Genomic DNA, 72089 nt, shown 5'->3' with positions numbered 1-72089 from the left:
CTGGCTGGTGCTGTCCTGCTCATATGCCCTCATACAAACAGATGCCAGCAGCCTGACTTCCGATTGCCAGCAATTGAAATCATTTGCCTTTTCTCTGGCCATAGGATCATGTTTAGCTTACGAGTGGGGGCTGATGAAAGATGCTGGGAAATTAACTTCCCTGGCAGCAGCTCTTAACCTTTGATGTCTGGGAGTTTGTGAATAATGATCCCAGTTCCCTTGGCTCCTGATTGGGTTAACCCTGAGGCGTGTACTCTACACTGGCTTCCAGAGTTCCCCAGCAAGATTGAGCTCCAGTCGCCTACACCGATAACTTGCTTTATAACAACATCTCCTGCGTTGGCTGCCTCTCCATTGTTTAACTTCCCCACATCGCTTCCAGTGTTTCCCTGGATCACTTCCAAATAAACTACTTGCACTCAAGCTCTTCTTTGGGAGTTTGGTTCTGGGCAAAATCAAAGAAAGAGGGTCTGCTGGGATTGGGCTTTGCGCTGCCATACTGGGTTCCTGTATACCCAAAACCCATAAAGCTAACCTTGGGACAATTAGAATCCACAGGGCTTCTCCTGGTACAAGTTATTATTTGATCAGAAAGAATACCTTCTCCAGCTAAACACAAGAAGGCTTAGTCTTTTCTTCCTGATACGGATTTATACAGTCATAAACCATTTTAGAGGGTACACAGTGTAACTTAACCAGGTGGTGTTTTCTTATTCTATTTTTTGTCATTTACTCACATAGGCACAGAAAGTTGCATGGTAATTCAAAGCTCTATGAACTATAATTTACTCTTATAAAGGTTATAATCTAGTAACAAATCATTTACAGTGACTGTTTAAAAGGAGAAAGAAAAAAGAATTCTATAGAACTCTGAAACTCCACAGATGCCAAATATGTAACCCCCGAGAAGGAAATGTACTTGTTTTATTTCCTAAAATATAGCTTAGGAGTGTCTCAATTGATAAAATATAGTCCCTTTTACTTTAATGTCTAGTTTTAAGAATCTCTCCATATATACTTTTTTTTTTTCCATATATAACTCTTCAGTATATTTTCCCCTAAATTCATCCAAGAATGGTTTGACATGATGAATTGAGCCATTGACCGTGAAGGAATGCAGTGAAAAACGTGTAAATTACGATATCCAATGGACGATTGACAGGTAGGAAATAAGCACTTATCAATATTGTATGCACATAAGCTTTTATTTTTTTGAAATTAGGTTTCAAATTTTGACAGAATGTATTTAACAACTTTTTGTATCTCAAGACTGTGCATAAAGCCTGTAAACACACTGCATCTGTTCAAGGCAATGCAGTTAAATACATTCGATTGTTTAATTGATCAAAGATTTTATTCATTGTTATAATTTATGCACCTAATCAGATTTAAAAAACATTTTTAAAAGGGTAAAAATGATTGAATCACAAGAATGTTCTAAAAAACAGAGGGATATTAATAAAACTTAGAGAAACAGAGACCCAGTTTACAAAAGGAACAGGTATTCAACACTGCCGTGACTAAGATCGATATGTAACGTTGCAGAATGAGAACACTGGAAATGAACAGAATCAAGCGAATAAAGCACTGGGCATGCTAGACTGGCTGCCTCTGCCTGTACCCTTTGGCAGTGTCCTCCCACGCTGACTCTGGGCTTCCCATGTGACTTGCTTTGGCCAATTGGACAGTGGCAACTTGACGCAATCAGAGGCTTCAAAAATGTGCTTCCACCTTTCTACACTGTCTGTTGGAAGCCCACCACTGTTCTGAGAACAAGCCTGGGCTAGATGATGAGACTGGAGGAGGGCTGAATAGTTTCATCTGAAGCCATCCTAGACCATCGAGCAGAGCAGAACAGCTTCAGCTTAAGCCAACCTAGACCAGCCAGCCCCCAGGCAATCCATCGGCTAAACGTGGGCACATCCAAGATTACCTAAACCTATCCCAGATCAGCAAAACTGCCCAGCAAACCGACAGACTTAATGGAATTAATAAAGATGGTTGTTTTGAAGCCACTAAATCATTAAGTCTTGGGGTAATTTGTTACTCATCATACAATAACTTATATATTAGAAATAGTCAATGGTCAGTGGAGTAGAAAACAAAATGGGAAATATTTTAATAAATGTGTTAGCTCTTATGCTCAGTGATTGGATATCAGACACAAAAATTAAACATATCAAATAAATGTTGGCGTGATAGAAAGGTTTCATGAGCCCATTTTGAAAGATACTTTCTCTGTTAGGAGATTTGCTAAGCCAACCTAAAGTAAAAAATCCAGAAAACATATACAGGAGTGCCACTATTCAACAGTTCACACTAATTACTGAAGATTAAATTATCACCTAGAATGGCCCATGCTGTGTTTGAACTATGGCCATATTAACCAAAGCATTAAAATTTTATTAGCAGTTATTAAGCGTATTAAGATATACTGGTGGTGTACATAAGGTCCCTGGATAGCTCAAAAGGTTTGTGCTAGACTATTAACCTGAAGGCTGGTGGTTCAAACCTACCCACGGGTCCCATGGAAGAAAGGTCTGTCAATGCACTTCTGTAAAGAGTACAGTCAAGAAAACCTATGGAGCAGTTCCAGTTTGTAACACATGAGGTTGCAAAGAGTCAGAATCTACTTAACTGCAATGAGTTTTGTTTTGTTTTGGTTAGTAGTGTACATATACCCTATACGCTATACATACTATGTTGTTGTTAGGTACTGTCGAGTCAGTTCCCACTCAGCGCAATCCTATGTACAACAGAAAGAAACACTGCACTCAGCGCAATCCTATGTACAACAGAAAGAAACACTGCCCTTGCCTGGGCTGTCCTCACAACCTTTGCTATGCTTTAGCCCACGTATACTATAATTCTGAACCAAAAACAAAAAAAGTTGCCCTCAAGTTGATTTTGACTCATAGCAACCCTATTGGACAGGATAGAACTGCCACATAGGCTTTCCAAGGAACAGCTGGTGGATTCAGACTGCCAATCTTTTGGTTAGCAGCCAAGCTCTTAACCAATGTGCCACCAGGGTTCCATATATACTATACCCCCAGCGAATTTCATCATGAATTTAAAAAGTTGTTGGTTTCAAGTAAATATGAGAACAATTGCTACTGATTTCATAGTATTAAAGTTTTAATAATTCTTTTTTAAAAATGTAAGTAAGTGATACTAGCGATTCTCAAGGAAGCCCTGTGTAGAACCCTGGAGTGGTTTAGCGCTCAGTTGTAACCAAAAGGTCAGAGGTTTAAACCTACCAGTTATTCCATGGAAGAAAGATGTGGCAATCTGCTCCCCTAAAGATTACAGCCTCGAAGACCCTATGGGGCAGTTCTACTCTGTCCTATATGCTTGCTATGAGTCTGAATTGACTTGATGGCAAAGGGTTTTTTTGTTTTGGTGGTGAAAAGATAAACACCACAACTCTGTCCAGCACAACTTTCATGGTTACAACTCAACGATGCTGATTGCATTTTTCATGTTGTGCCACCATTATCGCTATCCTTTTCCAAAATATTCCACCACCATTAACATAAACTCGATGCCTCCCAAACAAAAAGTTCCCTTTACCCTTAGTCTCCCACGCCTGGTAATCACTAATAATCACCGCTTTCTATTATTTGCTTATTTCATGTAAGCTAGATCATATAATATTTGTCCCTTTCAACTGACTTATTTCGCTTCACGTAATGTTTTCAAGGTTCGTGAACGTAGTAGCATGCATCAGAACCTCATTTCTCTTTATGGTTGAGTAATAAAACCCAGTCCCGTCGAGTTGATTCCAACTCATAGCAACCCTATAGGATAGGGAAGAACTGCCCCATAGAATTTCCAAGGAGCGCCTGGCAGATTCGAACTGCCAGCCCTTTGGTTAGCAGCTGGAGCACTTAACCTCTATGCCACCGGGGTTTCCATGGTTGAGTAATAGTCTATTGTATACACCACATCTTGTTTATCCATTCATCTGGTGATGGACATTTCAGTTGGTTCCATCTTTTGGCTATCATGAAAAGTGCTGTAGTGATCATTAGTGTATAGGTTTCTGTTTGTCTTTTTACCTTCACTTCTTCTGAACATATGCTTAGGATTGGGATTGCTGGATCATTTCAGTTTTTAAAGGAACGGTCAAACTTTTTCCCGAAATTGCTGTACCATTTTACATTCCCATCAGCGACACATGAGATCGAGTTTCTCTACAACCTTACCAACACCTGTTGTTTTCTGTTTTGTTTTGTTTTTATCATTGTCTTTCTAATGGAGGTGAGGTGTGGTTTTGATTTGCATCTCCCTAATGGCTCATGCAGAGCCCTAGTAGTGCAGTGGTTAAGAGCTATGGCTGCTAACCAAAAGGTCAGCAGTTCAAATCTGCCAGACACTCCTTGGAAACCGTACGAGGTCATTCTACTCTGTCCTATAGGGTTCCTATGAATCTAAATCGACTTGACTACAATGGATTTTGTTTTGTTTCTTTGTTTGTTAATGACTAATGCAAGGAGCCCTGGTGGTACAGTGGTTAACACTCAAATGTTAACCAAAAATCAGCTGCTAGAATCCACCATTGGCTCTGCAGCAGAACGATGTGGTAGCCTGCTTCTGTAAAGATTACAGTCTTGGAAATCCTATGGGGCAGTTCTGCTCTGTCCTATGGAGTCACTATGAGTCGGAATTGACTCAACGGCAACGTTTTTTTAATTTTTAGTTTTTTTTTTTAATGACTTTTTTTTTTTTTTTTAAATGTGATCTGCCTCCTAAAGTTCACAGCCTTGAAAACCCTGTGGAGCACTTCTACTCTGCACACATGGGGTGGCCATGAATGGAAGCAACTTGACTACAACAAACAACAACAATTCCTAATGACGCTGAGCATCTTTTCCTGTGCTTGTTGGCCATTTAAATACCCTCTTTGGTGAACTGTCTGTTCAAGTCCTCTACCTGTTTTTTTGATTGTTTGTCATTATGTTGATAAGTGGTTATATGGTTCCTGAAAATTTTCTCCCAATCTCTGTACGTTCTTTTCACTTTTTTGATAATGCCCTTTGATGTACCTGTTTTTAAAAAAAAAAAAAACCCATTGGGTTCCAACTCATAGTGACCTTATAGGACAGAGTAGAATTGCCCCATAGGGTTTCCAAGGAGCAGCTGGGGCATCCAAACTGCCGGCCTCTTGGTTAGCAGCCATAGCTCTTAACCACTGCACCGCCAGGGCTCCCTTTGATGTACACAAGTATTTACTTTTTATGAAGTCCCTTCTATCTATTTTGTCTTTTGCTTTTCCGGCTTTTGTCCACATATCTGATAATCTGTCATTGAACATTAGGTCCTACAGCCTCAGCCCTACGTTTTCTTCTAAAAATTTCTGATTTTAGTTTTCACATTCAGGTCCTTGATCCCTTTTGAATTCATTTTTGTGACTGATGTATGTTTTCCTTTTTCAAATATGACTACTAGGAAATTTAAAACAGCAATGTAGCTCACATTTCTTTCTCGTTGACAGCACTGATCTAGACCGTGCCTTTAAACCAGACAACGAAGTATGAAAATAATTATTTTAACACTCATGTGATTCTCATAAATTTGCCTAATGAAGTCTGTGCTTACATTCTGGAATACTGGATACAGTGCGCTGTGGGAGGCTCATTTTTAAAGAAACCCTCTGTAATCCAAAACTGGGTTTGTTGTGGCTGATGCAAAATAATTTATATGCATTTAATTTTTATTACACTCAATTTAATATTGTAAATGTCACACTGGATGTAAAGTTTATTTAGGATTTGTGATACAGGTATATTTAAAATGTACAAAAATCACGTTATTAAAAAGTTTCATGTCAATCAATCACATGTTGTCCATAAAATACAATACTAAAGTACCAGGTAAAGGGTGGAAGAACTGGGCAGGCTGTGTGTGGGGGGTGAGGGGTGTTGAACCTGAAGAGAATACTGTGCCCCTAGCCATTTTGTTAAAATTTGATTTCTCATGATCAAGTCTTCTTGTAGTAAGAAATACGTATATTGCCATTCTCTTGACTGAATGAGAAACACTGTGCTTGTGATACCAATTGGACTGAATTCTTTTGACAAGCATTAATAAAAGAAAGACCAGGAAAAGGAGAGTGTTGCATATGAATAGACAGAGTAGTGCTAATTGCATTTTATGTCTAATTTTAAACCATTCAGTGCTAGCACATTGGTTAAATTCACAAGGCACCATTCCAAGGTTTGTAATTTTTTAAAAATGTGGCCCACAATCTATTTTAACTTATTTCACATCTTCAGTTATCACCATTATTATCTATCAGGTGAAAATTACCATCCATGGCTTGAAGCCAGTCCTTTCAATTTTATTAAAACCCTTCCTTTTCTAGTATAGGGTTTCTTTTAATCCCAGATTAATTTATTTCCCAGTCCCTGTGACTAAGCTCACGAAATGAATGTATTTGCAAATTCTCAAAATACGTATCATCCTGATCATTTAAAGGTTGCTAAAAATGCTGTGTATTTTCTCCCAAGCACTCGGTTTGTCAGTCCTGTGGTTCTTCAACTCTCATCCACAATGGAATATTTCATTCTCAGCCAAAAGGAAAAAGGATGTCACAGGGTGACAGTTAACACTGACCACACCACAAACACGACAGTCATCTCTGTTCAACCTTGCTAATATTTTCCAACGCAGTCACTCATTGTTTTCTTATAAACCCAAACCCCTACCTTTTGTTATTTCCATGTTGTGATTTTCTGTATTTTCCCCACACGTCTCCATTATGTCAGGGAAATTTGTCTCAGTTTTCTTTTTTAACTCTAAAAATTCTCCTTTAAACAAATCAACATCCATAGCGAAGAAGGAAAACAAAGACAAAAGGAGCTTTTACAACTGAACGCGCCGTGAAACCTCTCCTACTTTACCTTGGAGCCCTCGTTGCACAGTGGCTAAGAACAAAGCAAAGTATGGCTGCTAACCAAAAGGTTGGCAGTTCAAGTCCACTGTGGGGCAGTTCTACGCTGTCCTATAGAGTCACTATGAGTCGGAATCAACTCGAAGGCAAAGGGTTTACTTCACCTTATGTTACTGTTTCCTGTAAGCTCCGAGGCAAATGTGCAACGAGAATGTTCATTTATTTGATATTTACCAACTTTGCTCAAAACATTTTTTAAAAGATGCTGGTGTATTACCTTGCCCCATCCCGAAATATGCTAAAGTGGGGGCTACAGTGGAGGTAGGATTAGGAGAGTGAGCCCCCAGCATCAATTTCATGAAGGGGATACAATTGGCCTAATCATTTATGTCCATCTTAAGGCACTTGTCACATTTCACCTTAACTCATGGTTATGGTTATTCACGTTTTTTTTTTTTCCCTATGATATTTGATAAATCCCCTGAGGGCATGGACAGTGCCTAGTACATAATAAATGGTACTATTAGTAGAATGAATGGATTATTTTGTCCATTTTTGTATATTCCCAATTGCTTTGACTTATCCCTGAAGAGATTCAATAAACATATTAAATAAGTGCACCTACTGAGATAGGAATTATTTCAAAACTATGCTATTCCTAGGTCCCTCCTTCTTAGCAGCAAGTGGAGTGAAGTGAACTCAACTGGAACTTAAATTGGAATGACATGTTCAAATGTGGATTCATGTTTGGTGTTTCGGGGTGTAGTCAGGTCTATCCTTAATTCATGGCTCATTGGGGCATTTATTTGCATACAGTTAAAGTATACATAGAGATGTCTTTTTAGAACTAGGGAGACCAAAATTTTGTTTTACCTCTTAAAACTGTTTTTTTTTTTTAAATAATATTTTATTGTGTTTTTGGTGAAAGTTTACACAGCAAGTTAGGTTTCCCTTTGACAATTTCCATAAATTGATCAATAACATGAGTTAGATTTTTCACATTGTATGGACATTCTGTATGGACATTCTCATTAATTGTGTTCTGGTTGTTCTTTTTCCAGGATTGTAGATTCCCTGCCCCCTTATCTTCTCACCTTCACTTTGAAATAAATTTGACCTTTTGGACTCATACAGATATTTCATATAGAGCACCGATCTAAGGAGCTTCCAAAGAACCTCTGGTGGATTTGAACTGCCATCCTTCTGGTCATGACCGAACCACCACAGTGCTGTATTCTTTACCTGGCTTCCTCCCCTACAGTGTTATATTGCAAAATGTTTTCCTTTGCTGCCTCCCTCCTTACCCTCAGCTTTCCATTTGAATCCTGCTTTTGCTTGGAGGTTATACGTAAGCCCCACTGCGCCTGCGTAGTATAATTAAGACTATTGCTGATATAACTTATATGAACTCCCTACTTGTAAACCTCTTTAAAAGTAACTTACCCAACCACCCTTGGCAAGCAGTCTTGGCAGCAGTAAGCTCCGGCTGATTGCATTTCCTTGTACAATGAAATAAAGGTGGCTTTTTTGTTCTCCCACCTCAGTCTCCTGTTTATTGGCCAATACAAGTTATGCCGAGTAAGAACCTGTGGTTTCTACCTTGTAACATGGTTAGCAGCTGAGCTCTTAACCACTGCGCCACCAGGGCTCCATCTAATGGGTAATGTCCTTTATTTTGTGAGTCATACTGCTTTTCTTTTAAGAGGTGATCTCAAGGGGCAGTTTTGGTTTAAGGTTTGAATTGTATCTCAGGGCAATAGTCTTAGGGGGTCCTCTGGTCTCAGTAGTCCAGTTAATCTGGCCATTTTTATGAATTTGAGCTTTGTTCTGCATTTTTCTCCCATTCTAGCTAGAATCATCTATTGTGGCCCTGGTCCGATCAGTCAGTCATGGTAGCTGTGCATCACCCACCCCTTCTGGTTTCAGGGTAGTTGAGGTTATGGTTTGTTTAGGCTATCAGCCTTGTAGACTAGTTTCTTCTCTGTGATTTTAGCTACCTTTTTACTCTTTTGCTCCTGACAGTTAGTGATCAATAGTAGTATCTTAGATGGCTCCTCTCAAGCTTTTAAGATCCCAGATGCTATTCACTTCACTAGGATGCAGAACGTGAACTTTGTGAACTATATTATGCTGGTTGACTGAGTTGTCCCATGAGACTAAAGTACTAAGTCTTCAAACCTAGAAAACCAATCTGGCAATTAAACCTGTTTTTTAAATTTAGCATTATTTTTCCAGAACGAGAATTTCAGAACACTTAATTGTGCTCATGAGGAACCTTTACATAGATCAAGAAGCAGTTGTTCAGACAGAACAAGGGGATACTGACTGGTTTAAAGTCAGGAAAGGTGTGTGTCAGGGTAGTATTCTTTCACCATACCTATTCAATCTGTATGCTGAACAAATAATACGAGAAGCTGGACTATATGAAGAATGGGACATCAGGATTGGAGGAAGACTCATTAACAACCTGTGTTATGCACATGACACAACCTTGCTTGCTGAAAGTGAAGAGGACCTGAAGCTTTCTAATGAAGATCGAAGACCACAGCCTTCAGTATGGATTACACCTCAACATAAAGAAAACAAAAATCCTCACAACTGGACCAATGAGTAACATCATGATAAACGGAGAAAAGACTGAAGTTGCCAAGGATTTCATTTTACTTGGATCCACAATCGACAGCCATGGAAGCAGCAGTCAAGAAATCAAAAGACGCATTGCATTGGGCAAATCTGCTGCAAAGGACCTCTTAAAAGTGTTGAAGAGTAAAGATGTCACCCTGAAGACTAAGGTGCGCCTGACCCAAGCCATGGTATTTTCAATCACATTATATGCATGTGAACACTGGATAATGAGTAAGGAAGAGCAAAGAAGAGTTGACACTTGAATTGTGGTGTTGGCGAAGAATATTGAATATACCATGGACTGCCAAAAGAATGAACAAATCTGTCTCGGAGGAAGTGCAGCCAGAATGCTCCTTAGAGGCAAGGATGGCGAGACTGCGTCTTACACACTTTGGACATGCTGTCAGGAGGGAACAGTCCCTGGAGAAGGACATCATGCTTGGCAGAGTACAGGGTCACCAGAAAAGAGGAAGACCCTCAACGAGGTAGATTGACACAGTGGCTGCAACAATGAGCTCAAGCGTCACAACGATTGTTAAGGATGGCTCAGGACCGGGCAGTGTTTCGTTCTGTTGTGCATAGGGTTGCTATGAGTCAAAACCGACCTGACGGCACCTAACAACATTATTTCCCCAGTGAAATGAGAAAATGCTTTCAAAGTGTCAATATTCACTCTCTCCCCTCCAGTTTTTTCCTTCCAGTATTTGCTCACATGGCACCAGTACAAGCTGATGTGTAGCTGATTCCAGCTCATGGTGGCCCCAGAGTAGAACTGTACCCTCCAAGATTTTCAAGGGCTGTGAACTTTTGGAAGCAGATCACCAGGCCTTTCCTCCAAGGTGCCTCGGGGTGGGTTTGTACCTCCAACCTTTTGGTTAGTATCAGATCTTGGTAACTGTCATTTATTCAGACAGTACTACGTGTTGGATGCTTTTGACACTTCTACTTAATTTTTTATAACCTCACAAATTATAGACAATAACCCCTATTTTTCAGATGAGAATTAATTTATTTTCTATTGGTCTTCATAACCTTGCAAGGTAAGTGTTATGGTTCCACGTTACAGACAAGCACGCTAAGGATCAGAAATATGAGGTAATTTGCCCAAGATCACTCAGGTTATTATGGGGCATCTGGACTTTTAAACAGGTTTTTGTTTTCCAAAACGCATGTATTTTTCACTAAATACTTTCTCTGGAACTAATGATTTTTCGGTTGAACAGAAATATGTTCTTTCAGGGCCAAGCTCATGGTAAAAGGAGCATTTATATTTGTAGCTATTTATTTCATAGGTCTAATTTGCCCACTAATAAATACTTATTAATGATGATGATCTAATCTCATGAAGTCTGTCATGGTAAATAGCTCTCTACTCTCAAAGAAGCCGGGAATCACTCTGCTCTTCACGATCTCTGGAAACGTTTCCACTTTTCCATTCCTCATGCCAACGCTTGAATTCCCTACTTCTTTTCTTAAATACATACTATAGCATTTCAAGCCTTTCCAGTCTTTATTTCTAAATTCTGCGTTTAATCAGACCAACACCTCCCCACCTCCAAATTACCGCTGAATAAGCTGAAAATTCGGGCTAAGCGTTAAGGAATGATGCCAGACAAGGTTCAACTACCTTTTTTCACCCTTCATTATGAAAAATAAACTCAGGGTACATCGGTTCCCGAGAGGGTCCCTGGGCTCACACGTTCTTTTATCTTTCTGCCATAGCGCCTTTGTGTTCACCTTCCTCTCCCGGTGAACTTCTCACTCCCAACTCCTTCCAAGCGTCGCAAAGAACCCTCCTTGAACTCACCAGGCAGCAGTGTGTCCTTAAGAGTGGGCAGTCCCTATTTAAACTCTATCTGCTCAAGGGGAGGGCTGGAATCAGTGCCAGAAAAGGGGCCCCAATGCCAAAAGTAATCCGTTCCCCCATTACCCGAACATGCCCTGTGTCCCGCACAGCGGCTCTGCCAAAGTACGTGTTCAATAAAGGTTTAATTCATTGATCGATGAGGGAACCAAAGAAGAAAACTGCATGTCGTGGGACAAGGACGAAGGTGACTAAAGGGACAGAACCCCCGGCTCTCCATCTTCCTGTCTCCCACGGACCCTGGGTCTCCCGCCCGCTCGGCAGTCCGACCCCCGGGAGACGCGGGCACTGCGCATGCCCCGTGTCCACGGCCGCCTCCGGGCGCGTCTCCTGGTCGGCACCACCCACTGCTGGTGCCTGAGCTCGAGCGCGCGGCCCCGTGGAGCGTCCCCTGCGTGCGGGTGCCCGCCAAGCCCGCCGGGCGGTGCATCCCCGAGTGCCCGGGCCGGGGCTGGAGGAGCGGGCGCCGGGCCCGGGCGGAGAGCAGCGAGCAGAGCGGCGACGGCGGAGCGCGAGGCGACGAGGAGCGCGGGCGGTGAGTGAAGGCGCCGCGGGCGAGCGAGTGGGTGCCTCCGCGCGTGCGCAGCGCCGGGCCGCCGGGGAGAGGCGCGCGCCCGGCTGCGACCCGGAGGGGCAGAGCGCGGCCGGGCAGGGCCTGGGCTGGGGGGCTGGCCTGGGGCCCGGGGGTGCAGGGAAAGCGGATGCCTCGCCCGGGCTGGAGAGGCGCTGGCCGCGCAGGCGGGGCTTCCCGGAGGGTTGCACGCGAAGCGCGCTGTGCTCGCGCTGGGGTCCCGACGCCCGGGCGAGGGGCCGGGCGGGCTGCGGCCGAAGAGCTCCGGGGCGGGATGAGGCGAGCCCGGTGGGGCTCTGGCCGGTTGCGCGGGCGCCCCCAGGGTGCGCGCGCGGCCCCCCAGGTGGCGAAAGTCCGAAGAGGGGCGCGGCGGGGCAGCCTCGGGGCTGAGCAGGTGGCCGGAGCCGCACCCCTCGCCCGGGGAGGCGCGCGGTGGGAAACTGGAGCAAACTTGCCCCAAGTAACTTTATTGGGGCGCCGCCGGCGGGGCCCGGGGCGGGGCGCGGGCTGGGGGCTCCCGGGCCCGACACCGCGGGCTGGCGCAGCTCCGGCCCCCGCAGGACCCCTGCTAGTGCTGGTGGGCGACCTTGCGGGTCGGGTTCCTCTGGTTATGGAGCCTGTCCTCCAAGTTCTGAGTGGCATTCGTGGCTCAGTCGCTCTTAAAATAGATGAAGAAGTTTGATGTTTTGGTAAGAAGATGTTTGCTCTCTCGGGAAGAGAAGGCGTATGCTGCCTGATCTTTTTGATTTCAAAGAAAGTGTTGTTAGGACATTTCTGGGGGTTCCTATTTATCAACAGCCTATTGTCCTGTATGTGCTTGGAGAAAGCCAGCAAATTCTATTATTAGCCGTAGAAAGACAAAGGGAGATTATAGTGCTTTTTTTTTTTTTCTTCAAACTCCCGCCGCCTCGCCATATCATGTACAGTAGTTTCCAAACTTGGCTGCAGAAAAGAATCACTGGGGAGTTTTTAAAACGTCCCATGTCCAAGTCGCGTCCCAGACCAATTAAATCACAATTTATTAAATTTTTTTAAAAAAAGATCTCCAGTGCAACAGGTTCTAATGTACAACAGAGTTGGACAATCAGTGGTCTAATTGCGGGCGAGGGGGGGGAGACTTCAGTTTCATGAAGTAGCATTCGGTTTGGGATGAAGCTCCGGCTTCGTTTTTCCATGGACAGGAACTCACAAAGGGTGGTTTGTTTCCCACAGGCGAGGGAGGGAAGTATCTCTAATGGTTGAAACTTTAACTGAACTAGGTGACTGTAGCTCCCACATCATTGTTTTAAATTTCTGTTATGATTACCAAGCTTACGTTTCTTGACCTCCCTGTCAAAGCCTAGGGTTTTTTTCCTCGTCCTGCCCCCCCCCCTTTTTTTTTTTTAACCTTCTTCCAGTTTCAAGGAGGATAACTCCTCCCCAAACTGCACTGGCTCTGAAGGGTTACGGTGGGTTCCCATAGTAACGAGTCCTCGAGGGGATGTGGGCGGGCCCTCCTACCATGGGGTTTTTAAATAGGATTTCCTTTTCTGAAGGTTCTGAATCGTACATTTCAGTTCTTGGCCTCAGTGCAGGTAAGGGTGAGCTCTTTCAGTCCCAGGCTTGCTTTCTAAGGTAATTACAGAATTATTTATTAATGCAGTTGCGTCGGGTGGTGATACTGCTAGCAGCTGTGTTGTTCTCCGCTGAATATTCATTTTCCCCAGTTCTTGCACTTAGAACTCTTTTAACCAAGTTTCAAAGTGAGGTGGAAAAGTAGCTTTTAAACGATTTTCCTTTGGGACACACAAACCTAAGAATTGTATGCATCGTTTCTCTATAAAGTCAAAGATACTTTATATTTAAGAAACTTGAAAGGTAAAATATAATACATACATGCTAAAAAGCTTCCGTAATTTGTGGCAGAAATGTCATTAGCGCATTTAAATTGTTTTATTCCTAGGAAGTGCCTTGCCAAAATTGATTCTAAGACGCTAAACCAGTTGTAATGCTATACTTTAGAATAACAAAGGGAAGACCAAACCCAAACCCACTGCCTTGAGTCGATTCCGACTCATAGCGACCCTATAGCATGGTCTACAAATTTGCCCACTCCTTCCCTGTCCCAACACAGACATCCAGAGGAACTCAGTTTTAAACATCGTTCATTGTTGTATGCTGAGTACAATAACTCTGTAGTCATTGAATTTCAGTTTGTCTTGCAAGAAGCTTTTCTGAATAAAATAGTGCAAAAATATGTCCTTTAAGTGCCTTGGGCTTTTTGTTTTTTTTTTTAAATTAAACCTTTCAAACTTTACTATGTAAGCGATGATCAGAATTCAGTCAGTTCCAAAGTGCCTTTACCATTCCAGTGATTCTGAGAGTTGAAGAGGTTTTCTCTTTCATATGTCCCCTGTGTTATATGCAAGTTAAATTTCAGTAAACGGCCACTGAGCAAATTCTGTAAGGCTAATTCTTTTTCCCATTTCACTCCGTGAGACAGGAAAAATGGCAGTGGAAAACCCTATCACTTGATGGGCCTTATGCTTAAACAGTAATGCTGTGCTGCTAACATGGCAACCACTCACTGAATCTTTGCTTTTTCCACCGCTCTTCAAAAAATTTTAATGTTAAACCTTCTCAATTTAATGTGTCTTTAACCTAGTCACCGAGTAACCAATTTCTTGAAAGTGTATTAATGTGTAATCATGAAGCAGTCATGAAACGGTTATAAAGGGTTATTAACCCTCCCTTAATAGTTTTTCAGAAAAGTCTACTCTTGCTACATTTCTGTTACAGCTTTTACAGCACTTCACCATGATTGGTCGAATCTCCAGGTTTCTCCTGACTGAGGCGGTGGCACAGGCCCACTGTGTCAAGCTGCCTACTTAACGACCTTCTTGGGGTGGCAGTAGCGAGCCTTTGCCAGTTTTTCAGGGCTGTGCCCAGGATTTTTAGAGCTATGCGCAAAACCCTGATGGCATAGTGGTTAAGTGCTACGGCTGCTAACCAAAGGCCGGCAGTTCAAATCCGCCAGGTGCTCCTTGGAAACTCTATGGGGCAGTTCTACCCTGTCCTGTAGGGTCGCTATGAGTGGGAATCAACTCGACAGCACTGGGTTTGGTTTGGTTTTGGTTGCCCAAAAACCCATTCACTGAAATTATGAGGACTGGGCACGCATCACGAGACTGAAAATCCTTCCCTCACTGTTCATGGATATATATGCCACTTCCTATAAAAGGAGCAAATCTGCCCTGGTTCAGGGAGCTGGCAGCCTTAGGTCATGAGACCCTTCCTGCCTCCCAGTTTGTAAACTGAATAAACCTTTCTGTTCTTCCAACCCTGTGTCTGGCTGACTTCATTTGCTAATCTGCTTGACAAGAACCTGTAAGTTGATGGCTTCAATTATTGGTATCTCTTCCCCCCTCCCCAAATAAACTACAGTTGAGAATTTCTGTTTAAAAATTAGTTATCCCTGTTGTTGACGTTTTGGAAATTGCTGAAAAACTACTAAGAAAAGAAGAATCACATTTAATCACATCATCTACGAATGCACAATTGTTAGTGCAAAGATGTGCTTCCATTTGGCCCTTTTTATTTGCGTGTATAGAAGTTTTTAAACAAAATTGTTTTAATTTTATCTTCATTTTTAAATACCGCACTGTCATTTAACATTGTATCATGAACATTTCCCATGCGCTTCAATCTTCTTTGAAAGTAGGGTTTTTCATGATGGCTATGGCAAAGTTTATTGAGCTATTTTTCTGTTGTTTGACATGTTTTCATTTTCAGTAGTTGAGAATATAGATATTAAATTGGGTGCAAATCTTAGCTTGTCCACTTTCCAGCTAAGTAGCCTTGATTACCTATTGTTTAATCACATTTTCTTTATACGTAAAGTAGAGATAATAATGGTGCCGGAACTGTTGAGTTTTGGGGAGATGGAATGAACCAAAGGCTCCAAGAGGGTGTGCCAAAGAAAGTAGGCTCAGAATAGCAGACAGACAGGCAGAGCTGGGATAAATGTCCTTCACTGTGTTAGAAATAATCAAAACTCAAAAGAAATTGAAACGTGAGGTTTATTCTGAGCAGTTATTCTGTCTGCATACAGGGAGACCGTTCTGATTCCAGAAACAAACGACTGCTAGAAGTGAGCTAGTTACAGGGAGGCTTGTAAAGAGCAGGGAGAAGAATAAAAGATCAGCCATTGGTTAATCTTACATGATTGATTGAATCCTTCCCCCTCCCCCTTTTACTGAGATCAACTGATAATGTAGTCACAGGGTAATCTCTGGCCCCTGACCCACCAGCAACCATGATATCTTTTGAAATTTAAGTAAGCCTGGCTTCTGGCAAGAAAAAAAAGATTAGCAATCTTGGCTGAAAAAGCCATGGCAGGACTTGGTCAGGAATCTTTACAGTTAGTACTTGGTTTTGTGGATAAGAAAAACCCTAAACTCAAAGTAAGATGCCTGTTAATAATTTTTTTCCTTGACAACCGAAACTCTCAGGGTCTCTTACTTGCTTAAGCTAGATTTATTGCAGCAGAATTCCTGGGGCAGAGGTGAGCCATTTTTATGGCTCTTGAGGCGTGTCGTTGAATTACTTACACGGAGAGTATTCCCCTGCGTGCTGGATGGTCTCCTCATACCACGCCCACACTCTTGTCTTCCCGATTTTTTATGAAAATGTTACTTGACTTGAATACATAGTTTTGGTTAACGAATGAGATTAGTAATTTTTTGTTTTCCCTTTTGGAAATTGTCAATTCTGGTACTTTACCCACCTTATTCTTGTTTTTTTTTGTTTTCTTTAACAGATTTGAAATACCTGTTTTATATTGATAGATTAAGAGCATTGTGCTTTTATGCTCTTAGTAGGGCTCTCCCCCTACCCCCCGCCTCCACAGTCCATTATTTGTGTTTCAGTTCACTTTCTGGTGTTTTCTAAGCAATAAAATATCTTCATTTTTCACGTGCTGAAGTAGATGTGTCCTCATCTTTTGTTCTTTGTGCTTTTTTCTTATAAATGTTTGTGTTTGGAAAGCCCAGAGATGAAGTAAATGAAGCATAAAATTGGGGAATATATTTGGCTTTTACATTGAATCCTGTATCACAGATGGATATGAGTTCATCTATAACCCCTTTCTCTTCCCCAGTTCGCCAGTTCTACCACCACCGTTTGTTAAGTAGTCCATCCTTTCCTCGTTGGTTTTTGGTAGTTTCTTTAGATATTTTAAGATCTTGATTATCTTTGAGTCTCTTTCTATTTTGGGTCTTACTCATCTACGCATTGATTTCTGTTCTTAATGCCATGTCTTTTTTTTTTCCCCCTTCATTTTTCTGTTTACTTGAAAAAGGTTCTTTTTTTTAAAATTTTTGTGAAGATACGTATATAACACATTTACCTGTTTTTTTTCTTGCGTACAATTTAGTGATACTTGTTACATTAATCATGTTGTATGTTTATTACCATAAACAGAAACTCCATGCTTCCTAAACAATTCTTTGCACTTTCTCCCTCCCTCCCAACCCTGGTAACCTCTGATAAACTTTGGTCTCTGCACATTTACTTGTTCTAGGTATTTAATATAAGTGAGATCATTATTTCTTGTTTTGTGATTGATTTACCTCACTTAGCATGTGTTAAACTGCTTTCAAGTTTCTTGAACAGATACCTAGTAGTGGAATTGCTGGGCTTCTATGAGTCAGAATTAATTCGATGGCAACACACCTTTTTTTTTTAATAGTAGTTCTTGTCCCTGGGTGGTGCAAACAGTTAAATGCCCTATTACTAGCCGAAAGGTTGGTGGTTTGAATCCACCCAAAGATGCCTTAGAAGAAAGCCTTGGCGATCTGCTTCTGAAAGGTGACAACCTTAAAACTGTGGAACACAGCTCTGTTCTGAAACACGTGAACCCCACTGCTGTTGAAGTCGATGCCGACTCATAGCGACCCTATAAAAAAAAAAAAAAGGACAGAGTAAATCTGCCTTATAGGGTTTCCAAGGGGCTACTGGTAGATTCGAACTGCTGACCTTTTGGTTAGCAGCTGAGCTCTTAACCATGGTGCCACCAGGGCTCCTGAGACACATGGGGTCACCGTAATTCAGATTTGACTCAACGGCAACTGGTTTGGTTTGATTTTTATGGTAGCCCTATGTTTAACTTTTTGAGAGCCCACCGAAATGTTTTCCATGGTGGCTGTACCGTGTTAATTGTTTATTTAGAATGCATAGGGCAAGTCCCACTATTCTTAGAGAAATAGTAATTATATTCATTCCGTCCTATAGAGTTGCCATGAGTTGGAGTCAACTTGATGGTAACGGGTTAGGTCAGGTCATCTAGATAAATATTACTATTTATAAGTTAATGCGTGCACACAGTTTTAAAAGTCTAGAAGTACTAAAAGTCTTATTATAAAATAAGTGGTTCCTTATCCCCTCCCTTCCCATCCTCTTCTCTCCTTCCCTGTTGCAGCCATTTTGAACTGTTTACTGTTTGTTCTGAGTTTTTCAGTGGGGCCATATTTGTAGGGTCTTTCCTCTTGGGCTGATCAGATTGTTCTGAGAGTGGTGAGTGGTCTTCCAGTGTCCTGCTCTGAGGGAAGGAATCTGTCAGCATTCATAGAGGAATGTGGTTGGCATCTCAACATCCTCTTTGGTAAAGAGTTGTTTTTGAGAAGGGTCCCATGTTCTCACAGTCCTAGGATTTATCTGTTTTATCCTCTTCTGAGAACACATCTCCAGTCTTGCTGGGTTTTGGGATGGTTGGCCAGTGGGCTAAGGTGAGGAGTTGGAAAAGACATCAAACAACCTTTACCTACCTTATTTTAGCCCGCCATCTTTTCGCCCCCAGTTTCTGAGCCTTTTTTGAATTCTGCTGTGAATAAACTGGAATGCTGTTTATCTTTTCCCCATTGCTGGCTTAACATTCTGCTGTTTTTTGGTCTGTTAATAGAACAGTTGCCACTTGTCCATTTGCTTTCCACTCATTGATTTTGTTGTTGTCTCCGTTCCTGTTCCTCAGGTCCTTGGGTCTCTGTTTTCTAGAAGAATCTCTTTACTGTCATTTCAGTAGGATTTAGAGGAAAGGTATAATCAGATGTGTATGTTAAATCTACCTTCTGACCTGGAAAGCTCTGCAGATGGATCCTTAGAACTAAAAAATACCTGATTGAGTTGCATCTTGGTCCTTTATGAAGGACTGCTGTCTGTAGAGGAGTCATCATTCCTGTTAAGGTACATAAAAGGTTATTCATACCTTTATCTCTCACAGCAGAGTTTGGTTGATGTCATGTAAGTCCTAACATTTCCCATTAGGGTATTTCTTAGGCATTTATGTTTTTGTTGCTACTGTGATGGGTTGTTCAAATTGGCTATTGCTGGTACAAGACGGTTGTTGATTTTTTGTGTATTTATTTTATAGCTGGCTCTTATTCTAAGAGCTTTGGAGTTTATTCTTTTGGATTTCCTAGTTATATAATCAACTGCAGGTAATGATACTTATGTCTACTTCTTTCTAATGATTATACCTTTTATTTTTGGTTTTAAAGCAAGTTACACTAGAGTTAGCATCCTGGAATGTTCTAAAATGCTCCTGGAACATTACCAAGTAGTAATGGTATTATTTTTACAGGAAAAACAGAAGTGCAATATTGGCTTTTGGTTTACATAGTACTTTAATAGGACAATGGAAATCTATCGTTTATTTCTGATTTACCTTGAGGTGTTTTTTTTTTTTTCTGTTTTGAAGGGTAGAAATTGAATATTAGCAAATAACGTTTAACGTCTGCAATTTATCATTATTTCTTATTCAATATGCTGATGTGATTCTCAAACATTAAATTGGGGTAAACTCTTATGGATAATTCTTCAGAAAAATGAATTCACATCATTAGATTAAGATATAACATCATACTCAGCGTGTAATCATGCCTTCTTGGGTGAGGTGGGGGAGTAGTCACGAGAGCTTTTTCAAAAGAAGATCTTCTACGTCGGTAAATCCAACTCATCTTCACCACTTGGGCGCACTTGCTGTGAACGGGCATTTCCTCTTCTTTGATACTCTGTCTTCATTTGAATTTGAGGACCCCACACTCTCCTGCTTGCTTTTCCTCCTACACCACTGGCCCACTGGTCTCCTTTTATTTTATTTTTTTTAATCTTTCCTCTTCTCAACAACCTATTAATTTGGAATGTCTCAGGGCTCAGTTTTTGTTGGACTCTCGTCAGAAACAGCCACAGGTCTTAATAAAATACCACATAGGACTCCCAGATGTATATTTCTAACTCGAACATATCTTAAGTTTTTGACTCCTCTATCTCTCCGCTTTTCTGACATCTTCCCTTGAATATGTAAAAGGGGGAAAAAAAAGTCAATTTTAAAGAAGCAAGACAGAATTTCTGACCTTCCTCTGCAAACCTGCTCCACCCACGGCCTGCCCACTTTGGTTAGTGCCAGCTCCATTTTTCAGGTTGTTCAAGCCAAAAACTTCAGTCACCCCTGCTCTTCTCCTCTCGTGCTCTGCATCCAGGCTGTCAACAACTTCTGGTGCTCTATCTTCAGAATGAAGAATCCTGCCTTCAAAATAAATCCAGATTCAACCATATTTGCCACCTTTATTACTAACACCCCTTTTCCAGCCTCTGGCATCTCTGGCCTGGATTATTGCAGTGAACTCTTAATGGGTAATTGGCCTTCTTTCTCCTTCCGTGGCTTCCCCTTAATTTGTTATCAACATAACAACCAGAGTGGTTTCTTTAAAACAGGTCAGATCATTACAAAAAAAAAAAAAAACCCTCCAATGGCTTTCCGTCTCACTCAGAGTAAAAGCCAGATTCCTTGTGATTCACAAAGCAGTGCATAGTCTGGTTTCCACTAACTGACCCGTCTCCCACTTTTCTTCCTCTTGAGCTTTCCACTTCAGCCATCCTTGCCTCCTTCTGTTCCTGGGACGCATCAGGCATGTTCCCGCATTTAGGCCGCTGCGTTATTTTTTTTTTCCTCTGCTTGTAATCCTCCCAGTATATTCATGATCAACTTCCTTACCTCCTTCAAGACTTAACTGAAATATCCTTGTCAATGAGGATTACGCTGTTGCTCATTGCAAGCAGCACCCTGTATTTTTCTTGCAGTGCTCGACTTCTTTTTTCCATAATATCCATTACGTTCTAAATTACTGTATAATTTACAGACTGACTAGTTATGAATTGCCTGTCTCACCCCTACCCCTGCTAGAATGTACATTCCATGAGGTATTTTATTTGTGTGCTCATTAGTATGCCCCAAGTGCCTAGAACAGTGCCCGGTACATAGAAGTGATGAATAAATATTTTTTGAATGAACGAATGTAATCTCCCCTCTCTTTTTTGGTGAATTTCTCATAAAGCAGTATATGCATAGTCCTTTGGCTTTTGTGGACTTGGGGATCCAACATGGATGATTTAGCTACCCATAAGCAATGGAGAAGTTTCAATACATCTGATAACATAATGGAGATAATAATTTATAGAGTGGCTGTCATGGATTGAATTGTGTCCCCCCAAAATATCTGTTAGCTTGACTATACCATAATTCCCAGTATTGTGTGATTGTTCGCCATTTTGCCATCTGATGTGATTTTCCTATGTGTTGTAAATCCTATCTCTATTATGTTAATGAGGTGGGGTTAGCGGCAGTTATGTTAATGAGGCAGGACTCAATTTACAAGATTAGGTTGTGTTTTAAGTCAATCTCTTTTGTGACATAAAAGAGAAGCTAGCACAGAGACAGAGGGACCTCCTACACCAAGAATGAAGAACCAGGAGGGGAGCAAGTCTTTTGGACTCAGGGTCCCTGAGCTGAGAAGCTCCTAGACCCACCCAGGAAAAGATTGATGACAAAGACATTCCCCTAGAGTTGACAGAGAGAGAAAGCTTTCCCCTGGAGCTGGCACCCTGAATTCAGACATTCTAGCCTAATTAGATTGTGAGAGGATAGATTTCTGTTTGAGCCGTCCACTTGTGGTATTTCTGTTATAGCAACACTAAATAGCTAAGACAGTGGTTATGTGGATTAAATTAGAGACTGTAAAGTGCTAAACTGGACCAGTATGTACTACCAAGTCACTTAACTCTCAACAAAACCTGGCCAACTGCTCCCATTCACATCTGAATGATATGAATTGTATTCTACACTATCCTGTCTTTGGATTTCAGTGTTTGACCAAGAGTAGACAGTGCAGTCTCCTGGGAGCTTTTCAAAATACTTATATGCCTGGACTCCCTGGTAAATATCAGTGATGTACTGCTATTATTTTTTTTGTTCTTTAACCAGTCTGCAAGTGTTTTTCTCTTGAAATAAAAACATTTGTTTTGTACGCTTATGCTTTCTTGCTGTTTCCTTTGTTTTGTTTTTGTTTTTTACCTTCTTTCGTGATTTGAAACCCAAACCCATTGCTGTTGAGTTGATTCTGACTCACAGCAACCCTATAGGACAGGGAGCTGCCCCGCAGAGTTTCCAAGTAGCGGTTGGTGGATTCGAACTGCTGACCTCTTGGTTATAAGCTGAGCTCTTAACTGCCACGCCACCAGGGCTCTAGTGATTTGAAGGTAGGCTATTTTTTAACTCTGTTGTTGTTGTGAGTTGTTATCAAGTCAGTTCAGATGCGTGGCGACCCCATGTGTGCAGAGTAGAACTGTTCCATAGGGTTCTCAAGGCTGTGACTTGTCAGAAGCACGTCACCAGGCCTGTCTTCCGAGTCTTCCCTGGGTGGGTTTGAACCACCAACCTTTTGGCTAGTAGTTGAGCACTTAACCATCTGAGCCACTCAAGAACTCTGTTCTTAACTCTCCTAGTTGTTATTGGTAAGATGCTCAGAGATTTTCTTTATTCTCTGATCAGGGAAGCACAAGACAAACGGAGTCCTTTGCTTCCCTTCTGTGTTAGTAGATAAGAAGTTGACTGTACCCTGATTACGTGTCTTAAGCTTTTCTTACCCTACTTTTGTTTTTCTTACCAGAAATTTGGTTAAGACACTATTATTAAATTTAACTTTTCACATTTAAAAATATTCTTCTAAAATGATTAATGTCCTTTGCGTCAATCTTATATCCATATTTACAGCAATTTGCTGTAATTTGACCTTTCTTGTGACTTTAATTTTACCGCACATTCCTGTCGTGTGTGATGTCCTCGAGTAGTTTGTTTCAAGTGCACCTGGGATGGTTTAGGTGGAATGTTCTAGGACAGCTAGATACAGAGAGTCTTGTCTGTATCCTCATATGTGGAAGGGAGTTTGAGTAAATGGAAAGGTTTTGAATTTCTACTTTTTTTCAAATTTTGGTAGGAATTTCTTTGTTTTCTGGCATTTGGTATTTTAGAGGAGACGTCTAAGGCTGTCTTTTTTTTTTCTCTTCTTTTTTCCCCTCTGTGGATAACCTCCTGATCTACCCCATTCTTTGTCTACCTGGTGGTAAAATCTTAAATTATTGATCAGCCTGTGCCAGCAGTATCTTGAGTAAGTAGCTGTCAGACATAGAATTAAACATCCCCAACGATGCAGAACTCACTGCTGCTTGGCTTAGCTTAGTCTAACATCCTTGGACAGTTCCAATTGTTGGAAATGTTCTTTATGTTGAACTGCAAATAGTCAGTCCTTCTTTACCATCCACCTATTGATTCTATTTCTGGTGTGATTACCATTTAGCACCTGTCTAATTAGACTGTATCATTTTACCTCGTGTGTTAAGGACATCTCTCAGGTTCCCCTTGAGCCTTTTTCATCTGAGATCCTCACTAAAACACTTCTCCTGTAAGGTGATTCTGAAACCTTTCAGAGTCACAGCGAGGCATATAACTAACTGCACAGGATAATAGACCCACAAGATCAAAGGTTCTCAGCCTTTAGGTCCCTGACAAAGAGTACATTGCAGCCATTCCCACAGCAGTGATTATAGCAGTCATTTTAAAGTTCTGTTTACAGTGTTTCTAGAATTCTTAGTATCCTTCAAATCCAAGAGTATTTCAAAGGCACCAGAGTCCTTTTCCTTCTCTTTCTTTTTAGTAGAGTAAGATATGTTTATAGGATGTGTACTGTTAGAACTGCAGTGCAAGTAAATGATGTCATTTCTGAGTAAAAGATGATTATTTTGGAGATAGTATAGGCAGCCAGATAATATAAAATACCCCCAAACCATGTTGTGTCTCTCTCTCTAGAAATGTGTAAACTCTGTGGTGAAGTGAGCTCCTTTATGTGGCCTTTTGCTTTGGTTCTTTGGAAAAAAATCATCTTGAGAGAGATTTCCCCTAAGCACCGAGGAGTTAGCTTTGCCCTAGTTTTCTACCCTAAAGGGTTTGTTACTTTTGTCCAGGTTCCTAGGTAAGCTGTAAACAACTCATGGTTTGATGCTTTTTGTCTGGCTCTGAGTTGTAGCCTGCATTGTGATTGGTATGCACCTTGCAGGGATTGGTCAATATTTATGCAAATGAAGTATCTGTGGCCTACTGGAGAAGAGGGCCACATCAATTTGTGGCCCCTGCTGGAAGGGACCATACCTTGAAATTGACCATTGCTGTATATAAGCAGCCAACCCCGCAGAGGCTTTTAAGACAGAAAGAAGCCAGAAGTGAAACAAAAGCAGAGAGAGAGAAGCACGGAACTTCCTAAAAAAGCTGTAACGGGTCAAGGGCTGTAACACTGAAGACAACGACAGGCCTGGAAGGGGACCAGTGGCAGAGCTGGTGGTGACAGGCCTGGAAGGGGCCCTGCTGCAGTCAGTAGCGATAGCAAGGCAAAGAGGAGCCTGTCCTCAGGGGGCTGAGAGGAGCCTATCTTCAGGGGACCCAGAGGAGACCTGCACGGCTGAGAGAACGGCCTGCTTACTTGCATGGCCAGGAGTTGCTGAGAGAGCTGTCCTGCACTGAAGAAGGGAGGGATGTGGTCTCCTCTTCCGGGGAGCATTCCGGACTTTGCCTGTGTGCTTCCTGATCCTGAGTTATAGACAGTTGATCTCATCCCAAGTTGTACTCTGTTACTTTCTTAATAAACCACTTAACCATAAGTATGGTTTGTGAGTTGTGTGTGGCCATTGCAATGGATCATTGAACCCAGCAGAGAAGCTGAGAGTGCCGTGGGAGGGATACCTGGTGTCAGAATTGGTAAAATGGTTGGAGAGTGGAGGTATGTCTGACCTCTACCTCATAGGAACCAGTCCTGGGCTGATCTTGGTTTGCATTATCATGGGAATGGCCAAGACTGGGTAGTGTTTTGTTCTGTGGTATTTGGGATTGCCATGACTTGGCCGACCAACTCGATGGCAGCTAACAACACTAAAAACAAAACAAAACACTACTACCGTACGTATTAGAAATAAAATTTCACAAGCACGGCTGTTTGGAATGCATCTACCTAATGAATTTGCCTTGAAACTGATTAATGTTGGTCTGTAATTTATTCTTCTGTGGACTCATTCTTCTGAAAATACCACTATTACAAATTTATTTTATATTGAACCCTAAGCAGTCAGTACTATTGGCCAAGACTGAATGGAAAGCATTGACCTCCCTTTCTGCTGCTGAACCACAAAATTTCCCTCAGTTTAGGCAATTAAGAATAGCCCAGTTGAAAAACACATCTTGTTTTTGTAGTTACTACACCTGTGGGTTTTTTTTTTTTTTCCCCCTTCCCTGTCTCATTTCTCCTATTTATCCAGTTTGTTTTTTTTTTTTTGGTAAGTGGTTTGCTTACCAGCAAACATACCTATTCTATAGTGAGGCATCGATTTTGGCCCTTAGCTATTCATGTGCTTTAGGTCTCCATGAATAGGCAGGGGCTCCACCTATTTCTGTCTGTGGAAAATACAGTGAAAAGTCAAGTGTAATAAAGTTAAACCACTTGTAGATATGTTATTGGGGAGTAGCATCTACATTCCTAGAAAGTCTGAAAAATGATAAAATTCTTAATTAGGGTTGCAGCAGGCATTTCTTCCCCAAATAATTTTATTGCTAATTTTTAAAATGATGAGAAGCTACCCAGAAGTACCTCCTTCTGCTCAAGGTACAGGTTCAAACAGCCTCCAAACAGCTGTGCCACTTGATCTTGCTTTCTCTTGTAGACCCTCACCTCCTACGCTAGAGACACCAATACCGAGGGGGTGCACCCCACCTGCTCCTGTGACCTCGGGAGATAGGGTGTGGAAATGCGTGAACCTGGGACCCAGCTGTTGGAGAACAGGGCTTTCACCTGACTGGGCAGCAGAGAGGCTAGGCAGTGGCGGGAGAAAGCACACATAGAAGTCACTTCCGATGCCTAGGAAGTCAGCCTCTCATGGCTGTGATCTTTTAGAAGTAGATCACAAGACTTCTGAATTGCCTCTGGATGGATTCGAACAACCAGTCTTTTGGTAGCTAAGCATGTAACTATTTGTGCCACCCAGGAATTCCATTTTACTGTGTAAGAAGGTTTTTACTATTGTATAATATCCAAGAAGGCTTTAAAAATGTATGCTGGAGGGGAGGTAGAATCTGCCTAGTGTGTCTTTCTTTAAATGAAAGAAAAAAGTGAACAACAGATCTTTTAAACTCTGGCAGCCATGCTTTGTATGAGAGAATAGCAAAGATTGCTACTTCTAATGCTCCCAGAAGAGGTGATACAGGAGAAAGACGTTTTCCGAGCAATCGAGTGATTTGCTTTTTTTCTTGTTGGTTTATGTGGAGTTTCTAGGGTCAGTCACCTGCTCAAAGTACATTGAATTTTTCACAAGTTCTTCAAAGGGGATGTCAGTTGATTATCTTTTTCCTTACATTCAGTGAATGTAAGGTTGGGTCCATCCCAAGATGCGAAACAATGTCATGGAACACATAGAGCATTAGCTCCTTGACTGCTGTTAATTTTTGCAGCAGAACTTGTCATGTTTTTCTTGGGTCCCATAATCTTTCTGCTTACTGCTCAAAAACATATTTTTGGAGTTAAGGGTTGACAGTCATGCTCTGTGAATTATTACTCTTTCCCTAGGAGAGTGAACCAAAAAGCAGGTATGTGTGGAAACGTGGCCGGGATTATTTATAGTTTGTTTTTTAAGAACCTTTTTGTTAAACTCCTCTAGCGGCTTACCTTCACATGTGCGATAAAATCCAAACTCCTCATGGTGCCATGCATCAGTGCTACTCACAGTTTATGGTCTTGGGACCCTTTTATACTCTCAAAAATTACTGAGAAGCCCAGAGAACTTTTGTTTATAGGGGTTCTATTTATAACTATTTACTGGAGTAGAAATGAAAACAAAGATTTAAGTATTTATTTACTTAAAAATAAATACATGTTTTTGTTGAAGTATATGAAGAAAATCTGGCCACACACAGATCTGTAGCTGGAAAATGAAGTATTTTAATGGCCTTTCCATATAATTGTGGATATTTTTCTTTGCTACCTCGCAAAAACTCGGTAAGTGGTATTTTCTTAAAGGTTAATTGCCGTGTGGAAACTAAGACCCTATCAGTGAACTTTTCATACTACTGTTACATTAAAATCCATTGGTCTGTCTTGTAGTGTGAATGGATCTTTTGCCCATGTATGATTTTTGTAACGTAATGCACCGTCGTTAGAAAACGTTGGTTCACTGAGTTACGCAGACCTTCCAAATATTGATGTTTCATTATGCCTTATTAAAAAAAATCATACTCATTTAACGTTACCACCTAGCTCATCAGAACAGTCTTTAAGTATTGCGAAGCTGTCAAGCTCATGTGATAGAATCGAGGTTTCCGAAACTTGAATTTTTGCTTGAAGGGTTGAATTTTATCATCAGCAATAAATAATGTCAGTTTTCCTTGACATAACAAGCTCACTTCATTCGTTTGTGAGAAAATGTTTGCCAAACACTAAGTCTAAGTAAGCGTACTCTGCCGGTCATTCTTTTCAGTAATGATGGTGCTCCATGAAAGAGGCGCCTGGTTTGGCTGCTAACAAACGGCGCCCAACGTTTTTCTTGAGACAACCATTCTATTTTAGTTTCCCTGGAAATGCTTTATGTGTAATTACTGTTTGATCCCACAGAATATAAGATGTGTATTCAAGGGTCAAGGTTTAATAAAGTCAGCAGTGTTCACTGCTGCATCTCCTGGAGATTCCCCATGGATCGGTACATTGATCATGGCAACGGAGTGCACAGTACCTACTCTGCAGTCACCCAGGCCATTTCACCACTATACTATACCCAAATCCATCCTGGTGCGGGTGGGGGAGGGATGGGGAGGTAAGGTGACCTGACTTCAGTGTCGTGCTCCCTTTGCTGCCCAGGGTCCAGTGGAGTGAGCTTCAAACAGCTGAGGAACCAGCAGCATCAATAGTGAAAAGAACAAAAAAAAAATCACAGAGCCGGGCTGTGGACCAGTCATTATGGTTTGGACCTGTTGGAGGAAAACATACCTTTCCCCTTTGGAGCAAATGGCCCCTCCGTGGGGGTTATGGATCACCACCACCAGACATTGCTGGGTGGGCACAAGGTTTCAGAGGGATTCACACAGATGCCTTCCTAACTGGTGCAGTTCAGAGCTGCTTAAAATGCTTCATATTTTTAAATGATGTACACTTCAAACAGTAAGTACAACACATAATGTATTTACCTCATCCCGCCTTCCAAAAAGTACACTTTCATAACCAGTTATATTTGTTTGAAAATTCAAGTTTTTTTTTTTTGGCCAACCTGTCACTTTAAAACAGTTTGTTTACATTATCCACCCCACTAACGGTTTTAAAAATCATCGCTGGTGGTAACAGTTTGCTTTCAAAAACTCACCAGCCCGCCAGAAACTTTCCATCCGTAGCCAGAATATCCAGCTATTCCACTATTGATATTTCCTCTTCATTTATACTTATTTCAGTAACGTGATGGCATATACAGAGAGGGCGGTTGAGGTTTCTTTATTTTTGACATAAACCAAACCCTGATTACATCAGGCCCTAGTTCTTAAGTAAAATGCGAAGTGGAGACACACACGTTTAAGGAGTGTTCCTTTCTCTCTGTGCTCACGCTCTGCCTCGGCCGCTTCTAGCAGTGTGGCTTGTTTGCAGGGTAGGTGTGAGTTTTCCACTGCTCACGCACTCAGCCCTGCACACACAAGCCTGTCTTATTACTTTGTTTGAAGATGGGGTGTGCCTAATCTAGTGGAAATTCATCCATTTGGTTTCAAGTACAGACGAGACACATTTCAAAGCCACACATAAAAGTCTTTTTAATTACCCATTTTTTTTTTTTTTTGGATTATTCATATGACTGCTTTCCTCCTTTAATGTGAATTATTGAGAATTTATCATACTCCAGTTCATTAAATCACTAAAGTTCTTTACTGGTGCTAAAAATAAATATGCCAGACCATGAATTGGGAGGTTGATAAAGGCAGCTTTGTCCTAGTAACTGAAGCTTGTTCCTGGTTAACCCATGTTTTTCTGGATATATGAATATATGGTAGACATCTAATGAAGCAGAGCTTTGCCTTGAGCACATGTATGGGCTTGCTTTAAGTCAAGCTTTAGTATTTTCAGTTGGCCTCACTGCAAGGTAACTGGAATATTAAAATACCACATTTGTGCTTAGGCATGTTCAGCAGAGCCCCAGGACACACTTAATAGATGTCTAGGTCTTTACCACTGTACTCCATCCAATCCTGCAACTCAGATGGCTAGAAACATGATAAAGCTCAGAGGCTGGAAGCATTTTATCTCAGGACCAATTGAGACCCACAAATGTAATATAGGGTTCTAGATGGATTTGGTGATGTGTGGGCTTAAACCTTCCTGTTACTTAACGATTAGAAGTCGGGTGTGTGGGTTTGGAACTGTTAACTCTTGTTAGAGACATACTTACAGACCTCAGAACTCACAGTGTAATTAGACAACATAACCCCGAACCCAGTGCTGTCCAGTCGATTCCGACTCATATAAGGCAAGACGAAATGTCGAAAGTGAAGTGCTGCAGTTGCGTACCGAATGGGAGCAGTCATCTGGGCAAAGCCCTGGAAAACCTTTGTTGCCAAGGTGGTGGTCTTTGGGCTGCATCAGGAAGGATGCAGGCTTTTGGTGGGCAGGATTGTGGGGTAGAAAGGGCCGGGAGGATGGCACAAGGCAAGGCCTTGAGGCAGGAGGGCAGTGGGCTACATTCGCCGTGTGGGGATAGTTGTGTTTGCAGGGTGGGTGAATGAAGAGGACAAGTCACAGAGCTAATGAGGAGTTGGAGCCAGGTCATGGAGATCCAGGATGCATTGCAAGGCTTCCTATCACCGAGAAAGGCAAGATAGGAATTTCTTCTCTTCTCCTGGATAGATGCTTGACCCGTGTTCCTCTGGTAAAAAGTAATAGGAGAAACCACCCTCAGTTCAATAATGGAGCCCTTCCCAGAAGAGGAGCACAGAGGATAGCTAGTTAAGACCTGGCCATGTGTCGTTTAATAAATATCCCTTCTTGTCTCCTTTTAGATGTTCTGTTTTAAATTTTACAAGATGGTATTAACAGATACTGATATCAACCTGGCCTCCTAAACTAGAACTTTGATGAGGTCATGGCACCGTACAGTAGAGACCTGACCCAGATGTAGCGTTTGATCACCGTTTCCAGGGATTGTCAGCTCTTTCTTGGTCTTATTCATCATCCTCATTACCAAGGATCTTGTATGAGACTGTGTAGCTGCCAACCATGGTGAATGGTTGCTTCCCTGTGTGTTATTAAAAACAATAAACCCACAGTATTGGCAGTTGTGTTGCCACTCTTTGAAGATATATTCTGATGTTGATGCTTTTAATCTGCTCGTTAGAGTTAAGTTACACATGTAAACACTGCCTATTACAAGATGATGCAGAGATTGGAGAAACCCAAATTTAAGAACATTTCTATGAATAGTTCTGGCTTTCTGAGACTTATTTGAGCATTATTTTTAAGAGCAATTAAATTATTTTATTCTATACTGCTGGGTGGTACAAGTATTGACCTACTTGTACAGTAGTACTTAATTAAGAAAAAAAAAAAAATTTTGGCTGAGTATATTACTAGAATTGAATTTTTGTTTGGAATACCTTGTTTTCTTAGTTCTGGCACATGGGACCAAGCTAAGTATAGAGCCTCCTGAAACTTTTATGCCGATTACAGCAGCGCGAGCAATGGAAGCAACAGGGACTACGTTATCCATGCCAAGTAATTATTACTGAACCAAATAAAGAGTTTCTGAATATTTCTCGGTGCTGATATAGTTAAGGTCATGCCAAGATTTGCAGTACAGGTAGTCGCAATTTATGACAGAGTTCTGTACGAAGGACTCCATCCTTAAGTTGGTTCTGACGTAAGTTGAATTCCTGTTACTTTTTTTTTTAGTATTCATTATTACTGCATTTTATTATCAGTTAACTTTATAAATCTTCCAATCTTTGAACATCTGCGAGTGAACACCTAAGGCTGGTTAACATCAGCAAGTTACGCACTGTAGTATTGTATGTAACTACGTATTTCTAACAATAGGATGTACAAAAAAAAACAGACGTAACTCAAATACTTCGTAAGCCGGGGACTACCTGTACAGTGTGCCTTTATGTCTTTCACAGCAGTCATGGGAAAATGTATATTTTAATGCTAATTACAAGTAGCATGAAACATATATGTGTTTTTAATTTGGACTTAGAATAGATTTTACTTTGAATTTTTGCCAGAAGTTGGTTTTATAATAGCCCTCTGTCACAGGCTTCTAATTCTAGTTGAACTTTTTGTTAGGGAGTTACTGTGACTCCGTCTAGAATGTGCGTCTTTAATTTTCACTGGTGATATCTTCTCCAGAAGAAGATATGTTAGAATTTGGGTGTCCAAGTATCTTGTAACTTCACATGTATTTGTGTTTTCATATAGCAGGGTTTCTCAGACTTCAGCATAGCAGACCTCTTATTTTCAGATACTGCGTTGTGTGACTAAAATAACTGTATTTCATTCTAATCACATACAATGTAAAAGTAAAGTAAGGCATTTTGTTAAATAGTAATTAATTGAGGTTCTTGTGGATGGTCTTGACTAGTGATGGTCAAATGTAAAATTGGTAAGTGGCCTTTTCTATGTGGTTTTGCTAAAATAAGAAATGGCTTATTAAGTTTTTTTTTTCTGGCCTTGCCTTTCCCAAACCTTTTCTGTTCATTTAACAGTGATAAATTTTTTAAATCTAAGATAATTTTAATAGTTATTTCAGTTTTGTTTTTGGGGGGGTTGCAAATTGAAGGGTAGAAGTATTAATTTCTAAGTATACTTTTTGAGTGAATAAGGGTACAGCACACATTTAGGAGACTTGTATTTGGGAATCTTTTTTTTTTTTATTTCTTGTAGAGTTTTCTCAATAAGAGTTGTGGATGTTGGGAAAATTCGGCCGTGACACTTGGAACGTCATTAGTCATCAGGATCACTAGAATGTCTGGTCGTTTGGGGATTGTCCGGATTCTTTCTTCTCATTCCATGTACCCAGTGGAAAAGAGTGACCTTCCCAAGTAAAGCAAGATATTTTTGGTTAAGTATATAAGCAGCATCCTGATCCAAAACCAAACCCTTTGCCATAAATGGAGAAAATATTGAAGTTATCAAGGATTTCATTTTACTTGGATCCACAGTCAACACCCATGGAGGCAACAGTCAGGAAATCAAACGATGTATTGCATTGGACAAATCTGCTGCAACGACCTCTTTAAAATCTTAAAAAGCAAAGTTGTCAGTTTGAGGACTAAAGTGTGCCTGATCCAAGCCGTGGTGTATTCAATTGCCTCATATCCATGGGGAAACTGGACAGTGAATAAGGAAGACCAAAGACAAATTGATGCCTTTGAACTGTGGTATTGGTGAAGAATATTGAATATACCATGGACTGCCAGAAGAACGAACAAATCTGTCTTGGAAGAAGTACAGCTAGAATGCTCATTGTAGGCAAGGATGGCAAGACTTCGTTCACGTACTTTGGACATGTTATCAGGAGGGACCAGTCCCTGGAGGAGGACTTCACACTTGGTAAAGTAGGAGGTCAGTGAGAAAGAAGAAGACCCTTGAAATGATTTGACACAGTGGCTGCAACAATATACTTATACATTGCAATGATTGTGAAGCTAGCTCAGGACCCAGCAGTGTTTTGTTCTGTTGTACGTAGGGTTGTTATGAGTCGGAACCAACTTAAGAGCACTTGAGAACAACAACAATGTAAGTGACAAGTGCTTTGGGTTTTAAGGATATGATTGTGGAGATAATTCCTAATATCGGGAAATAATATAACCAGCGAAAATAAAAAGTATCTGTGAAAAAAATGTTTTTTCTTTAACTAACCAAAACATATATTTCCCTTCTGTGTCAACAAATGACCTGGAGAAAGCCACAGAAATGGTTGGGTGAGGCTGTTCCATTCTGTTGTTTTCAGTAGAACTCACGTTCCCTGTTGATCAGAATAGCCACCCTGCAGGTCTTATCAGGAAAGACCTTGGGAAGGCCTGATTTTACTTATGTTTGGATAAATTGTTTGCAGGTACCTGGGAGAGACTCATACATAATATAATCAGATCATTGTAATATTATAATAATATATCTCCCTCATAAACTAACTTTTCTTTTTGTACTTGCCGTAAGAATGTTTATTAGGTACTGTAATCACAGTCCTCCCACCTCCATTTGCTTTAGTGTTGTCATGGCATCTTTTAAGATAAATTTCTTTTTGTTTTTTTTATTGTACTTTAGATGAAGGTTTACAGAACAAACTAGCTTCTCATTAAGCAATTAGTACACATACTGTTTTGTGACATTAGTTACCAACCCCAGGACATGTCAACACTCTGCTTCTCAACCTTGGGTTCCTATTACCAGCTTTCCTGTCCCTTCCTACCTTCTAGTCTTTGCCGCTGGACTGGTGTGCCCCTTTAGTCTCGTTTTGTTTTATGGGCCTGTCTAATCTTTGACTGAAGGATGAACCTCAGGAGTGATGTCATTACTGAGCTAAAAGGGTGTCTGGGGGCCATACTCTCAGGGTTTTTCTAGTCTCAGACCAGTAAGTCTGATCTTTTTTTTTTTTTTTTTTTTTGCGTTAGAATCTTATTCTACATTTTTCTCCAGCTCTGTCTGGGACCCTGTATTGTGATCCCTGTCAGAGCAGTCGATGGTGGTAGCTGGGCATCATTCAGCTATGCTGGACCCCTTCTGGTGGAGGCTGTAGTACTTGTGGTCCATCAGTCGTTTGAACTAACCTTTCCCGCGTATCTTTGGTTTTCTTCATTCTCCCTTGCTCCAGATGGTGTGAGACCAGTGGAGTATTTTAGATGGCGGCTTAGAAGCTTTTTTTTTTTTTTTGTGGGTGAATATTTTTGTTTTATTTCTTGTAAATTTATATCGGGGAAATTTGGCATTTAAAAAATTTTTTTTATTGTGCTTTAAGTGAAAGTTTACAAATGAAGTCAGACTCAAACAAAAATTTATAAACACCTTGCTATATACTCCTAATTGCTCTCGCCCTAATGAGAGAGTGCACTCCTTCCCTCCACTCTCTCTTCTCATGTCCATTCAGCCAGCTTCTGACCCCCTCTACCCTCTCATCTCCCCTTCAGGCAGGAGATGCCAACATAGTCTTATGTGTCTCCTTGCTCCAGCCAGCTCATTCATCACCAATATCATTGTCTGTCACATAGTCCAGTCCAATCCCTGTCTGAAGAGTTGGCTTTGGGAATGGCTTCTGTCTTGGCCTAACAGAAGGTCTGGGGACCATGGCCTCTGGGGTCATTCTAGTCTCAGACCGTTAAGTCTGGTCTTTTTACGAGAATTTGGGGTCTGCATCCCACTGCTCTGCTGCTTCCTCAGGGGTTCTCTGTGTGTTCCCTGTCAGGACAGTTATCGGTTATAGCCAGGCACCATCTACTTCTTCAGGTCTCAGGCTAATGCAGTCTCTGGTTTATGTGGCCCTTTCTGTCTCTTGGGCTTATAATTACCTTGCATCTTTGTTGTTCTTCATTCTCCTTTGTTCCAGGTGGGTTGAGACCAATTGACACATCTTAGATGGTCTCTTGCTAGCGTTTAAGACCCCAGATACCACTCTCCAAAGTGGGATCCCAGAATGTTTTCTTAAAACCCAGAAGCTACTCGCCAAAGTAGAATGTAGAGCATTTTCTTTATAAACTATGTTATGCCAACTGAGCTGGATGTTCCCTGAGTCATAAACTAACATTTTAATATCAATTTTATTTGTTTGAAAATAAGCAGTAACTTATAAGGAGTCAGTTACATGTTCAAAGTATATTAAACATGTTAACCTGTTAAACATGTAGGTTAATAAATCATAGCTTGCCTGATAAAATATTTTTAGCAAATAAAATATCTTTAGAAAATACTACTTAAGGGAGTAATATTACTCAAGGCTTTTACTAATCAGTTTGGTGGCACAACGTGTAAGCCCTTGATTGCTAACTGAAAGGTTGACGGTTTCAACCCACCCAGCAGCTCCATGGGAGGAAGACCTGGCCATCTGCACCATAAAGATTAAAGCCAAGAAAACCCTACAGAGTGTTTCTTCTCTGTCACATGGGGCCGCTATGGGTCAGAATCAACTCAACATGCAACACCACCACCAGTAATCAATTTTATATATATGTATCATTATGTGCAATGAGGAAATATTAGAAATTCAGCCTGTTAATACTGGAGCTCTTACCAGTTCAAGCAGTGGAAATTCCCATTTTGGGATTTCCATCTAGACTCTCAACCATATCAGCACTTGTCATAGTAGCAGTCTCAATTGAGAATTGTGATTATATACTTTATTAAATGACTATTTGATGAAAGCTCAATTATTCTAATGTAGTTCAGCCAGAATTCTGAGCTGTCATCTTGCTTAGTTAGGAGAATAATTAACCAATCTAAAGAAGCATTTCTTTCTATTGAATTATGTGTGTTCTGTTCCCTCTTTTACTGACTGTATAGTGCCATCAGTTCTAAGGCATGCCATTATTTTCTGGATTACTCAGAAAGATAAAAAATGGTGCTTATAATTGTGAGATGCTATCAATTATAAGGCACAATGCAATTTTAGAGATGTAAAAAAATGTGGCAGAAAATAAGTAATCATAAAATTGATAAAATATGGCACACATGTATACATATTAGAGTTTTAGTTGTGCATTGGTCATAATCAGACTGTTAAAATATAAAGAAAAGTATATTAAAGAAATTATTTCTGCCAAATATTAGACAGATGCCTTAATCCTAGAAATTTAGAATTGGAAAAGGTAAGAGATTATGTAGTCAACACTTTTACACATGAGGAAATTTACTATGAAATCATCCAGATTATATAAAAATTAGCAATTGATTACCTAGTTTACCAAAGTATATTAAACTTCACAAAAGATTTCATAGCAGTCTTCCTTTAAATTGCTATCTTTAGAGTATAGGTTGTCCCTGATGTATGATGTATTTTAATTACCATGAACTGCACTGTCATGGATTGTGGGAATCAGTTTGGCTGGGCCATGATTCCTGGTATTGTGTGATTTTCGTATATGTTGTAAATCCTGCGTCTATGATGTTAATGAAGGAGGGTGAGAGGCAGTTAGTGAGGTAGGACTCAGTCTACAAGACTGGATTGTGTCTTGAGGCAGTCTCTTGAGATATAAATGAGAGAAATGAGCAGAGAGATGGGGGACCCCATACCACAAAGAAAGCAGTTCTGGGAGCAGAGCACCTCGTTTGGACCTGCGGTCCCTGCATGGAGAAGCTCCTAGTCTAGGGGAAGACTGATGAGAATGCCAATGGAGAAAGCCTTCCCCCGGAGCTGACATCATGAATTTGAAGTTTTAGTCTACTTTACTGTGGAGAAATTAATTTCTCTTTGTTAAAGACATCCACTTGTGGTATTTTTGTTATAGCAGCACTAGATGACTAAGACATGTACTGACGACCATCATTTTTTTTGTATATCTTATCACTAGTAATCTGTACTGATACAGTGTTGTAGTACATAATTGGCTGATATTATCATTCTCAAATGTTCACTCGCAGCTATTTATATGTAATGTTTCCAACCCCCAAAGACAGATAAAGATTGAATTTATAAAGGTACTGATAATAAAATGCAATAATAATGTCCATCTGCAGATACAGGTCTGGTGGTAGATCTCTCTACATACGTAACTCTAGGTGATGCTTATGTATCAGTGTAGACAATAGAGTACGCAAGGGACACAGTCAGGGGAACATCTTAGACGTAACCAGACACCTTGTAGAATAAAGTTTCTAGGCTAGAAGGTGAAGGACTGTAGACTTGAGGGACATCTGTATCATTTGATGAAACATAGTTCATGGAGATGAAGCTCTGCATCCTGCTTTGGTGAGTATAGCATCTGGGGTCTCAAAAGCTTGTGAGCAGCCATCTGGGAGAGAACTGTTTAGTCTCTTACCATCCAGAGCAAAAGAGAATTAAGAAAACCAAAGACCCAAAGGAGCAATTAGTCCAAAGGACTAATGGATTACATGAACCCTAGACCAGAAGAATTAGATGGTAACTGGCTACCACTTACTGACTACTCTGACTGGGATCACAACAGAGGGTCCCAGACAAAGTGGAAAAAATCTTGCAAAACAAATTCACAAAAAAGAGCAAATTTACTGGTCTGATAGAGATTGGAGGAACCTCTGGGACTGTGGGCCTTCTGAGCTGGAACTGAAGCCATTACTGGAGACCACCCATCAGCCCAACCACAGACAGGCCCGTAAAATAATATCCGAGAGGAACATATTCCTTAGAACAATCTATTATACGAGATCAGAAGGGCAACATTTGCCCAAAAACAAAGATGAGAAAGCAGGAAGTGGTAGCAAATCAGGATGAAAGGAAATGGGGAACCTAGGATGGAAATGGGGCGAGGGCAGGCACATGGTGGGAAATGGAACCAATGTCATGGAACACTTCGTGTCTAAACTATTTAATGGGAAACTAATTTGCTATGTAATCTTTCAGTTAATGGACGGTTAAAAAAAAAAAAAAACCTTGAGAAAAATGCAATAATAATGAAAACTAAAAAAAAAAAGTTATTTGAATTACATTAGAAGTGACTTACGATGGAGTTGTTGAAATGGGTCCTTTTGTAAGTCAGGAACTGCCTGTATCTCATATACCAAAAACCCGTTGCCGTCGAGTCGATTCTGACTCATAGCGACCCTATAGGACAGAGTAGAACTCCCCCATAGAGTTTCCAAGGAGCACCTGGTAGATTCAAACTGCCAGCCTTTTGGTTAGCAGCTGTAGCACTTAACCGCTATGCCCGACGCATTTTAGATACTCTTTTTCAAGAGCACCACATTTAATGTATGGTAAGGATGATTTGGGATTTAGATGAGTTAGTTGTTTAACATTCCAAACAAGGTATACAGTTAGGCACAGTATTTTTAGAGCCATAATCGTCAAATACTGTGTTAAATGCCTTACGGAATTTTAAAAAGAGTCACCTTTCCTGCCTTTTAAGAATTGTCACATTCTACCCTGGGGTTCCAGATTTAAAACAAAATTTCAGGTAACAGGAGCTCTGAGTGGTGAAAAGGACGTGACTTGGGAAAACTGTGAACCTCATCCTTATAGACAGCACTGAGGTATACCTCGCCCAACTACTTGTCATAATTATGAGACTTAGTGCTGGAATTCAAACTGCGTCTTTGTTGAGAGAGGCCAAGTTGAGTTGCTTGCACATACAGACATCATCACTGGGTGGCTGGACAGACAACTTGCAGCTGTGCGCTGTCTCAGGATGGGGATACAGCAGGACATCAGCCAGCAGAGGGCCTCTTGGAGGTTTACAGTCCATGGTGGAGAGCCAGCTTGGAGTGTAGCTTCCAGGAATAGGATTTTGGAAACAACACCATAGGATTTAGGCATTGATTGGGGACCTGAACACAATGCAAAATATGAATCTTGATGATTGAACCTTGCCCACAAAGTCGGAGCGAGATCACAGGAGCCAGGGACCTTCTTGGCCTGTGTGTGGGTCCGGAACATTCAGAAGGGATGAAGTGTCAGTAACAGGGACAGGGAGCCCGGCTAATCTTTGGGTTTTTGTGTTTTGAAAGACTGCATCACAAATGATGTTTGATGTTTCCTGCTTTAGGTACAATTGCTGCTAATGGTGATGGCTTAGCTTTCTAGAGTGTTTCAGCTTTTATCAGAGTGCTTTCACAAACATGTAATCTTGCCTTCACAGTAAACCTGAGAGGGGTGACTTGGGTATAATTATCCCATTTGGCAGATGAGGAAAATGAAGCTCACAGATACTAAGTAACTAACCTTAAGGTCACTTGCTATTGGCTCTTGATATTACCACTATACCATGCTGCCAACGCTTGACTTCATATTTATTTCCACATTTGGAAAGCATATAGTCTATTTTCCAGCAGCCGCTGCTGTCTTTAGGGACTGCCAACACTTGTCGCTTATCTTTTTACCTCCCAAATCACAAACGTAACTTTGGCTTAGTAGAGAAGGGAAAAATAAGCAAAAGCAAAAAAATCAAAATGCTATTCCATCAAGACTTATCAGATGAAACGACTCTCCTCTGTTATTTTCTATCAGCTGTTGTTGGAAGTGGCGCGTATTTCTTTCCACCCTATTTTAACCTCCGTTAACCTGACTGCTGTAGCCGCTGAGGTGTCCCACAGTCAGCCAGGTACAAGTCCAGACAAGGAGTCCAGAGTTTGAGCAAGTTAAACAAGAGCTGCTAGTGTAACAAGAAATGGGCCTTAGTTGTTGACATAGAATTTGTTGGTTTTAGCCATGAATGGGTTGGCTTTCTAACTTTCATTTTACCTGGAGAGCCTCTTCTGTTACGCTTTTGTTTCTTCCTGTTAGAGTTCCTCTCCATTTCTTTCCAGAAAATGCCCGCCAGCCTGCTTTCCTGCACTGTGCATCCTGCAGGGATGCAGACTACAGATCTTAATGGTTTTCAACTCTGTAATTTTTGCACATATGTTTTTTCTTTTAAAGTAGATTAGAAACATGAAGATAACAGTATTATGTGGGGGTAATTACTGTGGGTGAAAGTTGAAGTAAGTGAAACAAATGGAACTGGGCAAACAGTCAGAAAATCTGCATTTTTATCTAGGCATTTATTCCACCAAGTAACTGTGGATTTTGCACAAATCCTTTTATCTTCTGGACACCCATTTGCCTTACCTGTGAGACAGAGTTGCACTAAATGATTTCTGGAGTCCCTGTAAGATCCGGACCTTATTCAACTCCCCAAACAATAGACAGAGGGTGCTAAATAAAAGTAGGATGGCTGGCAAACCTTCCAGCAGTGAAAAGGATGATACAAATGAGCTTACATTCTGTTGACAATGAATGAAAAGCCATATAGGTGAGACAGCTTTCTGGCAATGATAAAATCGTCTGAGACCCACTGTTGTTAGCTAACTTTTTAAGCTTGCTTCTTTATATTGTTTACCACTGGATCCCCAACACCTGATAGACCACATGAACAGAATGTTATATTCTGGGAATACTTTATAAAGGATGATGGGCTTCTTGACCCATTTACCTCATTAGAGTAAGTTAACCATGTCTTGAAAACAGCTCTGAAATTCAGGAGGTATGGGAACAAGTGATAGAATCCTAGTTGGAAAGAAATTCTAGAGATAAAAATTTGGCAATAGATGACAAGCTGGTATTCCTTATTCTTTTTCAACTCCATGGGTGATGTTTCTGGATTAAAGACTTGATAAATGGGATTTTAACTCGATATCTTAATTTCAAGGGGGGAAAGGGGGCCATATTTGGATTTAATGTAGTAAAGTATGGAAATGAAGGCAGAGAACAAAATGTTACTAATGTTTTATGTGTGAATTTTCATAGCATTTATTGTGTTCTGGGTCATGGATTAATCTGAAAAGCAGATGAAAGCTATGGGTTCTGTTTCCAGGAAAATAAGTACACAGTCCTAATTTTCCATGTAATTTTTACTATGCCACATTGCTAATTTTCTGAGTAGAATTGTAGATTATTTAAAAATATTAGGCGGTACATTGTCTCTACACTTGCATTTTTTCACCTTTTATTTTTCCCACTAAAATTATCTGTCGTCATCCTTTGAGATAGTCTGGACTTGACCTTCATTCCCAGAGAATGGAAAGATATTCTGGGGGCCCCCTCAGTTGATTGCCTACCCACCTGAACCCTAGAATTTTAAGGGGCACAGTTTACGCTCGACTGCTAACCTAAAGGTTGGCTGTTCAAATCTACCCAGTGATACAGCAGGAGAAGAGTCCTGGTGATCTGGTTTTATTAATTACGGCCAAGAAAACCCTATGGAGTAGTTCAACTCTGTAACACATAGGGTTGCCTTGAGTTGGAATTGACTAACAATAACAACAATCGAATTTCAGAACAAGAGATGAAGGATTGTTAAGTTTTACGTCTAGCAGTTCGAATCCGCCAGGCGCTTCTTGGAAACTCTGTGGTGCAGTTCTACTCTGTGCTATAGGGTCACTATAAGTCGGAATTGACTCGACGGCACTGGGTTTGGTTTTTTTTTGGTTTATGTCTAAAACCAAATATTTTGAATTATTTGTCCATCGACTTGATAATTATTTAATAATTGAGTGAAAAATGTGACACCAGATGTTGATAGTGGATCACTGGGAAGATACTACAAATTCTTTAGTTTTCTAACTAAAGTTAGTTTGTACTGGATTTTCACAAACTTAAATTACCCGAAGGCCCTTGTTAAAATGTAGATTCCGATGCAGCATCTGGGTCTGGCTGACATTCGGCATTTCTCACAGATTCCAAGGTGATGCTGCTGCGGACTCCCAACCTTGACCCACACTTTGAGCAGCAAGGATTTGTGTTACCTGCGTTATTACGATGGTGAGAAAAGGTAGCTCTCAAATAAGTTTTCCATGGTTTTGATTTTGTTAAAATTCTCATGCTTTTTCAAATTGGCTTCAAAAACTAGTCATTCTTTTTTTTTTTTTTTGAATCATTTCTTCTTATAGTTAAGATATTTTTAAAACAGCCACAAGCATCAGTCCTCCCCCGCACGAGAGTGGTATGCCCCTTTACAGACCGTACTTGGCGATTCAGATTTAGCACTGCTTCATTTACCTAGTGTTCATTTTTCAGCTGATCTACAAAACTTAGTTTTCTAAATATCTGAAATCTGTAATTTCAGAAAGAGCATTTTCTAAAATACTATATAATTTTTTTCCTTAAACTATTCCAGGCACTTTTTTTCCTTTGACTTGGTGGTGTAAGAATCATGTTTTCTGGAACCTGTCTCCATGAGGGGTGTTGAATTGTATACCAAATGAATAAGAACCAGTCTTAAGTTCTTGTGTCTTTTTTTATGCTTTTTCTGTTTTGTCCTTGTCCAAAAAAAAAAACAAACCCAGTGCCCTCGAGTCAATTCCAACTCATAGCAACCCTATAGGACAGGGTAGAACTGCCCCATAAGAGTTTCCACGGAGCACCTGGCAGATTGGAAGTGCCGACCCTTTGGTTAGCAGCCGTAGCACTTAACCACTACGCCACCAGGGTTTCCTGTCCCTGTCTAGCTGCCAGTTATGGGTATGCCTGTCTCTAAGTGGCTTGCTTCCTTTTCCATTCTCATTGATTACTTCTAACCTGAGAAGCCAGGTGACTAGGTTTGTTAGAAATATGCATGGGATTACTGCTAGGCAGAAGGGCCTGCCTTGTGTGGGGGCTTTCCTAGGAGGGAAGCAGACGGGAAGGTCAGTAGCATTTGAGCAGGGAAATCCTTTGGTTTAAATGGTCTTCTGAATAGTTGAGGGGCTCCTTTGTGTCTTCCTTACGCCTTTCTCCATGTTCTTTGTAAAACTAGTTTTAGGTCTCTTTCTCTTATATCATGTTCTAGTGTGTTTGAAGGCAATTCGGAAGTGTAGATATGCATGTGTGTGGTCAACCCACGAGCAGGAATAGACTCATAAATAAGCAGGACTTCAGGGTCCATCTCAAATGGAGGTGGACAGCCTTGAGCCACAGATGGTTCTCTTACAGTACGTCTTGTAGTGGCGTTGCCAATAGTTTTAAGAAGGATAATGATGACAGTAAAAGGGTAGGCCGTGTTTCAGCTTAGTGACTTAAAATTCTAGGAACACGAAGACTGATTTCTGGCGTGTTTGGTGTCTGTAGTAGATTATTAGCTATACCAATCACAATAGTAGCTCCTGTTTGTTGAGCCCTCACCCTGTCAGGCACTCATTATTCAGATGAGTGTTGTGTAACAAACAGGGCTGTGGTCATGGAGGGTGAATTAGATTGGAGGGGAGCAAATGGCTACTGCATATTGAACAAATGAGAGTCATCCGGATAGAGAAGGGGAGATTAAATCTCCTCATTAGCCCCTCTTACCAGATAAATAAGCATGTGTGGAATCTGCCGCAGGTGTTTTTGTTTTTTCTTACCAAGGCTAGAAATAAATTGTCAGAGGACTCACATCTGTGAGAACCACATAGTACTTTATATTCTTCTGATCCAAAGCAGAGAGAACCTGTTTGTGTTTTAACCAGGCAGCATCAGAACATGTTTTACTTGGAATAGCCTCATTTTTGGTTCCGTGTTCTAAATTGTGGATTATAGTCTTTAAACTTAAAAAAAAATGAAGCTAAATGCAGCCATAACATTTAAGGTGGGTTCTGAGATCCCGAACAGGCCCCATCTGACATATTTTTAGTGAATTAAACCATGTAACACTGATAACCAGTTTTCTCTCATTTGAATCTTATTTTTACATCTAGAATTTGCCTTCTGTTACAGTGCAGCTCAGTGTACTGTTACAAATACTAGTCTAACAGTATTTTGTGGTCTGGGGCTCCTGTCAAAGATGATTATAGAAGCTGGGAACCTTGGGAGGTACAATGAACGAACACAAGGCCTCATCTCTTATTTTGTGCTAGGATATAACGTGAATTCAAAGAGACTGAAAAAAAATTCCTTCTTTTAATCTGTAATGTGTTTAGTATGGTTTTACTATTAGTAATCCCTTTTAGCTTTTAGACTAGAGTATTCTGTTGAAACATTTGAAATTAAATGCTGCCAGGAAGAAGATTTTACTAGAAATGAGGGTAGTTATCAGTCCTTACCCTTGATTAATCGATCGTGCTTGTTTCACTGGGGAAATAAAAATGTACGTTTACCGAAGAGAAATCTGTGGGTATAAACTCTTCTCTTCCTGTTCTCAAATATGCTTCATATGTTGTTTATCTTATTTAAATATACAGTAGGCAAGAGTGCAACTACTGTTCCTTTAATATCAGAACTGTGCACGTTACAATAGGTGTCACTGTTTTACTTGGGCCAATCCTGATCGGTGACTTCAGCTATTGGCTCCGAGCACCGGCTGTCTGACTCCATCTGCAGGGCTGTAACACCTACTCTCCTCCGATCCATTCACCACACAACTTCAGCCGGCTGAGCAGACTCGTGCGGGCGGCTCCAGCAGCATCTTGCTAACCTAATTCAGCAAACAAGTGCTGCGGCTCTGTGCCTGTCATCTCTGCTCAGTGTAGCCTTTCCAGGTGATCTAGGAAACTGGGTGATTTTTATGAACAAATAAGAGAAACAGGAATCATGATGGGGGTCTGTTTAACAGACCAAGTACTGGATAAAACTTAAAGCCAGTTTCTATTCAACCTAGTGAAAAGGTCACCTTGCCTGGCTGAGAAAAGAAGCAAAACATCAGCTCGTTGGTGTCTGTTAACATCTTAGCTCGCGCTGGCCTCTTTTCCGTGATATTCGCACCAATTTGGGATATCTAGCTATAGAGAGAGAGACAAACTGTACTCATGGTAGATGACAAGGAAAAGAACATGAAATGTCTCACCTTCTTCTTGATGCTTCCAGAGACGGTAAAGAACAGGTCCAGGAAAAGCTCCAAGAAAGCAAATACCACGACCAGCAGCAGCAGCAGCAGCAGCAGCAGCAGCAGCTTGCCCCCAGTTTGCTATGAAATTATTACCTTGAAGACTAAAAAGAAGAAGATGGCTGCTGATATGTTTCCCCGTAAAAAACCAGCCAGCTCCAGCACCACCGCTGTCCCGCAGTACCACCAGCAGAATCTCAGCAACAACAACCTGCTTCCAGCCCCCAACTGGCAGGGTCTGTACCCCACCATAAGAGAAAGGTGAGTGCCGGGCCAGCGTATCTACGTGAAAAAGTTTTCCTGGGCCGAAGTTTCTGCTTTTGCACGACTTGTAATGTATTTTCACACAGATCTGTGTTTGCACGTTTCCCAGAAGCTTTATTGGTAATGGAAAACTGCCTTGTATCTTTTCCAAAACGGTACAGCTGTTTTCCTCTTAGATAAAAATGTTTTTGCAAGCTGTAACATTTAACTGACAAGGTTGTGTCTATGGGGCCATAGAGGATGGAAATCTTTTATTTGTCCTTAGCCTTGTGAAAAGTTTGGCTAACTTTTCTGGCTTTTTTCTGTTTTTAAGCTTGAGTTACTTCCCATGGGTTTGCAATGATTATAAACACAGTTCTTAGACCCTTTCCTTGTTTTGCCTTGAAGCCATTAAACTGTTACTTAGCTTTCAGATCTGCTGTGGGTTTTGTATGTGGGAGAGTGGGCATTAAAAATGCTGACTGCTGTGAATTAATGAATTGCCTCTGTTTATAGAAATGCGGTGATGTTCAATAATGATTTGATGGCAGACGTACATTTTGTGGTTGGGCCACCAGGTGGGACTCAGCGGTTGCCAGGACACAAAGTAAGCAACAGCTGCGTTACTGGTTTGGACCTGAGACTCACAAAGAGGGACCCTCTTTGTGAGTGTGGAACTTGGGGTGGGCGGCCTGCTGATGGCAGACAGTGCGTGTCTCGCCCAGTCCCGGAGAAAGCCCAGCCTCTTCAGAGGGTTTTGGGCATGCCAATTTTTTTCTTTGTCTCCTTCTACCCTGTTTTATATCCCACACAAAACACATGCCCTCTTTGCTCTGCAGTCGTGGGATAAAGTCTCTGGAAGTTGCTGTGACAAGTTAGGAAGTCATCTGTCTGTTTACCCCTTTTCTAGACGTCAGTCAGAGAAGCTTTTTGTTTTTTTTAAGTTATTTTCGTAATGGAGGAAATTATGCATTAATCCCTTAAAGCCTCCATCATGAGCAGTATAGAGACTGTTTGGCCTGAATATCCGAGGCTTCCACAGCAAGACACGCCGCAGGAGCAGGTTTAGGTGCTCTGTGCTTCGGGTTGTTTTTCTGGATTGATTTGCTGAAAATGCATTCAGTTTGGTGCATGAAATAAGATTTGCCTTTCTCCACAGTATGTTTTAGCTGTTGGGAGCTCTGTGTTCCATGCAATGTTTTACGGAGAACTTGCTGAGGACAAAGATGAAATCCGTATACCAGATGTTGAACCTGCTGCTTTTCTCGCTATGCTGAAGTAAGCATCATTCGTGTGTTGGGCAAGAGTTTGTTTATGCTGCATTTGTCCTCTGCGGGGCTCACAGTGAAGCAGGAGTTCTGTGTAACAGCAGTGGGAACACTGACGAAGAAAGAGGGTGCTGCTTACCTTGTGAATGCTGTGGAGAGAACTACTGAGCATCTTTCAGCGGGAGCGTTTGGAGTGATGCCGGCTTTCATAATCACACCTCGACATGGGATTTGGGGGCAAGTGGTGTGAATAGCAGTTCGATTTTTAATGACTTATAATTAAAAATAATTTTCTGGTGTAAACATTATTTGGTAGACCATGTTCTCTCTGAAAGCATTGTGAAAAAGTCTTTAAATATATTTTACTTCACAGTGCTATAAATCACATACATTGTTTAAATAGTACCAGTTAGGATATTTCTCACTTTCCTAAGGGTTGCTGTCAACAAATGCAAAATTTATCTGTTGAAATAATCTGATCTTTGTGTACACATACGTATACTCCTTTTTTTTTTTTTTTTCTAGTACACATATTCTTAAGATCAGGCATCCTTTCTCAAGGATATGAAGCATTTGCCTTTGATAGTAGAGGAAAAATTTTTGAACTATGAATAGTTTTCTCTAGATTTATGTAGAAAAGCTTCAATTGTAAATACGAAATGCAAAGCTATATGTTCTGCATTTATGGAAAATAATTTTATATCTAGTCAGACTTTTTGAGAATCTAATAAATGTTAACTAGGTAAACAGAGTTGCCCGTTTTACCAATTACTGGTGCTGTACAATGTGACAGCCTACAATGTGATCAAAATCCAATGGTTATTCTAAATAATATTTATATGATCTTTATTAATCCTTATTCTACCACACCAGAGTATATCAGAGTTCAAGGTTACGTGCTGCTCTAGGGATTGCAGTTCACTGGATAAATGCAATGCTTGTTGGAAAAAACTTGTCCAGGGGTCAACAGACTGGGCAGTAATCCCACAAAGAGTTAAAACGCCGGTATGTGTTGTTGCTGCCTACTGAGTTACGTTTACACTCTAGAACTGATTGTGAAAAAAAGAATATCATAACTAATTCTAGAACATAAATGTATTTAATTGCTTATTCATATTATAGTTTGCTACTGACGTATTATAATTGCTACTGACTCGAACTTTCACGTTGGAGACCTGGTGGTACAGTGGTTACGTGCTCAGCTGCTAACTGAAAGGTCAGCGTTTTGAACCCACCACTGGGATTTAGAGAAATTAAAGACAAGTGAGCACATACCTAAATATCAACTAAACCATCTCCTTAAGCCAACCAACACTTAGTGACCTTTATAATCCCTTAGAAATATACGTGCAGAAAACAATTTTACCTGTGAAGATTTTTTTGTTTTATTTTTGTCTATTTTTTTTTTTCCCAGTGAAGTCACAGCTTTGTATATTTGAGTGTTATCTGTTGCTGAGAGAATACTAGCTGTCGTGTAGCATTTTGGCTTCACTGCAGTCAAGTAGAGTATTGCACCGTCCCAGATGTATACGTAATTAGGAAGTGGGAGCAGGAATTGCAAAGAATTGTATTTCACCTAAGTCACTTCGTCATTTAATAAGCATCTTGTCTCACAGATACATTGTCTAGAATATATAGTTAAAAAAAAAAAAAGCTTTTTAAAAAACACGCATTCAGTCAGTGTAAAGTAGTAAAAATCAGAAATGTGGTAATGTACCATTGACTGTTATGCCGTCTTTGGTCAGTACCACACTGTCATCTAGGGTAGTGGTGGCCAGATTTTCCTTACCCCCCCAGCATTGTGGGGAGTAGCCAGTATTCCTAGAAAGGGGGCTGTTGAGAGAAACGGAAGGCCGCCCACTTGATAGTTACAGGGTCAGAGCTGTGAAGTGCTGACAGTGCTCCCTGGCCCTCTCCATGGACGCTGGCGCTCCTGTAGGGAGCATTGCTAAGCTGCAGGAGTGTTGTCTGTTGGCCCTGCCCGTGGTAGCTGGCTCAGCCTATCGGAGGAGAGAGAGGGCTTCTTGGCAGCAGACAGGCAGGTCCCAGTTGTGACTGTGGAAGATTTTCTCATTGCTATCCTTGTGGTTTTGTCCTTTCTAACAGAAGGCATTCTGATTTTTTCAGCTGTATGTGTTTCACCAAAGTGAAATGTAAGAACTAGAGAAGAAATGTCAGAGCAAGTAGCTCTACACCTTAGCTATAAAAAAAAGTTTAAATGAAGTGTTATCAGTATTTATTTTCCACTCATACTCAGTCCTCATTGCCTAGCTCTTATGTCAGCCATAGCAGTCTAAAGGAAGCGGATGGTTTCTACCTTGTGTAACGTTTTTGGGAGTCAGGCACAGTCTCCCAAACACAGAGAAGGTTTCTTCTCCAGAAATAGGGATAACCAAAGAACCAAACGTGTTGCTGTTGAGTCGATTTCAGACTCATAGCGACCGTATAGGACAAAGTAGAACTGCCCCGTAGGGTTTCCAGTGAGCAACTGGTGGAGTAGAACTGCTGACCTTTTGGTTAGCAGCCGAATTCTTAACCACTATACCACCAGGGCTCTAGAAATAGGGATAGTTCACAGAAATAAGTACATATTTAAGGTTTCATCTTATTAATTAAATGTATCTGGAAATAATGTAGTCTCTAGTTGCGAAAGTAGAAGGGATGTGTGAGGAAGAAGAAAGAGTTTCAAATAAAAAATAAATAAAACAACAAAAAAAACGGATATGAAGCCTGTGTTGAATTAACTCTAAAGTTAGCTGGAAGATAGCACCAGGATCTGTGTTTGATAATCCGTTGAATTTGGGGCTACTTTATTTCCTCTCAGGTCTTGTTTTATGTTTAGGGAAAATCTAAGTCGTACTTAGTTCCAAACATTAAGACAATAATTTCTATCTGAACGAGCAGAATGAGTTGAAAGTAAACCATGCGTGTTGCTCCGAAGGCATATGAAGACTGGTCTTTGATTAAATATTATATAGGTAACAGAATTTTGCTACTTTTTTCCTAATACTTTCCATCTCTGAGATGTAGCTCTTTCTCAATCTCATTCTCTTCTGTTGTTACGAACATACTCAGTGCAGCTTATAAAAGAGAGGCCAGAATGGCAACCCAAAGCTAATGTCTTTAGTCATACAAAGTTACTGCTAAGTTCAAATATTAATAATTCATGAATATGTTTCAGATGTTTCCTGAATTTTTTTTTTTTTTTTAAGATAATTTCCTTGGCACTAACTTGAAAACGTTTTTCACGCTGGATGCTCTCATTTTGTGAGCGTTCCATTTACATGCTGTGCGCTTCCTTTCAGGTATATCTATTGCGATGAAATTGACTTGGCCGCGGACACAGTGCTGGCCACTCTTTATGCTGCCAAAAAGTACATTGTCCCTCACCTTGCCAGAGCCTGCGTTAACTTCCTGGAAACCAGCCTGAGCGCCAAGAACGCCTGCGTGCTCCTCTCCCAGAGCTGCCTGTTTGAGGAGCCGGACCTGACCCAGCGGTGCTGGGAGGTGATCGACGCCCAGGCCGAGTTAGCTCTCAAGTCCGAGGGATTCTGCGATATTGACTTCCAGACACTAGAAAGTATCCTCCGCAGGGAAACTCTGAACGCCAAAGAGATCGTGGTTTTTGAGGCAGCTCTCAATTGGGCTGAAGTAGAATGCCAGCGACAAGATCTCGCCTTGAGCATTGAAAATAAGCGCAAGGTCCTGGGAAAGGCACTTTACCTGATCCGAATACCCACAATGGCCCTCGATGATTTTGCAAATGGTGCTGCACAGTCCGGCGTTTTAACACTCAACGAGACCAATGACATCTTCCTCTGGTACACTGCTGCCAGAAAACCAGAGTTGCAGTTCGTGAGTAAAGCCCGCAAGGGCCTTGTCCCCCAGCGTTGTCACCGCTTCCAGTCGTGTGCCTATCGGAGCAACCAGTGGCGCTATCGGGGACGCTGTGACAGCATCCAGTTTGCAGTCGATAAAAGAGTGTTCATCGCTGGCTTTGGGCTGTACGGCTCCAGCTGTGGCTCTGCAGAGTACAGTGCCAAGATTGAACTCAAGCGCCAGGGCGTTGTCCTGGGGCAGAACTTGAGCAAGTACTTCTCGGATGGCTCCAGCAGTACCTTCCCTGTGTGGTTTGAATACCCGGTGCAGATCGAGCCCGACACCTTCTACACAGCCAGCGTGATCCTTGATGGCAATGAACTCAGCTACTTCGGACAGGAAGGCATGACGGAGGTTCAGTGTGGCAAAGTGACCGTGCAATTCCAGTGCTCCTCGGATAGCACCAACGGCACTGGGGTCCAGGGAGGGCAGATCCCTGAACTTATATTCTATGCTTGAAAACTCATTTCCCTGAGCAGTGCGAGCTGCTGTGAGGTGCACACCTGGTTCCTGCTTGCTCGATGCTTAGCTCATCTGCGGATAGATGATGAGTGCAGATGATTTTAATGAATGATGCCGTAGGCAGTTTCTCATTTCTTTTAACTTTTAATTGTGTACAAGCAGAAATGCAGCATTCAGCGCTTAACTCTGTGCTTAAAAGATGCACACTTTTATTTTTAGAGTACGTCTGTACACCTAGAGAGATTTTGTTCTCTTTCAGACTGCCCTTCTGGTTGCCCAGTTTTGTCCCTTTGAAGAAATGCTTGGAATCACCTCCAGTTTCCTTTTGGGCTTTATTTTGATGGGTAGAAATAAATAGCCTAAAATAATGACGACGAGTTAATTTAAACAGAACCTCCCTCCTGCCCCCCCAAAATTAAACATCAGTGTACAGTTTTGAAAGAAGTTTTGTTTTAGAGTAATTTAGAAAGTAGGCAGTAGCCATGTTTGGCTTTTATTTCATTCCTTTTAAATTCTTTGCTTCTGGGCTTTGCGTTCTTTTTAAATCCTAAATTTATAATGTTATGTATTAAGCGCTACAAAGCGTCAGTGTAAGATGGAAAAAAGAAAATAAGAAATTGAGTGTTTCTTTAGGCTATGACTTCTGCTACAATCAGGTTATATTCCCTTAGTTTAGAAGACAAAATATTGAAGTACACACACTTCTTTTCAAAGGAATTAAATTATAAAATTCTCCTGTCAGTAGAAAAAAGTTGCAGGCCCATTAGTTTAAACTAAAACAGTTCAGAAAGGAAGCCTTAAAAATGTCCTATACTACAAATCTTTTGATTAATGGCACATTAAAATACCTGGTTTGAAAAAGCCAAATTCTTGTCTCCCCTCTTAGTTTCTGGTCCCCACTATTTGCTTGTTTTTGGTTTGAATATAGAATTCCTCTTCTTTTCTTTCCCCATTGAAAGTGGACCAAACAATTCTCTAGACGAATAGAATAGTAATTTATCTTGTAGCACTACATGTTTGTGTAAGAAGACACTTTATTCATCGATTTTTTTTTTTTCCTATCTGAAATATACTTTACCTGATCTACTTTGACTACATACTATTTTGTTATTATAATTCTGTCCTGTTCCTGGACTGCTAGAATCTGGCCTCTGGCCATCTCGAAGTGCCAATATATGCCTGCAGGGTTTTCAACAAGATCTGGAGCGACACACTGGTTTATACTAATAGCGCATCAGCATCACGTCCCACTCTCTTCTCTGTCCATGGGTGATGTAAACAACAGAGAGAAGTGTTCATCAAAAAATTCTCCTTCACTGATGGCTTGTGGTGGTTCTGTGCCTGTGTTCCTGGCAGTGTCCGATGCTTTCACTTCCAGCTGAAGCATCCGTGTGTTCCTGAGCAGCTTTTCTGCTCAGCGTGATCCTGAGAGCGCTTCCCCCACCACCCAGAGTGTGGTCTCTGACCGCCTCCTTCTCCTGCCCTTCAAGCCTGAAGCCGGCTTGTCTGGAGCCAGGGGTTAGTCCCGGGGTGTGTGTGTGTGTGCGCGCGCGTACCCATGTGCACACACGTGCGTTTAGGGACTCAGGAATTGTCTCCTCCCTTCTTGGCTGGTGAGAGGTGGGACAGAAATGGTCCCCTGCTGGCCCCCGTAAGGCCCCAGCGAGTGACTGCCCTTCCCTTGTTCACTGTGCTTCTGGGCCACTTCTTCCTTTGTAAACGTGGGCCTTCGGCCAGCTTCCCTGGTGGAGGAGAACACTGGATTATGGGAAATTCCTCTAATCACCTTTGCCATTACTTATGTCTGTTAGCATAGATGATCAAAAGCCGTTAACTGGTGATTACAGATGAGTACTCCCAGGACAACTTTCCAAAAATGATCAAATAATTAATTCCTATTAGGACGATTACAGATAGTAGTTTTGGCAAAGCATCGGTGAAATAAAGGTACATTTTCAAATTTCAAAAAATATTTCTGCAAAAGATTTTGTTTTTAAATTATGGCTAAACATTTCAGTGACTTATACCTACCATGTAGATTGGTAGACTGTGTATCTGATTGGAAGACACTCATTTTTAAGCCAGAGGAGAAGAAACTTTATGTAACACTAATTTCATCCTATCAGATTCTTGAGGTGGGTGCGATAACCTCAGTGTGAAGGTTGCTCACCCTGTACCGCTCCAGTCAGTGCTCTTATTAGCTAGCTGCCCTCCATGTGGTGAGGGGACAGCTTGGTGAAAGCCAGATGAGATCCTGTACTCTGGGCTGGGCCAAGAAGGACTTAATGTCATGCTAATTACCATTACTTAGAAACAAAAGACTGGACACTGCCAACATCAGACTGGCTGGTGCCAAAAGCTGTGGGTTAAATTTGAAAATTGTATTTAAATATGAAATTTTGTACTTTCAACCCTCATGTCTCTTTCTGTATTTTTGACAAAATGGGATGAAGGCTGATGTACTCGCTTTATTTTCTTTGGCGATCTTTGATTTTGTAGCTCTTAAAGCTAGAAACCATAGTTCCGACAAGGCAGTCAACTCTAGTATATAAACACAACTTTGTCGAGCCGAATAGGCCGTACTTTTCTTTTCTCAGTGTGTCTGGCAGTCTTTGTCATTGATACCGGGGATAAGGGGAGCTAGGCTAGCAGTTCGGATGTAACGTTCTTTTAGAGTATCTCAAAATAGCATTTAAGCAAATGGTCTAATTTCTACCTAATTATTGCACTGAACTGTCTTTTTGTTTTTTAAGGTGTTTTAATAAGCTCAGCTAATTTCAGGACACTGTAGCCACTTGTGCATCAGGGTGCTTGAATTTAGTAGCTTAACGTTATTTATGAAGAAAAAAATATAAATATGAAGTACCTCATGTTGAATGTTATTGTACTGTATTTTAATGTAACAGTGCAGATCTTGTTAGACACATGAATGTGTGTAATCATGTTAAAAGCAAATAAAAATAAAACTGGTTCGTAGATTTGTTTCCCTTAGCATTTTTGTAGCTCCCCTGAAATAGTAAAAAAGTTAATTCTGGCACTTCAGGTACCACTACGGTGGTTCACGTAGATGGCTTCACAGGTGAAGCCCGTTCGCTAAGTATTCAGCTTTCTTTGATCCCTAAAGAAATGAAAATTTGAGGCAAAAGCATAAGTGAACAATGAATATGTTATTCAATTGGCATTGTTGAAAGCCCGACAGTTAAGTTATAGAGAGGGCGTGAATGGACGCATTTATATTCCCCTTCTGTAGATACGGATTCCTGTAGCAGCTCAAAGCCTGTGTATCTTGCCGTGCTAAGGGGTGTTGATGACAGTAAACGACATCTAGCTTTAGATGTGACCAGTGCTGTTTTTCCTGCTGTGCTAGAATAGCTTAAGTCTAGGAATAAAAATAAATAAAATGTCATGTGAGAACTTTGAGTATAATTTTTATGGGCTCAACTAGTTTTATATTTCCCCATATCAAGTATGTGTGTCTGGCTTATACGTAATTATTATACACACGTGTACATAATTTTTTTCTCTACAGCTTTCTGTTGTTTCTCAGAGTTTATTGTGATACCTCTGTGTATTTGTTTACCCACTTCATCTACTCAGGGTTCAGTTTTTACAGCATACCTGCTCACGGGAATTTTGGAATTTTACCGAAGAGTAGGGGAAATGCAATCACCCATTCTCATCAACTTAATCACAGACACAACCTGAAATTACAAAGACCTTTAATCCAGGGAACTCTAAACCTTGTCTCATCTCTGTTGCTATTAAAACTTAATTCATATGTTTGTTTACGGCATCCCAAGACAATTGGGAGTGATCCCCTTCCATTGCTGGGGCTTAGAGATCAACATGTCACTGCAATTACCCTTTCTTCCCAGTTGACAGCATGGCTTGCCTGTGAAAGCCCGAGGCTCAGACTTGGGGAACACAGGAACGGGGAAAGCAGTGCTGAGGAATTAAATGGTATACAACTTAGAGGCTGAAATTAGCAAGTGGCCCTGAAAACCTGAGATGATTTGAAGTGTTTATCAGAGTAGGGTTTGAGTGCCTTTGACATGCTTCAATAGAGGATGACTGTACCTTTAGAATTTTGAATTTTAGCTTTTTTTCAAAGCCACTTAACATTTATTGACCAGTGACTCCCTTTCCTCAGCGCTTCATGTTCAACTTTTCAGAATACATGTTCTAGCAAAACGAACACTGAGAAGTTTTCAGAAATAGAATTTTTCCATGTGTTTCCGCGACCAACATACACACCAATGAAAAGAGTTTCTCAACTGGGAAGTTGCAAAGCGGTTGGCTGAATATCTTTGTGAGGAAGAGGTGAAGGTGACCATTTACGCTGTCACTCCAAATACCTACTTCTATAAATGAGCCTCTGAAGAATGTTTGAGTACATTTTCCCAACTTGGACGCCTCTCTGCCACCTCTTCTGAACATTTTTTTTTAATTCAGACTGTAGTTATTTTTATAATCGTTTTCCATGTGCTTGGTTAAGCATCCAGTGGGCACCAATTTTACTAGCAAATGTTGCTATTTTACACTCTGCCTCTGAAAATCCCTAAACCTCAAAGTATCCAGTTAAATACAACTACCCACTTTTTGTCAAATATGTGCTTTAAATAAATATGCGTATAGGGCATAATTAAAATGAAGTCACCTATTAGACCACTAATGTTTGAACTTTGGTTTACTCTTACTTAGAAACCCTGGTGGTGTAGCGGTTAAGTGCTAAGGCTGCTAATGAGAAGGTCAGCAGTTCAAATCCACCAGGTGCTCCCTGGAAACTGTGGGGCAGTTCAACTCTGTCCTGTAGGGTCACCATGAGTCGGAATCAACTCGACAGCAATGGGTTGGTTTGGTTTGGCAGGCTTAGTTACTAATTTCACTTGAAGCTGTTGGTGGTAACCAGGTTAAGTGGTACGAAAGGACAGTGTATTTATGTTAAAAGCTACTGTAAGGATTATGTCCTTGTTTATGTAGCAACAATACAGAAAATTATTTCAAAATGGAGGCATACTTTCTGCTTTGATGAACAATTTTCTACTTAATAGACAATCGTTTTTACATCAATTTCTTCTAGAGGACTGAAATTACACCTGGAAAAAAAATACAGACATCATACTAGTAGCCTTGTTAATTTTAATTAACGGGAAGTGTTTTAATTAGTCTTTATGAGCAACATATAGCAGGAAGACTTGGGAGAAACCAGGAAAGTCTACGAGACAATGTTTTGATATGTAGCAGCCTTTACTGTGTCTGTGAAACTTGCATTTTCCTTCCTAAATTACTAAAAGAAAAGCCAAAATGTATATATATAATGACTAAGGAAGCTAAGAATAATTTTTCAAAGCTTGAAGCAGAGGGTACCACCTTCTGCTATGCAGTAGAGTAGGTAAAAGAGTACGTTTAAAAGACATTCTATATATCTGATGTAATAAAGGTTTTGTACTTGTCTTAATCAGCTCTAAATTTTCAGTTCAGCACCACTTATGAAACGCTCAGTGCGCTTGAACCTTAGCCAGTTCAAAACTAAAAGCTGTCACAGATCTTTATTCTGAAGAAGAACTCTAAGAATGTTTGGAGGCATTCATGGACCGAAGAATACAGTGTTTGCTGGATAATTCAGTTCCCCCAGAAACGAACCAAAGGATTAACCCAACAGTCATCCATTCGTTGGTCACTGTTCCTTGCTCCATCCAGGCAGTTAGAAAAGTGATGAGGAGTCACAGGCCGGTGAGCTATGGGGTGTGCTCTGAGGAGCTAGGGTCCATGCAGTGCTTGATCCACGACATGCAGGATTTTAAGATGGCTGGGCCCCAACCCAGAGTATCTGATTGGGTAGGTCACATAGGTGGGGCCCCAACCCTGAGTATCTGATTGGGTAGGTCACATAGGTGGGGCCCCAACCCAGAGTATCTGATTGGGTAGGTCACATAGGTGGGGCCCCAACCCTGAGTATCTGATTGGGTAGGTCACATAGGTGGGGCCCCAACCCTGAGTATCTGATTGGGTAGGTCACATAGGTGGGGCCCCAACCCTGAGTATCTGATGGGGTAGGTCACATAGGTGGGGCCCCAACCCAGAGTATCTGATTTGGTAGGTCACATAGGTGGGGCCTCAACCCAGAGTATCTGATTTGGTAGGTCACATAGGTGGGGCCCCAACCCTGAGTATCTGGTTGGGTAGGTCACATAGGTGGGGTCTGAGAAATTGCATACCCTGCCTGTCTGCTGATCACAGGGATCTCTAGTGAATGGTGGTATAAATTAATAGTGCTGAGGGGGCAGTGGAAACCCTGCTGGTCTAGTGGTTAAGTGCTACAGCTGCTAACCAAAAGGTCGGCAGTTTGAATCCACCAGGCACTTCTTGGAAACTATGGGGCAGTTCTACTCTGTCCTGTAGGGTTGCTATGAGTCAGAATCGACATGATGGCAACAGGTTTGGTTTTGTTTTTTAAGGGGTAGTGGCAAAAGAGTCCTGGTGTCACAGTGGTTACAGCACTCAGCTGCTAACCAAAAGGCCGGCGGTTTAAAACCAACACCGCTCCTCAGGAAAGAGATGTGGCAGTGACTGCTGCTTCCGTAAAGATTACAGCCCTGGAAACCCTATGGGGCAGTTCTCTGTCCTAGAGTCGCTATGAGTCAGAATCGACTCGACAGCAGCGGGTTTGGTTCTGGTTTAAAGGGGTAGCAGCATGTCTGAGTTAGCTAGTGCTGGTGTAACAAATATAAGTGTGTGGCTTTAATGGGTGGTAATTTTCTCACAGTTTTTTGTGGTTAGTTGCCATCGAGTCGATTGTGACTCGTGGCTACCCTTGTGTGCAGAATCGAACTGTGTTCCACAGGATTTTCAAGGCTGTGACCTTTAAGAAGCAGAGCACCAGGCCTGTCTTCCACTGCTTCCCTGGGTGGGTTTGAATGCCAGTCTTCCAGCTAGTAGTTGAGCACTTAACCGTGTGTGCAACTCAGGGTCCTCACAGTTTTGGAGGCTAGGAGTCTGAATTCATGGCACTGGCTCTAGGGGAAGGCCCTCTTCTCTGGGAGAAAATCCTTGTCTCAGCTTCTCTAGCCCCGGCCTTCCTAGGTGGTCTTCATGTAACATCTGTCTTTTCCCCCCTTGCTTGTCTCTGTGCCTAATCTACTTTTTATATCTCAAAAGTGATTGAGACACACCCTACATTGATATGGTCTTTAGGTAAGACACACCCTGCACTAATATGACCTCGTTAACAACAAAGAAAATCATATTTCCAGATGGGATCACAGCTACAAGTATAGGGGTTAGGATCCCAGCACATACTTGGGGGGACACAATTCAATCCATAACATGGAGACATGTCCTTGGCTACTAAAGGACCACTGAAGAGGGGCATCAAGATCAGCCTTGGAACAGAACGGTATGTTTCCCGGGGGGATGATGGTCCAGCTGAGTTTTGAAGGATACAGTAGAACTGTCCAGATGAAGGTGGGTGATGTAGGTTGTGTAGCTATGGGGGAGGAAATTCCAGAAGAGAAACGGCAGGGGGCTAGAATAGCAAACAGCTCAATGTGGCTGTAGTCAAGGGTGCATGTGAAAGAATGGGCCACCCACTGTGTGCCAGGCATGGAGCAGGTAACAAACTGGGCAGGGGCATGAAGGTTGTCACTTGTTAGATTAAGTTACATGGCTTTTATCCTCAGAATAAAGCAGTGACATTGAAGAGACTGAGTAAACACAAGACCAAAGTTTTGTGCTTTGGAAACATCTTTCTGAACTCTTGGAAGGATAAACTGGTTCAGACTGGGCATCCGCAAGCAGTTAGGGCTGTGAGAGTAATGCCAGCGAGGACGGAAGGAGGCCTGGGAATGGAGAGAAAGACGAAGATTCTAGAAACCTGGAGGGAGGGGTGCCAGGATGCAGGGACTGTGACATCCAGTTAAAAGAGGGCATGCTGAAGTTGGAATGAAACCTCTTGCCTTAACATTTGTCCTTATGAAGAGGGAAGGAGTACACCTTTACCTTCCTCTGTAGAGACTTGGCTTGTAGATACCCACTCTTGATTCTATCTTTAGATTCTTTTAGGAAGAAGGTAAAACAAGAGAGCTGACATAGTGCAGTGTAATGGCTCAGGCTTGGAGCAAGCCTGCCTGGATATGAAGTTTGGCTCCAGCTGTGTGACTTCAGGCAAGTTACATAACCTCTCTGAGCCTCAAGGCCCTCAAGAAAGATGGCACTGATAATGGTGCTTTCTTTAAGGTTGTTATGACTGTTAAATAAATCAGTATTTCTAAAGCACTTAGAACAGTTCCTGGCAAGCAGAAAATTCCCTAAGTGTTGATTAAAGGAAACAAAATGTAAAAGGCCACACATTAAACTCACGCAGTTTCCTCCTATATGCGTTTATGAGAACCAGCCTGCTTTTAGTTTCCACCTACCTCCTACAAGTTGTCAATGAAGACAATTAAAAAGCAAAATGAAAGAGATGGATTTTGTTGCTGTTCTTTTAAGTCACTGCTAGGGAGTCTGTAAAGCTACAAAAGGCTGTATTGTTGAGGAATTCTCATATTTTAATCCAATTTCTGATACATATTTCAATTTCGTCATGGTAATGAAAGATAGAAATGAGGTACCCTGATTTGGATGGATTCTAGCACATCAGATACCTGCTATGCGAGGGAATTCCTCGGAAAACAACTGTAAAAGCTGAAATGTGTGTGTAACGAGTTTTTGAGAGACTCTTTGAAGATATTTTCCAAGAGGAGTCTATTTTGCAGGTGAAGGAACACCCCCTTTGCTAGCTCTGCTAGAGTCAGAATAAGTTTTTTCTTTGCCTGCTGTCTTAGACACTTTAGACATAACCTCTTCTCTAAGTATTTTGGGATTAAAATCAATGTTAGTGTTGAAATTATTAGTTGTGTATCGAAAGCAGATTTGATATTTATGATGAGTGATTTGGACATTATGAACGTTTGAATGGCTAATTGCTTTTATGCAAGTAAATACGGGTGTGCCAGAAGTAGGGGCAACTCCTAGTCCATGTACCCCTGCTGTTGTTTTTCCTTCACCTCCACTCCGCTGCCTTCTCACCAAATCCTTGAGCCAGTGCTGTGGCCTCGTTTGATGAGGGCCCAGACATCCTGGATGTGAATTTCTAGTTTCTTTTTCAGGACTGGATTTGCCTCCATTTTGCAGAATAAGCCTTCAAGAAGCATGGCCCCCAGAGGTTCTCATTCAGGAGTCTGGGGGCTAAACTGGAGTTCCTGGGTAGCGCAAATGGTTAAGCTCTCTGCTGCTAACCAAAAGGTTGGAGGTTCGAGTTCACCCAGAGGCACCTCAGAAGAAAGGCCGGGCAATCTATTTCTGAAAAATCAGCCACTGAAAGCTCTATGGAGCACAGTTCTGCTTTGACACACATGGAGTTTCCATGAGTTGGAATCACCAGCAAAGGAAATGGTACTAGTACTGGGGGCAGGGCTGGTCCCCTTTATTTATATGAAGCTCAATGAGGATGAGGATTCTGATACACGTGAAAGGTTGAGAACCCCAAATATAGACAAACTTCCTGGAAATTTGACTTCCACTCACATATTCCTCACTGGAAACCCTGGCACCACACACTTTGATAGGTATCGTGTTGAGTCTGCAGATCACTTTAGTTTGTATTGACATCTTAACAATATTGTCTTCCAATCCATGAGTATGGGATGCCTTACCTGGTGGCGTTGTGGTTAAGTGCTATGACTGCTAGCCAAAGGTCGGCAGTTCGGATCCACCAGGTGCTCCTTGGAAACCCTATGGGCAGTTCTCTGTTCTATAGGGTCTCTATGAGTTGGAATCAACTCAATGGCAATGGGTTTTTTTGTTTGTTTTTTTAATATCTTTCAGCAGTGTTTTATAATTTTCAGCGTACAAGTCTTTCACCTCCTTGGTTATATTTATTCTTAGGTATTTTATTATCTATAGGTATAATTTTGATTGGCGATAACAACGAATATCAATGGGAGCCTTGTGACATGGTGACTTCCCAGAGATTGACTCTTCCGTCCACTCCAGCAGAGAACCAGGGCTAAATTTGAGAACCTCCCAGTCAAAACTTCTTCCCAGCTACAGAATGTCAAAAGCGTTTTATCTTTCCATCTTTTGCTTACTGCATTCAGGAGGAACGCTCCCAATGAATACCATGCGCAAAGAAAGCATAACCAAGCAGTTAACTACATCCATTTTTAATAAGACTTAAATATACTAACTTATATGTACAAGAAAACTCTATTAAGGATGTTTTTTGGATGTTTACAGTGGATTTTCATGTTATTTTTTAGTGTTTCATTTGAGACAGAATTCAGAAGTCAGATACGAAATGAACTGAATTCCTCCCTATAATTGCAAAGAAACACCCACCTTTTCACATAAACAGTTATTAGATTGATAAGACTGAATCTTCCAGATATGGAACCTTGACCTTCAACTCAAGAAAGCTCCAGAGATGAGCAAGAAACAGGATACCCCATTGATTTGATTCTGACTCCTGGCAACCCAGTGTGTAACAGAGTAGAACTGCTCCATAGGGTTTTCTTGGCTATAATCTTTATGGAAGCAACTCACCAGGGCTAGAGTAGTGAAGGCAAAACAAATCAGGGAAGGAATGGGGATCAGAGGAGGGAGAGAGCACCTCACCATTTCCCCTGAGACACAAAGGGTTTGGGTGAAGGATGATGGAAACAAGTCTGTTTCCTTTGGATAGGATGAGTGACACCGAATGGTGACAAGTGGCTGGCGTTAGGGGAGTTGGCTCTGTTAGACCTCCCTGATCTACTGCCTGCCCTCTGTAAGGAGCCTTTGTGGGTTTGCCAAGCATTTTTCCAGAGTCTCATGAGTGACATTCTCAGGGCTGTTCCTTGAGGGCTTTTCAGCTTCTGGACCTCCCAAATAAAGCTCACAGTGCAGGCCATTCAAGGTTGACAGGTGAAGCGAAAAAACCAGGCCATCCCTGATCCCTCTCCACCGAGTGCTGCCCTTAGGCCTTGCAGCAGCTGAAAAGATGTGCAGGCTTTGTCCTTCACTAGAAAGAACCCATTCTTACAGTGGCCATAGACATACCTGGAGTCCAGAGGATGGTGTCCAAGTTTCCTTACTGTTCAGCTCTGGCTACCCCTTGAAATGGGCAACCAAACCAAAACCAAACCTGTTTCCGTCGAGTAGATTGCAACTCATAGTGACCCTATAGGACAGAGTAGAACTGCTCCTACAGTTTCCACGGAATGCCTGGTGGATTTGAACAGCCAACCTTTTGGTTAGCAGCTGTAGCTCTTAACCAGTAACCACCAGGGTTTCCTGAATTGGGCAAAGTTGGCCTCAAATGGGGAACCGGGGCCGTCTTGGCTTAGTCTCACTCCTCCTGCTATTTGTACCTTCCTTCCTCAATGACCTCATCTCACTGCTGCTTTCTGGGCTCCAGCCATAGCCCTGGAACTTGGGTAGGCCACCCCACCCCCATCACCACTTTTCTTGGTGAAGAGGCTGAAGGCGAGGGAGTCTTTTTCTTGCCAAAAGCCATTCAGCTCTTACAGCTAAAAGACCACTTCACAATAGATGGGGGAATAAGAAGGACAAAAGGGATGCAAGAGCCAGCAGGCGCCATGTTGTCACACTGACAGAGGTAAGTACTGCAAGCCACCCCATCCTCAATAAGAAAAGAGAAGAAAAATGGCTTCTTCCAGCTGGAATAAATAAGTGAGCCATATTACAGGCTCTGCCGTGTGACTGCCATTATACAGGTGCCATGCAGTCTTCCCACCTCCTGCTATGATGCCCTGGGTTAGAAAAACCAATCACTGCATGAGATCACAATAAAGTCTTTAGTAGGTCATTATCAGAGCGGGTTTCTTGTCAATACCATGCCTGATTGGGAGCAGCTCTCAGAATCACTTAGCGTCTCCTGTCAGGGGAAGCTTTTTAACTGATTTCTGTTGTCCTGTCATTTTGTGCTAACCCCAAAAGGCTATGTTAAATTGATGTCATCTTTCCAATTTCTTCCCAGAAACGTTTTCCTTTCTGGTTAACAATGGAAACATTTGTGCAATAACTGGGGAAGAAGAGTGGCCCAATGTGAAAACTGTGAAAACCAATTAACTAGGATGAATGCATTTATCTATCTGCAGATGTCCTTTGGGGGAGCAGGGCGCCATCATGCTGGAGGATATAATGAAGAAGGATGACTGTTATTCAGGTAGCAAGATAAATAAAAATCAAGAAATAAAGTAAAAGCAAACCCGAACCAAAAAGAAGTCTCCGTTGCCTTCAGTCAAGAAGGGGATTCAGCTTGAAACTATTATAAAATTACCACCAAACAAAAAATTAAAGGAAATGTCAATAATCGTTGAACTGGATGCAGGGAAGATGGAGTCTCATTGTACAATCTATGTTTCTGTGTGTTTGAAAATTTTAAAATTGTGGTAGGGATTGGATCAAAGAGTTCATACACATTTTGTAAGAGACCACTTTTTTTCCCTCCAAATTTAATTTTCAGTCCTAACAGGCCCACTCCAATAACTCACAATAAAGAATATGTTTTCCAGTAAAATGTGGCTTGTTTTAGACACATGTAGACAAAGGGTTTTGTGATCAGCCCACCTCTAGCATCATGACATAGACTAAGATTTTCATAAACACTGGAATCCTGAATTTTAAAACTTAAATTATTGATCACCTTAAATGCAAGAATGGATGTTTATACTTAGCTGCTTGAATGAAGACTCCTATTTCATAAAATTCATAGTTGAATACAAAAACATTCTAAATTCTTGATCTTTGTTAATCTTATCTGGGAGAAGCCTGAAAGTTTAGATCATGATTTCATTAGGGCAGTCTCACAGTTCCCCTGGGGGTAACATAATCTAATTTTAGCAAACTTTAATTGCAAGTGTAGTGTGGATTTATGCTGGATAAGAGTCGAGACTTGAATATTTTGGCTTCTGGAAGTAGCACTCCCACTTCTCCACCTCAGAGCACTCATCTAACCATGCCCAACCCTAACGGTTATAGGGCCCAAGACAATTGTGCAAATTGCAGCATACATGCCATATGTCTAAATATTAAAAGTTATTAATCAAGCTAACAAATTGCTAAATGAAATCTGTTCTAGAATCCTGCCTTGACAAATATGCCTCCATAGTGACCTGGAAGGCCAGGTTCAAATTTTGAAGTCTTGCCCCCTCAGAGTTCTGCACCAGAGAACGTAGTAGGCGAGGAGAGCTGGTCCCTGGATCATGAACCCCCGTCCATGGCCCGCACCCTTTCTCTTACCACCCCTGACTTTATCTCACAGCACAGGAGTTCTTGTTTGGTTTCCTCAGCTGGTATGTTCAACTCTGTCCACCCCAACACAACATCAAAGAGCTTCCCCTTGGCTACCTGTAATGCTAGGTGTGTACACACTGGTGACATGGCCTGCTTTTGTGTGGAGAGATCGGGGGAGAAAGACCCATGCAGGCCCAGGCAGTGCTCTTGAGGCCAACTGGGCAGAGAATTCCAGGGTACCAGATCCCCCATGATACAGAGGTTCAAGCATGGGTCCTAGGTGGCCATTTGTATTTGACAGATTTGTAAGCGGCTCAGGAGATTCCAGTGTAAGAACTTTGTCTCCTCCTCCTTTACCAGACCCCTAGATGTTGGAGTGCTCCCACACTGTCTTAATCTCCCCTCTACTACTTTTTCCCCAAGTGAGCTCATCTGGTTTCATGGTTTTATATTCCTCATTCATTCATCCATTCATTCAATAATCATTCATATTTTTTGACACTGGCAAAACAGGAGTGAACAAAACAGACAAAAATTCCTGCATCACAGAGCTGATGTCATCAGTGGGGGAGACTGAGTAAGGTATGGCAGTTTTAAGCATGACCCTGAGTTCTCCAGTACTCCTACTGTTGTGAAATGGGGCCAATGTCTACTCTTTTTGAATTTAGATCAAAATAGAGCCCAGTGGAAGTAATGTGGTGTGACTTCCAAGGCTAGGTCATCGAAGGCCATGCAGCTCCTAACCTGGTCACTGGAAATGCTTGCTCTTGGAGCTTCAAGTGGCCATGTAAGGAAATTGACTATCCCAAGACTGCCATACTGGAGAGGTCACATGTAAGATTCTGGCTGAGATTCCCAGCTGAGCCCGTCTTTCAGCACAGGTATCAGACATGTGGCTGAGGATGCCATCTTGGAAGTAGATCCTCCAGGCCCTACTGTTCCAGCTCCAGGCATTTGAGTCACTCCCAGGCGAGGCCTCAGACATCATGGAACAGAGAGGGTCTGCTCTCGCTGTGTGTTTTCCAATACTGATGCACAGAATCTGTGAGCATAACAAAACAATTTTCATTTCATGCCACTAAGTTCTGGGGCAGGGTGTAAATGACTCCTGAATTTATGTGTCTAGCTCACAACCGACACCCATGGAAGCAACAGTCAAGAAATCAAAAGACTCATTGCACTGGGCAAATCTGCTACAAAAGTCCTCTTTAAAGTGTTGAAAAGCAAAGATGTCACCTTGAAGACTAAGGTGCACCTGACCCAAGCCATGGTGTTTTCAATTACCTCATATGCGTGTGAAAGCTGGACGATGAATAAGGAAGACCAAAGAAGAACTGACACCTTTGAATTGTGTTGTTGGCAAAGAATATTGAGTATACCATGGGCTGCCAAAAGAACAAATAAATCTGTCTTGGAAGAAGTACAACCAGAATGCTCCTTAGAAACAAGGATGGCAAGAGTACGTTTCACATACTTTGTTGTCCGGAGGGATCAGTCCCTGGAGAAGGGCATCAAGCTTGGTAAAATAGAGGGTCAGTGAAAAAGAGGAAGACCCTCAATGAGATGGATTGACACAGTGGCTGCAACAATGGGCTCAAGCATAACAACGATTGTGAGAATGGGGCAGGACCAGGCAGTGTTTCGTTCAGTTGTACATAGGGTCGGTATGAGTTGGAACTGACTTGATGGCACCTAACAACAACAGCAGCCCAGACCTGAGATCCAGGTTTGTATGTCCAGCTGCCTTCTCACAATTGCATTTGGATCTCTAAATGGACATCTCAGAATTTTCATTTTCAAGGCAAAAGTCTTGTTTACCGCTGCTCCTCCCTTACAAAAGTAAGTCAATAAATAAAGCACACACACAAAAAAAACAGTTTGTTCATCTTTTATTTGCCCAATTTCAGTAAAAGGTACCACTCCCAATCTAGTTACTTAAATCAGAGTCATCCTGGATTCTTTTTTAAGTCATTTCATGGTGATTAAGAGCTTGGCTGCAAACCAAAAAGTCAGCAGTTTGAATCCATTAGTACTCCTTGGAAACCCTATGGGGCAGCTCTACTCTGTCCTATAGGGTTTCTATGAGTATGAATTGACTTGATGGCAATGGATTTGGATTTTTGGTTTTTTAATCCAGTAGCAAATCCCGCTGTTTTGATAGTAAAAATACATCTCTAATCCATCCATTTCTTTGCAGCTCCACTGTCCATATGCCAGCCCAAGCCACCATCATCTCTTGCCTGAACAGCCTCATAACACTTGTTAAACATCCAAACTTAGCTTCCTCTAGTTGGGTTTTTACACAGCAGCCAGAGAGATCTTTCAGAAGCATAAATCAGGATTTCCAGGGCAAGGTGGTACATTCAATGAATGCTTCAATGCCTCCCAAACCCTTCCTTTCCTCCAGTTCTCTAAATAAACAGTAATGAGGAGAAAAACAGCCAGCATAGTGTGAGGACACTCAGCCATCTTGTGGAGAGGTTAAAGTGCTACGGGATTGAGGCTTCTGCCAAGAGTCAGCAAGGACCTGGGGCCTCCTGATATTAGCCTCCTGAGTACACCATCTTGGTCCTTCAACCCCAGGCAAGCCTTCAGCCGACTACAGCCTCGCTGACATCTTGACTTCAACCTCACGAGAGACTCCAAACCAGAACCACCAAGCTAAACCACACCTAGATTTCCAACCCACAGAAACAGTGCGAGATAATAAATGTCTATTGGTTTTTAAGCTCCTAGATTTTAGGGTACTTTGTTAGACCGCAATAGATAACTAATACAGATTTGGGTACCAGAAATAAGATCAGACAAAAGGCCCTATAAGGATTTTAAGGACGTATCTTCTCACAGATTTGATGGATTCAAAATCGTCATGGGTTCAAATCCCGCTAGACGAGGAATGATTCAGTTTTGCTTTATGTGGCTGGTTTGGGCTTGTAAACATGATGGTGACAGGACTCCAGGAGAGAAAGAAAACACACCAGCGTGGTTTTTGTGTGTGTGTGTGTGTGTATGTGTGTGTGTGCTTTAGGTGAAAGTTTACAGAGGAGATTAGTTTCTCATTCAACAATTTATACACAAATTGTTTTGTGACATTGGTTGCCCCTTGGCCAAAGGAAATCACATGGCCAAGCCAAGACTCACCTGGGAGGATAATAATCAAGGGCATGGATTTGGGGAGTTGTGATAAATTAGAGCTGTTGATACAATTAAAGTGCCACAACAATCAGATCTCTGTAAACGTGTCAAATTATAGGAAAATGTACAAAGTGACAAATCCCTTATTACATGTCCCTGTTTTCCACATCTGTTTAATCTAATTCCATTTCCCTTCGTTTTTAATGAGTGATTCCTAGAACATTTACGTGGAATTTTTAATGTTAAATCCTCTGCAGTCTATCTGGCTGGTTTTCATGTCAAAATCCCTTGGCGTTGCCTCCTTTCATGCGTTGCCAGAGGCTTCGCCTGAGCTTTGATATGCTGTCTAGTAATAAAAACCTGACTACTTACAAATACTATTTTTAAAATGCCATTAAATTGTTTCCTTAGGACAGCACACACATTCCTTAGCTCGCTTTCCTCCAAGAGCAGAAGGGAGATTCAAAAAAGAAAATGCAGCACATGGGATGTTAGCTAGGAGAAGCCTCGTGGTTACGTCTTCCCCCGATTGGGAGGAAATACCGTTCCATTCTCCTTGCCTTTTGAAGCACATCTTCCATGACTGATTTTATATTGGCTGCTTCTTTAGCAGTATTCATACCTGTTGGGTTAGAATGCTTCTGATGCATATGTTTTGTTTTGTTTGTTTTTATTTTCCCCCCTTTAGGATGATTATAATCCTTTTCCAGCTACAGTTCAGGAAAAGAGCATAACTTTTAAAAAAAACACACTTAAGCACGACTTGACAGTGTTTCCAAACAGAGCTGCAAAGTGATTTCATTCCGTTGATATGTATTGCGAGAGGAATCCCTGGTTACAGAAGTCACCCAGAGGAAGAACAGAAACATGTGAGAGTTATGGGCCCCCAAAGCCTACACTGGATTCATAGGAAAATGTACCCTACTTTTTTTTAGTGTAGTCAGCTCTCTGCTTTGAAAGCTTTCTGAGCTTAAAAGGTGTGGCGTTTGGTATATTAATATATTTTATATGGAGTCTGAGAAACTATTGGTACTTAACACATTGACATTGCTGGGTTTGTCATTAGGGTTTCAAGAATTCCCAAGCAACTGGAAACTTTAGTGAATAATGTACAGTTTTGTTGGGGCATGGTATTTCATCTGAATGTGCGGTGACACTGGCTTTTGAGTAAGAGTCACTCAATCCAGTTGGGTCACCCCATCATCCTCACCCCATCCCGTCATCACACATCTATGGACTGGTGTGAACAGTGATGGTAGCAAACAGGCTGCTTGCTCACAATGGTCGAATGCATTTCCACTCCCCACTCTTCTCCTTTCTCTGTTGTAATAATCCTTGATATTCATTAGAGTTTCCATTTCCATGTCCTCATTGCAGCTTCAGGTGGGCCTTGATTGGATTCTATCCATTTCCCTGTCCACAGTGATTGGTTTAGGGGTGAGCATGTAACTTAAAACAATGTAGTCAAAACAACCTCAGAAGGTTTGTGGATCTGTTAGCAATTGTTATGTAACAGACCATCCCAAAACTTGGTTGCTTTAATCAGTGAGCATTTGTTAATAATTCATGACTCTGCACATCAGTGAGGTGAGTCTTCTGATCTCAGTTGTGGTGATGGGTAGGTCAGGAAATAGCTCTCCTGCTCTAGGCTGGGCTGTAATGTGTTTGCAGGTTGGTTGACTGTAGGCTGGTCTAGGGTGGGGTCAGCTGCAATGGCTGTTTCTGCTCCACGTTGTCTCTCATTCTGTAGCAAGGTAGCCTAGGCTTGTTCTTATGTTGGAGGCAGGATTCCAAGAGAGAGTAGAAATGCACAATTCTCCTGAGGCCTAGCCTCAGAATTAGTACCTTGTCATTTCTACTGTATTCCAGTGGCCAAAGTAAGTCATGACTGAGGGATGAGGAAATAGACTCTACTTCATGATGAGAGGAAGTACAAACTCATATTGCAAAGGAAATTAATTCAGAGAGGAAGTTGTGAATTGAATTGTTTCTCCCCAAAATATGTGTTGGAATCTTAACCCCTATGCCTATGGATGTAGTGCTATTTCTGAGTACAGTTTTCTGTGTTATATTAATTAATAAAGCCGTATCAAGTGTAAGGTGTGTCCTAAACCTAATCACTTCTGAGTGATAAAAACAGCAGATTAGACACCAGCCAACCAACCAACCAACCTGTTGCTGCCAAGTCAATTCCAACTCATAGCGACCCTGAAGGATACATGCAAGCACAAATGGGGCAAGATAGAGGCCATGTAAACACCACCAAGGAACCAAGGAACACTGGGGCTACAGAAGCTGAAAGAGGCAAGGATCTCCCCCAAGAGCCAACAGAGAGAGAGAGCCTTTTCTTTGGGCTGGTGACCTGAATTCAGACTTCCAGCCTTCTGATCTGTGAGAAAATGAATTTCTCTTCTTTAAGCCCACTTGTGGTATTTCTGTTACAGCAGAACTTGGAAATGAAGACAGAGGGATAGAGAGAACTGGGGTCATTTTTGCAAGTCTGCCAGAGGGTGAAATGCCAAGGATAAGACCAAATCTGTCTCTGTCTCACTTCTGGATATAAATGAGAAAGTAGATGGTAGCAGTAAAAACAGCATGGGGGTAATGTCTGACCTCCTCCAGCCTCACAACGGGGAAGCAGAACCAAGATCAACAGTGCAAGGCTGACTCCCATGAGGTGGAGGTCAGACAAGGCTCCTCTCTGCCATCGTGACTAATTCTGACACCAGCTGTCTCTCGCACAGCACTCTTTACTTCTCTGCTGGGTTCGATAATTCATTGCAGTGGCCACACAGAACTCACAGACCATGATTATGGGGTTTATTAGGGAAGTGACAGCTATAATTCAGGCTCAGGAACACTCAGGATACAGTTCTTTCATCAGGACAGCCTCTTCTTCCGAACTGTGCTCGGAGGCACGCCTCTCCCTGGCCCTAGGCCTCTCCCCAAAGGCACTAAGCTTTCTCCCTCTGTGGGCCAGGAAGCTGCCTTGCCATCTCCTGCTGCCAGGTCTCTCCTGCCCCTGCTTCTCACTGTCTTCAGGGTTACAGCTTGCTCTCTGTCCTCTCTCACTCTCCTGCTTCCAGGAGCTTCTCAGCATCCCAAAGGATGTACTCTCCACTTTCCCGCTGTTCTTCCTTGGTGGTGGTAGGATACTCCTCCCTGTTCTGGAATTGGCTCTTTTAAGGCAAAACTGACCAACTCCCTCGGTAGGCCACAATTACCCTACCACACAGTCCCGCTTAGTCATCTGGGTGGGAGTTACAGGACTCACACAAAAGCAACTACCCCACAGCAGTAGCCCTCTGGCCTGCTGGTATCCTTCTTGCTGTCACTAGGGAAGCCAGCTGGAGAATAAGACCAACACACAGGGGAAGATAGAACCAAAAGAATTGCAGAAGAAATGTGTCACAGCCCTCATGAGAGAGTGGACACCTGGATCAAGCCAGCCCTCCCCCCTGGACTTAACAGATACTTCACCAGTAAATTCTCATATTTTTCAAGCCAGTGTAATTGGAATTCTCTGTTACTTGGAACATAAATGATACCGCAATTTAACAAAACTATAGCTTTGTTTCTCCCTTAAAATTGCCTCTCCAAGAAATTCAATTGCTGGTCCTTCTATGGAAGTGAAGAGAGTATATGAAATGTAGAAGATAGTTCTTAGTCAGAAAGTCGAAGTTTCACATAAATTAAAGAGTGAAATATCTTACTCAACAGAAGTCCACGTCTGTGACTTTAATCCTATATTTATGGAATACTGAAGAGCCCAAGAGGGTCATTAAAATTTTTCAGTTATAATTTACTGTCTCTTCTGGGAAAAATTACACGTTTCAATAGACAGTTGCTCAAGCTTTTTTTTTTTTTTTTTTTTTTAAACTTACATATTCTGAAATGCTCTCTTGGATTATTTTCTCACCAGTCAAGGTTTCATTGACTTTTACGTTTGATGGCTTATATTAAAAGTAGTATTGGTATGTTGAGTAGGCTTTTCTCAACTTCTACACTACCCTTTCAGATTTATTTATTGAAAAATAAATCTTTTTTAAGGGGGGGCATTGAACTCCCACCCTCCCCATTCAGTTTGAGAATTATAGCCTGTCTTGGTCATCTAGTGCAGCTATAACAGACATACCACAAGTGAATGGCTTTAACAAAGAAAAGTTTATTCTCTCACACTCTAGTAAGCTAGAAGCCTGAATTCAGGGTGCTGGCTCCAGGAGAAGGCTTTCTCTCTCTGTCGGCTCTGGAGGAAGGCCCTTGTCATCAGTTTTCCCTTGGTCTGGGAACATCTCAGCATAGGAACTTTGAGTTCAAAGGACATGCTCTGCTCCCGGCACTGCTTTCTTGGTGGTATGAGGCCCCCATGTCTCTTTTCTTGCTTCAGTCTTTTATATCTCAGAAGACATTGGCTTAAGACACTATCTGATCTTGTAGATCTCATCAGTATAATTGCTGCTAATCCATTTTATTACATCTTAGTGACAGGGTTTACAACACATAGGGAAATTACATCAGATGTCAAAATGGCAAAAATTATACAATACTGAGAATCATGACCTAAGCAAGTTGGCGCATATTTTTTTTGGGGGGGGGGGCACAATTTAATCCGTGACATAGCCTGACTAGTATTTGAAAATTTGTAGGTTCATAAGGACTTTGGACGCATCCTTCCCAAATGTCAAGAATCTATTCTCTATTCATTCCATTAAACAATAAATGGATATATAAAGCTTAATGTAGTTACTGTTAACCTAAACAAGGTATTAATGATTTCATCTTCCAGTGGAAAGAATGCTGTGAAGAATCCCAGACATATAGCTTCTAAACTGAGTTGCACTCTATTTTCGTAAAAATACAGTAATAATGGTAAATGCTATAATTTATTGAGCACTTACTCAATGCCCGACGTTGGGCTAAATGCCTGATCCATTATCCAATTGCTTTTTCACAGGGAGGGAGTACTTTCCCTCCTTCCTCACCTTTGAATTTGAAGAAATGAAGCTTGAAGA

At 41.5% G+C, this 72089-nt stretch overlaps 1 protein-coding gene across 2 annotated transcripts; it reads left to right on the top strand.

Annotated features, from left to right (window-relative positions):
• Nucleotides 1–11831: 11831 nt before the first annotated feature.
• BTBD3 (BTB domain containing 3) lies at nucleotides 11832–56907 on the top strand. 2 transcript variants are annotated; one of them, XM_023550010.2, is made up of 5 exons: nucleotides 11832–11919; nucleotides 44797–45076; nucleotides 45575–45665; nucleotides 46218–46336; nucleotides 49632–56907. In XM_023550010.2, exons 2-5 carry the CDS (start codon nucleotides 44934–44936, stop codon nucleotides 50662–50664), a joined length of 1386 nt encoding a protein of 461 aa, XP_023405778.1. In that variant the 5' UTR covers nucleotides 11832–11919; nucleotides 44797–44933; the 3' UTR covers nucleotides 50665–56907. The 2 variants fall into 2 exon arrangements, with proteins under 2 accessions (XP_023405778.1, XP_003411525.1); XM_003411477.4 differs by lacking the exon at nucleotides 11832–11919 and having other exon boundaries at nucleotides 41924–45076.
• The last annotated feature ends 15182 nt before the right edge of the window (nucleotides 56908–72089 follow it).

Source organism: Loxodonta africana, chromosome 24 (assembly GCF_030014295.1).
Source record: "Loxodonta africana isolate mLoxAfr1 chromosome 24, mLoxAfr1.hap2, whole genome shotgun sequence".
Classification (NCBI taxonomy): domain Eukaryota; kingdom Metazoa; phylum Chordata; class Mammalia; order Proboscidea; family Elephantidae; genus Loxodonta; species Loxodonta africana.
The sequence above is the reverse complement of the archived record's forward strand: the minus strand, read 5'-3'. Positions and strand labels throughout refer to the sequence as shown.

Coding starts and splice junctions, on each gene's coding strand:
- BTBD3 (XM_003411477.4), top strand. CDS start 44,739: ATGGTAGATGACAAGGAAAAGAACATGAAATGTCTCACCTTCTTCTTG. Junction 45,077..45,574: donor TACCCCACCATAAGAGAAAG/GTGAGTGCCGGG, acceptor CTCTGTTTATAG/AAATGCGGTGATGTTCAATA. Junction 45,666..46,217: donor AGCGGTTGCCAGGACACAAA/GTAAGCAACAGC, acceptor CTTTCTCCACAG/TATGTTTTAGCTGTTGGGAG.